Here is a 72,089-nt window from a genome sequence, read left to right as displayed (position 1 = left end):
CAAAGGTCAAGGTCACAGTGACTCAAAATAGTAAAGTGGTTTCCCAATGATCACTCAAGAAAGCTTATGGCTAGGATCATGAAACTTCATAGGTACATTGATCATGACTCGCAGATGACCCCTATTGATTTTCAGGTCACTAGTCAAAGGTCAAGGTCAAAGTGACAAAAAACTTTTTTACAAAATGGCTGTCACTACAACTGAGAGCCCATATTTTATATTTGCCTGACTACAGTACAGACACAGTGTACTTAAACAAAAAGCCCGTCAGCAGTGTTCTTTTTTCTCGATGGGTGACACTTCCCGGGGGATGGACACTCTACTTACCGCGTTGTTTGGCCGTCATTCACCTTGTTTCACGATGAAAAGGAGTCGGCAACATGGGAATTGGAAATATGCATTCCGCAAACTAGGATACATTGTAAATAACCGAAATAATAAATATTCGGCCGATGGGGAAATGGCAAAAAATGACTTCGCAAACTGACAATCTGAAATTCAAAATTCAGCAATCCGGTACAAAGATAGCGACGATCACAGCTTCATTGCTTTATTTGTCCGTTTCACCAATTTTAGATTTTTAACTGTGTAGAGGTTAAACCACTTTCGACAGCTAATTGGTGTTTATCTGTTGTGTAATGCCAATAAAGTTGTGAAAAACTAAAGAGTCAGTGTTTATTACATGTATTCCCTATCAGAGCTGTATGTGTAAGAAAAATAAATGAAATTATGAAGATGATTTATATACATGCTAACTGTTAACAGATATTCATTTTCATTTTTACCCGTTACGGTTATCAGAAAGTCCCCAGGAAGCACTTTTTTTTCATAATTTGTATGACACAATAAAACATTATTTGTACATGATCGTATTGCATTTAATCTAAATAAAATTTGCTCGTCCAATGAAAGTTGTGTCCCATAATGCATTGTACTCTTTACACTTCTGATGAATGGTGTAGGCCTCAGATTTTGGCTTTTTGAGAAAAAAAAACTGTTGAAAACATGCCCCCGGGGTAAATTTTGGCCATGCCCCGTTACCCAGGTGAGTGATAAAGGGCATTTTTTCAATCTTGTCTAAAAAAATTCATAAATATAACAATGTTTCATTATAAATTTCTGCTTGAAAAGAGAGAATATGTATTGCTTAAATAAGGTTTATAGTAAATTAAAAACAGCGTTATTACATGTATACCCCTTTAAGCTACTGTAATCCTTTAGTTCAGAAACATTTCAAACAGCTTTATGGGGAACAAAATAATGTTTTATGGTCCAACCAGTTTGTATAATGTTTTAAAACTATTCAATATTCCCCACAGGATTTTGAATAGCTCAACAAATGAGATATTTTACACCTAAAGAAGATTCCTTTGTGTGAAATAGACATGCTCAAATATCCACAAACATTTTTTATGCTCCCCCAAAATTTATTTTGGGGGGAGCATATTGTCGCCGCTTCTTCTGTTCGTCTGTGTGTCCGTCCGTGCACAATTTTTGTCCGGGCTATTTTTCAGCAACTCATGACCGGAATTCAATGAAACTTTATGGGAAGTTTCACTACCAAGAGGAGATGTGCATATTATCAGCGGGTTCTGGTCGGATGATTTTTCACAGAGTTATGGCCCTTTGAAATTTTCCATTAACTGTACATATAGTGCAATTCTTGTCCGGGCTATTTCTCAGCAACTAATGACCGTAATTCAATGAAACTTTATGGGAAGCTTCACTACCAAGAAGAGATGTGCGTATTATTAGCGGGGTCTGGATGTGATCACCAACAACGGGGAGAGACTAGTCAATTCTGCCAACAGAACGACTTGGTCATAGGAGGGACCCTGTTCGCGCACAAGGAGATCCACAAACTTACATGGACATCACCAGACAGCAGGACCCAGAACCAGATCGACCACATCATCATCACCTACACAAGGTCGATATATCGAATTAAATATATCATGCGTCGCCGCGACTGTCAAGAAAAATATTGTGCGTCGCCGCGACTTTTAAGAAAAATATCGTGGGTCGCCGCGACTGTCAAGAGAAATAGCAAGTATCGCTTCGTGTTTCTAGTTTCGCCCTTGATGAAAGAAGTGCAAGATTATATATGGCACTATCAGGATTCCGTATGTTTTAGTATTTGCTCCTTGTTGTCCTGGGTATTGAACCCTCAGGGCAGGCAAGTCTAGTGGTTATGTTTTAGTATTTGCTTCTTTTTGTCCTGGGTTTTGAACCCCCAGTGCAATTTTTGTTTGTATGCCCCCAGTAGGGTGGAATATGGCAGTTTTACTGTTCATCCAATTGTCTGTGAAGTGAACTATTTCTAAATTTGTTAAGTGCTTGATTTAAAATATGTAATTACCACTAAATGTAGATGTAAAATGACACAATTTTCAATCGAAGTTATGTAAATGTTCCTGAATTATTTGCACATGCACTAAACCATGGCAGATTTGCAAAGCCTCTGACAAAGCAATAGATGGTTTACGTGGGTAATGTCTTTGACATATCTTTCTTTTCTTTTTTATTTGAGACATCTTCAGAAACAACGATAATTATTTGTAAAAATGGTTGAGTGTATGAGTGCACATTTGTGTGTCTGTTACTGTATGTATGTGTGTGTTCGGGTTTGTACAGACAGTAACTACATCATTCAGCACATCATTCAGCATGCAATTTTAAAATTAATAATTACAAAAGACCATCATTAGGAGGCGGTGTTTAACATGTTACACCTGTCTACCTTACTTAAAGGTCAAGGGCACACTTACAGGTCGAAGGTAAAATTTGTCCAAACTGTTACTTTGTCATTAATGGAGCAATAACTGACAACAAATGTTCACCGGTTTGTGTTAAGACCCATGTTCCCGGCTCAAAGTCAGACTAAAAGGTCAATGGTCAATCCAAACTGATACTTCAATAGTAATTATGCACTTCTTAAATAACTTGCCAAATGTGTTTAACAGTTACATGTAGAAACCTCTTTCATGTTCCCTTAAAGGTTAAGGTAACACTTAGATGTCAGTTGTCATATTTGAGCATTATACAGCTTGGCGAAACTTAAAAATGGTCACGCATAAGGCATGTCTCCCTAATAATAATTACAGCGTATTATTTTCAGGTTTGCAAAAATGATATATTTTGATGTCAGATAGATCATGTGTTATTGCAAATTTAAACAAATTCATTTCAACATGCAATTTCAGCTAAGTAACCAGTTTATGTGATTTGCATAATAATAGCGTGTTCATGTCAACTTGTCAGTGTTATAGTTTATTGTACGTGTATTTCATATTCCTTTTTATTCACTTGTTTGAGAAATGGCTGAAATAAGGAAACATCAGACTTAATCCAAAGCATAAAGTTGTCCACCAAAAATGGACTGAATACAATTTTACATTTATGCTAACTTAATGGCAGTAATAAAAAGCTTGATGGGACAGTCAAGGTCACAAAGATGGCTTGGGACAGCTCTGGTTTGTTTACACCCCTTTTCAGTGTTTACATCCTGTATGCCAAGTAATAATTACTTTACCTTATTAGTGCACATAGCTTTTTAAAGGGGTTTATGGAAAGGGGTTTTATCCTCTGTATAACACTTGCTTTTTTCTTAATATTTTGTTATGTATTTCATTTTCATTTTATGTGATTCAATTGAAAGATGGAATTAACAAATTCCAAAGCAGGGTATTTATCATACAAAGAAACATGATATTCCTGTGGTAACTAAATTTACATTTATAATGATATAAAAATTTAACATTTCGTAACCATATCAGCTATAATCTCTTTTCAGTCGAATAAAACTTTACTGCCATGTCATGTGGTGAATTAAAAAATGACATTTTTTTGGTGTTAATATGATACCATTAACAACTCTGTCATATAATTTTGATATCACATACCACATCAATTATGTTAATTCGTTTAGGATAGGTGGGTTTATTTCAGTTGGATAGCATATATTCAGGTGTTCAGTAGCCTGGTAGGCGCCTTGTATATCATTAAAAGCGGGATAGCATCTTAAAATGTCACATTCAAATGAAATATCACTTTTCACATAGTTTATAGTCACAATGAAACATGTTTGTCTATATTTGTGTATTTGGTATTGCAGGGTATGTTTGTATCACCTGTAGTGATAGCTCTATTCTGTTTACCCTCTGTATACAAAAAACGATCTTGATGAGAAAAGACAGAAACAAACATGTACCGGTATTATTTCTGTAATGCCTTTCTATAATGGACAAAGAAATCTTGATATAATACTCTTAATTTTCTTTTTTGTTTGTATTCAGTGTACTTATTGCAAATGCTAAACCAGGAAATATGAATAAAAGTATGTTTTCATATAACCTTGAAACCTGTGTTGAAAAAGAGAATGTTTTTTTATACGCCCGTATAAAATACGGGACGTATTATGTGAAACCCCTTGGCGGCGGGCGGCGGGCGGCGGGCGGGCGGCGGGCGGCGGGCGGCGGGCGGAAGGCATCACTTTGTCCGGACTCTAATTCAAATTGTATTCATCCGATCTTCACCAAACTTGGTCAGCAGTTGCATCTAGTTGATATCTAGGCCAAGTTCGAATATGGGTCATGCCGGGTCAAAAACTAGGTCATAGGGTCAATAAGTGCATTTTCAAAGGGGCCACTTTGTCCGGACTCTATTTCAAATTGTATTCATCCGATCTTCACCAAACTTGGTCAGCAGTTGCATCTAGTTGATATCTAGGCCAAGTTCGAATATGGGTCATGCCGGGTCAAAAACTAGGTCATAGGGTCAATAAGTGCATTTTCAAAGGGGCCACTTTGTCCGGACTCTATTTCAAATTGTATTCATCCGATCTTCACCAAACTTGGTCAGCAGTTGCATCTAGTTGATATATAGGCCAAGTTCGAATATGGGTCATGCCGGGTCAAAAACTAGGTCATAGGGTCAATTAGTGCATTTTCAACGGCGCCACTTTGTCCGGACTCTAATTCAAATTGTATTCATCCGATCTTCACCAAATTTGGTCATCACTTTGTCCGGACTCTAATTCAAATTGTATTCATCCGATCTTCACCAAACTTGGTCAGCAGTTGCATCTAGTTGATATCTAGGCCAAGTTCGAATATGGGTCATGCCGGGTCAAAAACTAGGTCATAGGGTCAATAAGTGCATTTTCAAAGGGGCCACTTTGTCCGGACTCTATTTCAAATTGTATTCATCCGATCTTCACCAAACTTGGTCAGCAGTTGCATCTAGTTGATATCTAGGCCAAGTTCGAATATGGGTCATGCCGGGTCAAAAACTAGGTCATAGGGTCAATAAGTGCATTTTCAAAGGGGCCACTTTGTCCGGACTCTATTTCAAATTGTATTCATCCGATCTTCACCAAACTTGGTCAGCAGTTGCATCTAGTTGATATATAGGCCAAGTTCGAATATGGGTCATGCCGGGTCAAAAACTAGGTCATAGGGTCAATTAGTGCATTTTCAACGGCGCCACTTTGTCCGGACTCTAATTCAAATTGTATTCATCCGATCTTCACCAAATTTGGTCAGAAGTTGTGTCTAGATGATATGTAGGTCAAGTTCAAATATGGGTCATGCCGGGTCAAAAACTAGGTCACGAGGTTACTTAGTGCATTTCAAGCATTTAGCATGGTGTCCGCTCTCTAATTGAAGTAGTTTTCATCTGATCTTCACCTAATTTGGTCAGAAGTTGTGTCTAGATGATATGTAGGTCAAGTTCGAACATGGGTCATGCCGGGTCAAAAACGAGGTCACATAGTGCATTTCAAGCATTAAGCATGTTGTCCGCTCTTTAATTGAAGTAGTTTTCATCTGATCTTCACCAAATTTAGTCAGATGTTACATCTAAGTGATATCTAGGTCAAGTTCAAATATGGGTCATGCCGGGTCAATAACTAGGTCTTGAGGACACTTTCAAGCATTGAGCATGGTGTCCAAAACCTTCGAACGGGCGTATCTTGTGACAGTTTGGCACTCTTGTTTAAATTTAGGACAATTTTTTGGTTGTGTAGCCCTTATTTCACTAAAATGGACATGTTTTATTTTCAATAATCAGATTTTTCTTGTGATCAGATGGCATCGAAGAGTCGAAAAATTGTTAATAGGTCAAACAAAGGATATCTGAGCTGAGATTCAATTTGTTAACTTATAATATGTTTTGAAAAAATCTCAACAAGATGCTATGCAAACTATGTGTAATTTACTGATATTTTAGTCATAAAGCACAGTGTATTAGAATTTATCATACCACCACATTGATATCTGCCTGATAAAACGTTGCATGATATATTTTTAGCTCACTTGAGACTAGAAGCACATGAGGACGCTCCAACCCAACCCTCAAACCATAATCTGGGACAAGACTATACGCACATGAGGACGCTCCAACCCAACCCTCAAACCATAATCTGGGACAAGACTAGACGCACATGAGGACGCTCCAACCCAACCCTCAAACCATAATCTGGGACAAGACTATACTCACATGAGGTAGCTCCAACCCGACCCTCAAACCATAATCTGGGACAAGACTAGACACACATGAGGATGCTCCAACCCGACCCTCAAACCATAATCTGGGACAAGACTATACTCACATGAGGACGCTCCAACCCAACCCTCAAACCATAATCTGGGACAAGACTATACGCACATGAGGACGCTCAAACCCAACCCTCAAACCATAATCTGGGACAAGACTATACGCACATGAGGACGCTCCAACCCAACACTCAAACCATAATCTGGGACAAGACTATAAGCACATGAGGACGCTCCAACCCAACCCTCAAACCATAATCTGGGACAAGACTATACGCACATGAGGACGCTCCAACCCAACCCTCAAACCATAATCTGGGACAAGACTATACGCACATGCTCTGGGACAAGACTATATGCACATGCTCAAAGCCCAGTTTTCCCAAAACGCGACTCAAATTTTAATGCTTCTCTTACTACATAGAAACCATACAGTGTGAACTTCATTTCAATTTGTAACCCTGATATAGTGATCAGTTATCTCAGCAGTCTCAAACATCTCACTTTTCATTACTCCCCTCAAAATCAGCATTCATATTGGCCGTAAAGAATGTCATAGTGGTATAAAATTGCATAAGCTAAAATTCACCAATCCATACAACTCCATCATCAGACATTCAGTTGCAACCATCCGTTATATATATGAAATTGATGCAACTTTTAATTTATTCAACGTTTTCAAATAAATGAAATACTTAACATATCATATCTTATTATCCATGCATTTGTAGCCGACCGTCAAATATATATCATACATCAAAACATGATACAAAATATATCAAATTTAAAACGCATTTCTACCGAACAAATGTTAAAACATATTCTAGGTCAATCACATTAAATTAAATATATACCCTACAAACACATAATTTTGTTTATTATAATTTCTCAAATATCAAACATATTTTTTATAGGTCAATGACACAAAATTTTAACCCATTTATGCCTAGCGTCCTGAAAAAAAGGACTTTGCAAACAGCGTAGACCCAGATGAGACGCCGCATGATGCGGCATCTCATCTGGGTCTGCGCTGTTTGCTTTAAGGAATTTCTGTAAGAAATATTCTAAATATAGAAATAAATATACTAGACATCCCTTATTTTGGAAATAAATTGATCCAATCTAGAAGGATGGGAGAGTCCACTTGGCATAAATGGGTTAATGACTATTTGATTGAGAACATTACATCAACAAATAGCCTTGACATCAGCTAACCAAACTGATGCGCTACCCTGTCTAATTGGGGTTGGCATGTGAGAGCATCATATGTCAGCGCTAATTAGATAATTAATCTATTTCCAACCGTAATTAATTTATGTATGAAAGGTCTTGTATTAGCAAGGTGTCCCATCAAGCAAATGACACACTTAAGATCAAACCTTTGCATGCTGGGAAATTTGTCGTCTGCTAAAATGTTGTCTGTTTAATTTCTTAAATTAGCATTTTCTTCGATTTTTTTTCAAAAAATACTATCAAAATAGCAAACAGTTTGGATCCTGGTGAGACGCCACGTTCTGTGGCGTCTCATCTGGATCCAAACTGTTTGCAAAGGCCTTCAAAATTTGGTTCCAGCACTGAAAGAGTCAAACAAACCATCAACCTCTTTTTCAAAGGTGTATCATGACCCAGCAGAGGTTTGTATAACCCAGCTATGCAGGTTTATGACAATAATACAATGACCCTGTCACAATTTCCATTGAAGTATTGCATTATTGACTCTATCATTACTTTGTATAATGATTGGGTTATGATAGTATAGGTATTGATGTTTGTGTTAATTTGTATGGTATGCCAGTAGTGTAAATGTTGTAGTTTACATTAATCCTTTGCCAGTTTGTTTTCTGTTTTCTTTGGTTGGATTCTTATTGAATGACACTTAATTGTGTGTATTCTTTTACTTGATTTCTCATTATTTGGCAAGATTGTATTTCTTATTCTGTGACTGGATTCTTTATTCTTTGACTTGATTTCTCATACAATTTAGCAATTTTGACAGTATTCTGTATTTCATATTCTGTGACTCCTAGCTGGTTTTATTAATCTTTGACTTGATTTCTTATTAAGTGGATTCATGGATTGGATTCCCTATTCTTTCAATGGAATCTAAAATCCGTCCTTTTTGTCTGAATTCCCATATTATTTGACTGGATTATGTATTATTATATGTTTTTTTACTGTCTTACTGAATTTCTTGTTTATGCTATATACTTTATTAATGTACATAGCCGGATTCCTCATTTGTTTTCTTAAATCTGTAAGCTTAGTAGTCTTTGGCTTCATTTCTTATCCTTTGGGTTAATTCTTAGATCATTTTGCTAATTTTATTCTTTGGATTAATTACAATTTGTTTGTCTGGATTCTGTGTTGGCTTCATTTATCTATCACCTTCCATTCTTTGACTTGATAGGTTTCTATGTCTATACTGCACTCTTGGGATGTATTGATATGGCTTGGTTATGTCATCAGCAAACTTAAGATTTGTTTGAACTGGGGTAACATAAACATTTAGTGCCTGTTGATGTTAAAGAAGGATGTCTAATGCTTTATCCTGGCAACTATCAACCAACCACATGCTGTTGTTTTAATCGCTTACTTTCATTTTATGAAAGTCCAATGTTTACTTCATGCATTTACTTCATGTGTGTTGTAAAGTACATTTTTAAAGTACATTTCTTTTAGGATGGAGATAAATTATTTTACCCTTTCCCACTCAGAAGCAAAGTGAAAATGGCTGTGTGCAAACAGCATAAACCAGAACAGCTTGCGAGTAACTCGAGTCACTTGCGGACTGTTCAGGTTTTATGCTGTTTGCTGCTCATCAGTATCTAAGGGATGGAAATGAAGCCTTTAAAACATGAATTCAAAGGTAAAAAATGGCCATAAATGAGCTTGTCCGGGCCATAACTATGTTGTTCATTGTGAGATTTTAAAATCATTTGGCACATTTGTTCACCATTATTGGACGGTGTGTCGCGCGAAAGAATTACGTCGATATCTGCAAAGTTCACACTGTGAGTTCAAAGGTCAAAAATGGCCATAAATGATCTTGTCCGGGCCATTACTATGTCATTTATTGTGAGATTTTTAAAAAACCTGGTACATTTGTTCACAGTCATTGGACGATGTGTCATGCGAAAGAATTATGTCGATAACTCCAAGGTCTAGGTCACACTTGGAGTGCACAAGTAAAAAAATGGCCATAAATTTGGACGGCATGTCATGCGAAAGAATTCAAGATTTCAAAAGTCGAAATGGCCATAAATGATAATGGCATTATAATTCTAAAAAATCGCCATAAATTTAATTCTCTTGTTTTGTAAAGACAGCATGCAAAATAGTCTGTGTCAATGCGGCACGTTGGGGTATACATCACGTCTGTGACAAAGCTCTAGTTTGCTTAGTAAAGATCTTCATTAACTTTTATTCAACAAAATAATGGGAGAATGTAGAATATAATCATCGTACCTTTCTGTTGGTGCATTGGTTTTTAGAGCCTTGCATTTTCCTTTAATTTATAAAGGTCATGATATTTCAAACTGTGTTATAGAGTCCCACTTTTGTCAAATAACCCTGAAAATTAGGTTAAACAAGAAGATTACTCATATTTTAATTTATTAATGTGTCATATAATGAAATACAGCATTCTCTTTGCTCCATTATATTATTTTGTATAAAAAGTAGTTTTTTTGTGTCTTAATGTGATTGTATATTTATGATGCATAAAACATGAATACTTTTCACTGTCAAACTATCGTTCTTGCAATTTTATTTTCAGAAATAGTATTTTTTGTGAACACTTAATCTAGTGAATATAATGCTTTTCTTATTGCAAACAAATGTTGTTGTTTTTTACGTTATGTATGAATGACTTTTACTTTATTTCCAGACTGCCGAATGTTTGGTCAGGAAAAAGCATCCCACAATGTTGCGACAGGCCCATGTTTCAGTTTATCGAGACTAGTCGTGAAACACAGACTTCTGATTCATGGAGTGCGGCAAACATATCTGTGCGACTCGTTCACTCCACTGTAAAGACCCGCACGGCATTAAAATGGATATCATCCGACGTTTGCAAACGATGGCTGCATGAGGTCTGCGTCTCACAACCTACATCCCAAGATAGCTTTGTATGTGATGTTTGTATTGCACAATATAGTTGATGTATTGAAACCAGGCTTTAAAAATAAATCAAGGTCAACTACAATCTAAAATTAAAACTAGAAATGGCGCGGCAGAGGCCGACGAGTATCCCCACGCCGCATGTTTGACCCAGGGGCGCCCTAGGTTTGGTAATGGGGCCATGCATAGTCGAGGCTTTGTTGATTCTGGTGGCGGTGAAAATGTTAAAAACGAAGTCCTTAATACAAGAGTAAAATTCACTTAGATTTAGGTCCTCATCCTGCTCTCCTAAAAAATCTAATACTGAATCAACTTCACTGACGTCCATTATGTACATATCATCCTCATTGGAATGAGATGGCTGAACTTGCTCTGTTATAGCCAATCTTCATGCTTCTGCTTTGGAAAAGTTATGTTTTGAGGTTAAATGGTTGACTAAATAGTAGCGTCTCAGAAATTTTATATCGCAATCTTGTACACAACAACGAAAATGTTAAATTTCATGTCTGTCATTGATGTGCCTGTTCAAGAGTCCTTTTTGCTTTAAATTGTTTGTCACATTTTTCACACTTGAACATTTTGAAAGATTTTCATAATGAGTCTAAAAGTGTGATTGAACAAATTGAAAGTTTCAGCCCTTTTATAGATTCTTGAGGCGCTATTCCATGAGTTTCTCATGCTTTTTATGCTTGACTGCATTCTATCTCTTCTCTAAAATACAGGTGTCCCTTTGCACCAATATTTTATAATCCCTTGTATAAACATTAGATGGATGAGCTAAACCATTTCACAGATGAATAAACACAAATAATTGACTACTAAATACATCTCTGCGCCACTACTGTGTAACTCTATATATGTTTTCAATACACAAGCTTCATTGTTGAATAATTCCTTTGTCCGATGAAAATGCTTGCACTTCTTCTGATTGGGTAGATAACCACTTAATAGATTCGAAATTTAAACGCGGACCTTAAGTTCAAGGTCAAGGTCACAGGGGTCAAAACTTTTGAATGCGCATGGAAAGGTCTTGTCCAGATACACATGCATACCAAATATGAAAGCAATATCTGAAGGTACACAGTAGGTATGAGCCTTTTTCGAATCGTGTTTGCAGATTTCGAAACCTAAACGCTGGCCTAAAGTTCAAGGTCAAGGTCACAGGGGTCAAAAATTGTATGCGCATGGTAAGGTGTTGTTCAGATACACATGCATAGCAAATATTATACCAATATCTGAAGGGACACAGTAGTTATGAGCCTTTTTCGAATCGCGGTCGCAGATTCAGAAACCTGAACGCTGACCTCAAGTTCAAGGTCAAAGTAGCATGTACAAAATTGTATGCGCATAAAAAGATGTTGTCTAGATACACATACATACCAAATATGACAGCAATATCTGAAGGGACACAGTAGTTATGAGCCTTTTTCGAATCGCGGTCACAGATTTCAAAACCTTAAAACTGGCCCAAAGTTCAAAGTCAAGGTCACAGGGATAAAAATTTTCATGCGCATTGAAAGGTGTTGCCCAGATACACATGCATACCAAATATAAAAGCAATATCTGAAGGGACACAGTAGTTATGAGCCTTTTTCTAAATCGCGGTCGCAGATTTCAAAACCTGAAAACTGACCCCAAGTTCAAGGTCATAGGGGTAAAAAAATTGTGTGCGCATGGATAGGTGTTGTCTAGATATACATACATACCAAATATGAAAGCAATATCTGAAGGGACACAGTAGTTATGAGCCTTTTTCGAATCGCGGTCACAGATTTCGAAACCTTAAAACTGACCCAAAGTTGAAGGTCAAGGGTAAAAAATTGTATGCGAATGGATAGTTGGTGTCTAGATACACATGCATACCAAATATGAAAGCAATATCTGAAGGGACACAGTAGTTATGAGCCTTTTTCGAATCGGGGTCGCAGGAAAATCACTGACCCGGCCCCACCCTGACCCCAATAACTTTTGGCCAAGGGGTCAGATCAAAATTCCGTCGCTGTCACCGTCGTATATATGCTCATAGCTACCATGTGTGTAAGTTTCAAGGTTCTAGTGCTAATAGTGTAGGAGATAATAGTGTCCAGGACGGACAGATAGACAGACGGCGGAGCTAAACACAATATCCCCACGCTTTTAAAAAAACATGGGGATATAAAAAAAGGGTAAAGATGAGTACTAAAATTTTGTGTGTACAGTCCAACCTGCCCGAGCGACCGCCTGTTAATAGCGACCAACAGTCAATAACGACCACACCGATTTCCTCCCGAACGATTTCACTATATATTGAACCTGCGAATAAAGCCCACCTGCGAACAAAGACCAACGACCACCCTTTTACATTCCCAAATCTCCATTTTGATAGCTTACAACGACCACTGCAATCATAAAAATCAACGATTTCGCAACTTTCGAAAAACAAACTGGCCGCTAGAACGCTGCGTAGTCACGTGATACACATCTTACTAGTGGACTCGTCGGTCGCTATGGAGATATTGGCAAGTGACAGTTTATTTCACTCGATAGCAGTTGTTTGTTTATTTAACATGCATTGCTAATTGGTAGTCGCCTGCTTCTTTTGTGCATTTGACAGTTTGTCAAAAGTGTAAAAATTTGCCTTTGTATTTAAGTGACTCGCGCGATTAATGTAATAATTGCCGAAAATATCAAAGACAAATTTGGGGCTGTCATAAACTCATTAAGGAAATTAACGGTTTCATTTCATTTACGATGCCTATTAAAGACAAACATTTTGATAGTCATTCGTTTCTGAAATTTCTCCGTAATTATTCATCACTGAACTCGACAAGATTGACAACAATCTGCCGACTTGCGATAACGACATGGATTTCTGGGAGCGACCGGCATCCCAGATCCTCGCCGACCTCAATGGAAACACCGCCGCCGCTGCCGCCGCTGAGCATGACGAGGACGACGATGAAACAAAGCTCTCAAGTGTGTGTGGAGGGGGGCGGGGGTCGTAGTGCTTATTGTGTTTTGTTGTTTCTACTGGTACGTTGAGTATCTGTCTGGAATCTTATTCTTGGATGTTTTCAGTCTTATATAAATATCAGATGTCATTTATTGTCCATTATTGTCAACTTTACTGGTTGTGTAGTAGTGATTCATGTATTTCATGTATAAATGTTTGCTACGTTAAGTGTATTTTGTACTTTGTTTTTTGTAGAATTACATGTAAATGTACGTATACATGTATGTCAATAGTTATTTATACAGTATATGATAAATTAAATAAATAATAAAAACATAAGGGAATAGAAATACAACATGTAATAAATATACAAATGTAAAACAAAACTGTGTTTTCAATCCTTTATTTCATTATACATGCATAATTTTCAATCCTTTATTTCATTATACATGCATAAGTATTCAACATTTAAACAATAGAGCACATACATAGATAAGGTACCTGTTAAAAAACTACTAGCATATTTTGCAAAGTTTCGATCGACCCTGCGAATAAAGACCACCTGTGAACAAAGACCACAACGACCAAATCCCTTGAGTGGTCTTTATTGACAGGTTGGACTGTACATGGTTTACCTGCATAAATAGTTTGAAATTGCATATATATTTAAATTTTAGAACAACAAAGTAAATGTTGAAAATGGTTCATGATAGTTCTTTGTATATTGTTAAATCACTCATTTTAGGGCAATTATAATTTTTTGTTTAAAAAGGCAATCTTACTCAACATCTGCGGATTTAAGGTGATACATGTATTGATACTGATTTTAAGTTGATGCCATGTTTTATACAGATAACTTGAATGTACCGATAGTTTTCAATTCATTGCTTTGTAACTGAAATAATGAATTTTTTACCACCTTCCTGTTACTTTTAATTTAGTGTTTTGTGGAAAATGAGATTTTCATGTTAAAAAGTATGCATTATTCAAGATAGATTAAATCAAAGACAACTGTTGATACCTGCACATGGATATTTCATTCCTTATGTGTGTAATTTCCTATCCTTGACATGCATAAGTAATCATGTAAGAAACAATTTGTTTGCAGCTGGTTGTTACTGCATGTGTAATTTCTATTCAAAATGATGGTTTTAATAACATGTGATTCAATGAGAAATGCATTTCTCAACTGAAACATTTCTTAATTTATATATAAATCATATTTACTATATCATGTGCTCATGCATACATGTTGCTTATTGTTGATGTCTTAATAAACCAAGAGTATATTATCAATATGTGTTGTTGCTCGAAAATATGTTTTTGTAGCAGGAAGTGCTTTGGGCTCGATTAATCTGAGAACTCAACAAAATATTAATAAAATCCTTCTGTGCCTTTTAGTTCTGAAAACACAAGTAGCCAGTTGGTATTACACATCTCCTAAACAAGTACAGCACAATGAAACTTAAGGTCCTAAAATCATAAATTTTATAAAATCTTTATATCCACACAAAAAAATTGATGATTGTGGTGCTCAGATTGCAAAACCACCTGTTTGGCAAAAATAATGCAGATGGTTAGATTATGATAAGTGCAAGAAAAAAAGAATAACTCGGGAGATAATAATTGATATGATAATCATTGCTTGACAGAATCACAATTGACCTAGATATTTATTTATGTAGTGATGTATTTTTCGATGAGTGCCTTAAGATTCCAAAAACATATTGACTTAAAATAAATAATCGCGATGGCGGAAATGACTTATCATTTCATGTTCATGAACCGGTTTTAAAATACTTTGTAGACTTATCTGCTAGGCGGTGAGGACTTTTAGACCACCTGATAAACTTCAACTATATTTGCCCTAGTTCAGTAATCGACTAAAGATATGCTAACATAATACTGATGACTGATGAGTCTGTTGTGTCTTATATTCTCAATGCTACTTAAAATATTAAGTCCATTTCAAAGTTTAGACTAATAATAAGCAAATTCGTTAAATTAATATCCCCCGCCAAATAAATTTTGATTATTGATGGGTGCAGAACTAACAGAAAAGTTTATTTGAAGGGTTGTACCCTTATCCCACTTATTTAAAAGTTACAGCATAAAAAAAAAAAAACAATTGGCAATAACTCTTATTTAAGACAGTGTAGGGTTATAGATTTTGTGCATGACACCTCTCCTTATGATATCTTAACATCCAGTTAATTTCATCTTAAAATTGTGTATAGTATCTGTGATATAGTCCTGAAAAGTAACGTCAGACTGTTCATGTCACTTATTCTCATTGACAATTATACACCCATGAAATTTCATGTTGAAATCTTGTATTAATAGTTTCTGGGATAAAGCCCTGAAAAGTTACATCATACAAAAACAACAAAGGGCAATAACTCTTATTTAAGAAAGTGAATGGTTATGGTTCTTATGCATGGTTCTATAAATGAGATATAGCCCTGAAAAGTTACATCATAAAAAAAACAATAACAAGAAAGGGTAATAACCGTTATGTAAGAAAGTATACGGTTATGGTTCTTGTGCATTGATAATTATACACCCATGAAGTTTCATGTTAAAATCTTGTATAGTATCTGAGATATAGCACTAGTTACATCATACAAAAACAACAAAGTGCAATAACTCTTATTTCAGAAAGCGACGGGTTATGGTTCTGTGCATGGCACCTCTCTTCAGCTATATTTATACACCCATAAAGTTTCACGTTGAAAACTTATATTGAGTTTCTGAGATAAAGCCCTGAAAAGTTTGTGAGTGACTGCACTGACAGACACACCGACGGTACGTTTAAGTACCGTAAAAAGTTGTGTATAAGGCGCACTTTTTTACCCCAAAATTTCATTTTAAAAACTTGATGCGCGTTATGCACAACTTCAGACATGCCAAGACATTTTTTCGCTGTCAGTTACCCAGTAGCGGTAATTCGCATCATTCTGTTTTCCGGTGTTTTAACTGTAACTATGTTAATAATAGTGTTATATTGACGATCTGAATAAGATGAACAAACATTATAAAGTTAACATATATATTTTCTATCTTTTTCAGGTACTTACAGAGCATTGAAATCAAATAAATTTGAAGAAGAGAATGAAAAACGAGGAAGCCATTTTTATTTAAATGTTATTGTTTACTTTTCCCACAATATTATACCCTACTGTACTAGGGTTACACAATTTATTTGGGGGCACTTGTCGATTTACAATAGTATGTCGGCAAGGTATTTCCCGATATATTTAAGATTATTTTTCTTGCTTTTCAAATGTGTTAATAAAATTGATGCTGTGTTTGTTTACACGTTTTCATACGTCTTGTCAAGATTGAGGATGTGATTATTGAGCAATTTGCGTCACCTGTCAAGTTTTGTGTAGCTGGGCTATTATCAAAACATGCGAACCGGCAAACGGCTTCACACCTCTATTGTTTGTTTATCGCCGGTAATGTCGTGATGGTGTTGAGAAGTTTGAGTCGTTAAAGTCTCCTGTCAATTTTAGACACTCGAAAAGAACGCATGATATCGGCATTGTAAATAAAACGCGCGGTTGTGAATTAGTCATGCATGAATAACCAGGTGACAATACCAATCAATAATGTCAGTTTCTTAGTTATAACTAATCCATCCGTTATGTGTACTCCACGATAAAATCGTGGACAGTTACTTCGGAGACATATGATGAAAACCGTGATGGTATCCTCGTGGAAAGTGTGCATTTCATGCATAATTCATTTAAATCCAAACATTTAATTTTACGCATAATATGATTTAAAAAAAACACCAACTAGTTGTATCGTTATCGTCTTAAAAATCATTTTTAATTGAAGCAATAAAAGAATAAGTAAGATCGGCAATGTAAATATAACGATTTTCAGTTAGCCTGCGGTACGGAATTTTTCCCCCGATTTTTTTGCTTCAAAAACTTTTTTTCCCGATTTTTTAGCTTTAAAAAGTAGATGCGCGTTATACATAAATGCGCGTTATACACAACGTTTTACGGTATAATTAGCGTACCGGGGGTACATTAAAGTATACTTAAGAGTACACGGGGTACTTTAAAGCATTACCCGAGCCAAACCGACAATTACCAATCAAGCTTATTGACAAATAAATAAATGATGATAGTGGTAATTATGATTGTGTGAAATATAATACAATAGTTTTCCTGAATTGAGTGTACATGTGAATTAGCTAAAATAATGATAAAAACACTGATTGGGATTATACATTTCTGGAATATATATATATAATCTGAAAATATTTTCTTAAATCAATGTTATATCTTTGTATTAAAGGGGCCTTTTCACAGATTTTGGCATTTTTTAAACTTATTCATTAAATGCTTTATATTGATAAATGTAAACATTGGATCGTAAAAGCTCCAGTAAAAAATCAAGAAAAAAATTAAAAAAAGGAAAAGAACATTACCCGGAGCAGGTTTCGAACCAGTGACCCCTGGAGTCCTGCCAGGGTCCTGAAGTAAAAACGCTTTAGCCTACTGAGCTATTCCGCCGAGTACACATTCTGGATGTTTTTTATACCATATATAAGCAATCTTCGTAGTTTCACAAAATTTAACGACAAAAACAGAACTCTCCAAATTATTCAATCGTTTCGCGTTGCAACGCTTTATAATTTTTAGGTTTTAAAATCGTCAAAAGATGTATATAATGGCTATATTAGAGCATGGTTAATGTTCAGTATTACTGTTTCCTCACAAATATCATAACTAAAACGAAAAATTACGAATCTGAAACAACTTTTTTCAATTTTGTCAATTTACCAAAGCGTGAAAAGATCCCTTTAAAACACTGAAACACTCATGACTGTAAATTAGGCATTACCATATTTCTTTACAAAGTAATGCATGTACATCATCGATATATATAGCATTTAAAACGAAAATCGTTTTAAAATTCAAATGTTTGCATGGTGTTAGAACTACTGTTTTGATATCTTTGTTGTGAACAACGTGTTTAGGTTCAACGTCCGAAAAAAAGATGTCCGAAAATAACTGCAAGCTGTTAAAACGCGAAATTAAGTTGAATTGAAACAACATTGCGTTAAATATTATTTTTCATCAATCTGACATTTTTCACGGCGACTGATCGGAGAAATCTCACGGGGTACTATGAAAATCGTCAGATTTCCGATTTATGTGACAGATCTCACGATCAAACAATATTCACGCTACACCGGTCTATTTCGTTTCCGTAGAGATAGCTTATGTCGTCCGTTTGAAAGCTTAAACTTGATTGGCTGATGGGTTCAATGGCTTATTCTAAAAATAAATGCTTCTCGAGCAGCATATTGCTGCTCGAGCAGGGATTTTGCTGCTCGAGCAGCATTTAAATGCTGCTCGCCCAGTAAATTGCTGCTCGAGCAGCATTTTTTTCTGCTCGAGCAGAAGTTAAAGTTTCGACCCCTTTGGTGCGCCATAGAGAAAGTTACCAGATCTTTTGAAGATTACCTTAAGGGTTATATTAATCAGATTACACGCACCAACTTTTTGGGCAAAAAGTGTGCAGTACACTCAACTTTACTGTAGCCTTGTTATTAACATCCATATTATACACAATTGATCTATATTTATGAAAAACATTATTTTAGTATTTATTGATTTTAATGTTTTAATATAAAATTCTAAAGACATACATACAAAAATAAAAATCACAAAGGATTTGCTGAATCCTACTATCAATTTCACATGGGCATTCAAATAAATTTTATTTAGAATCTAAGAATGTTTGCATTCAGCTAAATCCATTATTAACAGTATATGTCATATATTTGTTTTTTTTGGGTGAGGCCTTGGAGACCCTTATTTTTAAATGTCAGAGCCACTTTACGTAAAGTGCATTTTGTGGGATCATATGTATGCCCCCCAAAAATGTACAGCACTTGTTAATCATTAAAACATTTAAATATTTACACACAAAATTGCAAAATTTAAGCTCAAATATATTGTTCACAGATTTTGAAAATAAAAATACATTAATTAGTTGTGGAAATGTAACTTTTCTTACCTGTCACGTAAACTTCAGAACTTCACAAGTTTAACACAGATAAATCTTTTCCCGGGTGAATATGTACGTGTTTGTGAACCAAGATAGTTCTGTAAACTGATCTCATTTATTGCTCACGCATACCTTTCAAGGACAAATTGTTTACCATAATTCCTGTTATTGATATATCGATCAGCAGATCAAAGAAATTCAACCAAATGATTTATTTTTATTAGCTCACCTGACCACCTTTTGCTTGTTGTGTGTTGTAATAAAAATAAGTCATTCCATTTTTAAACAGCCAAGTAATTGCGAATAAGAATTTAATACTGAAAATCATTATTATTCAAGTGACAATAATTATCATTGATTTCTTGGCCAGACTGATCCATGAATGTAAGATCCAGACAAGGCAATAATTTCCAATTTTTAAACTTTTGAGACCGATAAACATACACATTTAAAGACGTAAAATTGACCAAAGTCAACACACATCTTGCGTTTTATTAGCTCGACTATTATATATGAAATATATATAGTGGAGCTATCCTACTCACCCCGGTGTCGGCGTTTCCGTTAGCGTTAGCGTGCAGATGTTAAAGTTTTCGTACGACCCCAATTATTTTCATTGTCCCTTGACATATTGCTTTCATATTTTGCATACTTGTTTACCATTGTGACCCCAACCTATAAACAAGAGCAGACAACTGTGTCAAGCATTTTGACAGAATTATGGCCCCTTTTATACTTAGAATATGCATATTATTGATAAATCTATGTTAAAGTTTGCGTACTACCCCAAATATTTCCTGTGTCCCTTGACATATTGCTTTCATATTTTGCATACTTGTTTACCATCATGACCCCAACCTACAAACAAGAGCAGACAACTGTATCAAGCATTTTGACAGAATTATGGCCCCTTTTATACTTAGATAATTGAACATTTTGCTTTTATTGCCATAACTTCTTTATTTGTGATCAGATTTTATAAATACTTTGACAATACAACACTTACCTGAATACCACAATGGATTCAACCCAAAAAAAATTAACGCCCCAACCCAGAATCCCTGCCCCCCCCCCCCCCCCCCCCCCCCCCCCGCCCACCTCCCCCCCCCCCCCCAAAAAAAAAATATTTTGTTTTCCCTTTTTTTATTTTGAAAGATCATCTTATAAATGACCACACCCTCGTTATACCCCCCTCTCACCCCCCCTACCCTCACCCCCCCCCTACCCCCCCACCCCCCCAATTTTTTTTTTTAAAGATTGTCTAATATTAATGACCACACTCCACATTATACCCCCCCTCTCAACCCCCCTACCACCCCCCCCCCCCCCCCAAAAACGTTGGTGTCCTGTTGGAGGCAGGAAAACAATTGCAAATGCGCCTAACAATTTTGGGAGTGTCCATAATCATGATTTTTTCCTTTTAAATTTTCCTTGACATAAGACAATTGGAGTAGAAGAAAAACTGTAGAGAAAGAACGTCACATAAAGTACTGCTATGTGTTATAAAATTCTCAATTAATTATTTGTTTTATTTTAAATGACAATATATTATTTTAGCTCAAGCAATATGTACATTGGAATTGTGAAAAAGAATTGCTTTGAGATCTTTTAAATGTCTATATTTCAGGTAACATTGTCAATACCTCCCCTTTAAATGAATATGGCAATCTTCTTGTCATAACCTCAATGATCAGATTAAAATGTGCAGTGGAACATTGCATATGCATTGTTCATGAAAATCCTTGAACAAGATGAGTCATTATTGTTTAATCATGTTTTGAAACCTTGCTTACACCTGAATAAACCAAGGTTATCCTTTATAAGGTTTTCATTTTTTCCCTTACAAAAGAAGTGTGAAAATTTGAGAAATACTGATAAGGCAGTCATTTCAACACCAAAATATTTATTGAATAATACACAGCACCCTTAACACATTATATTTAATTGTAAATATTTAAATATAACATGATGAATGGTTTTAGCAAATAATATTAATAGTATAAATATTATTTTAATTGCCTTTTAAAATGTATGTTTATGGTCAATGTGGTAGACATTAATTGTATTAGGGTATAACTATCAGTATAAGAAAGTTCAAATACTTATTTATGTTGAGGAAATATAATTGATACTATCAAGCCCACATAATACTTTTGACACTTTCAATATTTTTAATTAGTTACACACAGTCTAATTTAGGTGGAAATTTTTAGAAATGTTTGAGATTAAAACATAAGCAATAGGGTATGCATTGAAATTGTATGATAAAGTATGTAAACATTAAACAGGTTAATATGGACAACCAGTAACTATTCAAACTGCCCCTTATATTATTACAGGTTACTGAGATATATGTCTATGTTTATTCATTTGATGTAAATAAATTGTTAGAGCCTGCAACAATTTTGTTTCTTGTTCAATTTCTGTACAACATTTGCTAAACGGTTGTTAAAGACGCACTTTTTAAGAAGTGTGTTAAACATGTGTCTTTTTAGATACATATCCGTTTAAAACAGATCATATGATAAAAACGCACTTATGAAATAAACGACTAACTTATGCTTAAAAAAGACGCACATCAAAATAGAAAAACGCACTTTTGTGAGAAAAAACCCACATCTGTAAACCTTAAAACACACTTCTTAGATAAAAGACGCACTTCCTAAATAAAAGATGCACTTCTTAGATAAAAAACACACATTTTGCTCACATCTACACTCAAAAGCGCACTTACAGATGAAGAAAACACACAAAAAACGCACTTCCTAAATAAAAGACGCACTTCTTAGATAAAAAACACACATTTTGCTCACATCTACACTCAAAAGCGCACTTACAGATAAAGAAAACACACAAAAAACGCACTTTTTCACTGAAATAACGCACTTGAAAAGAAAAACGCACAAAAAGCGCACTTAAATGCACTTTTGAACACTGAAAACGCACATATTTACAAAAAAAACACACAATTAACGCACTTTTAAGTGCGCTAAATGTGTGTTTTGGTAAAAAGTGCGTTTTTATTTGACAAGGGTAACTACGCTAAGAACCGTAACTCACTTTGCTAGGAATGATTACCACTGCCTGTCTGCACTGCAGACAACGAATGCTTGAGTATACCACTGCAGTGAGTGTATTTACCAGCTTGTAAGACGACATTGGCCAGTCTAGTGTTTATCACTGAAATCTGTACATATTGGCTGCTTTCAAGGAAAACGGGGCTTAATGAATGTCAAATAAGATTAGCCTGCGCAATGCGCACAAGCTAATCAAGGACGACAACAGCGAACTACTTCAGTGCCTTCATCGCTTTGAATATCATGAGGGTTTGCAGTAATGCACAATTGCAGGGTATCGATCAATGTTATCAGTTTTGTTACCTCAAGTTGCAAATAAACCAGTTGGTCAACACCCACATATAATTCGCATTCTTACAGGCCTTTTTAATGAAAAATCACATGTATCTATGCTTTTACCAGAAAGGGAATTACCCTTGGTTTTGTTCATACTTCAGAAAAGTCTTTTTGAACTATTAGCCAAGCAAGTTTGAAGTATGTGACATATAAAGCTGTTTTTCTTACAGCTATCACAATGCAGGGTCTAGGCAAAGGGTCTCTCTCCGTGCAAGCAAAAGGAATTACATTTTTGAGACAGGGTTTGAGAATCAATATAGGCCCAATCATTCAGCCTCGAAAATATTTGTTCCATTTTCAAAAACGACAAGCTTCTTGTCAGAGTACTTAATTATGCGAGAGCATTGTATTGGAATTTTCATTTCAATAAATAGTCCTCATAAAATAGTATCCATACAGACTAAGTAAATGGATAGTGAAGGCCATTCAGATGGCCTATGATGATAAAGTAAAAAGAGTGAAGACACACTCAACAAGATCTGTAGGATCTTCTTGGGCCCTTTTCAAAGGAGCTTAGTTGCAATCTGTTTTAGATCCTGCAGACTGGTCAAGAGAATCACTTTTGTTAAGTTCTACATAGAGAATGTGGAACCAGCAGTTTTAAATAAGAAACATTTGTATAAATAGGAATTAAGTTTTTATTTCTGCCAGATTGCTGATATACAATTCTACTCCGACAACGATATTTTCGTTCGTCGACCAAATGAGATGTAGCACACGCATGCGCAGTCAATAGCTTCCGCTTAATGGTGGAATCGGCATGTTTGCTATTTTTCAGTCTGTAATTTACGGATATTGAAGTTAAATAATACATCTGATATGTCCTTTGGTGGCCATCGGATAGTTTCAAGACGAGTCTTAGTGTTGATATACGCCTAAGACGCTGATAGTTTTTGTTAAGTGCAAATTTTATCTGCACAAAGATCACGTCTCTCGTCGTTATGGCGGAGGCAAACGCAGAAAGTCAATCGAACAAAATTAACGAAAATAGTAGTGCAAAAGGGTCATTTCATCTCCTCACCATATTGAACCTCAACTTCTAGGTAAGTTTCGTTTAATTTTTAAATTAAATTGGATTTAACTTGTGTATACAGTGAAATTTGAACTATCAGATATGTACTAAACTAAAAGAAAGTACTTTGAGGATAAGAAGAAAGAAAATTGTATGTTACTGTGAGTGTTGCATGAAATGAGAAGAGAAATAAAACTGAAAATACAACTGCATCCATAAGGTGAGCCCTGCTTTGAAATCATCCTTATGTATATTTCATCAGGCACGTATATATCATGAATTGAAATTTGTACAATTTTATAGAAAATTATAATTTTATGAATGGATTTATACTTACCTGATCAAGTTCCTCCCACCACCTGTATTTTGGTGTTATTAAATTCTGCCAGAAATAAAACTGGGGTTAACAGGTGGAAAGTACTCACTAGCATTAAACTATGTGATGATTGTAAGTCATATTATTGATGCTTAACCGAGATATAGTCTAAATGTATATTTCATCAGGCAAGTATAAATCTAATAATAAAATTATAATTTTCTACAAAATTGTAAAATTCTAGCTAAATAATACAGATATGAATACATCAATGAGGATCTTGATATTAATCTTATTACAATATTGTATCAAATTTAAATAATTAACCTTTTGTTTCATTCTTTTTATTGGTTTTAAATTGTTTTTAATGGTTACAGCACTGGCTTGGTCATTCAATGTTTTTAATCTTGTATACTAAATGGTCAGTATAAGAAGGAGACCCTGTTTGGTCAGTTCTCTTAATTTAATTTATATTAGCATTATCTGGATAAATTACTTTGTTGGAATTTTTTTCTTTCCATGTAAAAAATCACAAAATATGAACTATTACTCTATGCTAAAACAGAATGCCAACTTACCTGTCAATGTAGTCAGATATTTTTGAATGAACACTTCCACAAAGTCTACATAGGCCTGTGGTTTTCAAACGCCTTAAATGTAATGTTCATAAGACTTCGACACAAAGTCCTATTTGAATGCAAAGGACGATTGTCAGGCTGAGTGGAGCTATTTACAACCTTGCATTGTGTTTAACAATTGCATGCATACATGGTGCAAACTATGGGTTCTCAAATTACTGCTGATACATCAATATGAATTTTCAGAAAATAAACAGAGTGCCTAACTCTTTTTTGCACTTGCAGGTAACTTTTTTAGAACAGACATGTTCTAAATCACAGTGTCAGCTCTTTACCAAACTCAATGCACAAAGCCTTCAAGGTTAAGAATTTTTGTATTTGTGTAATTTTAATTTTTTATTTCCAAAATTTCATAACAAATAACAGCTTCTATTTAGAAGGTCCTAATGACAAACTATAATTGGAGCCCCACACTGTTTTTGTTTTAAAAGATATATAATATTATCTCATGTGCTTTATACTTGGAACACACTTACCATTATAAAAGGGCATAACTATGTCATTCATTGTGAGATTTTAAAATCATTTGGCACATTTGTTCACGATCATGGGACGGTGTGTCACACGAAAGAATTACGTCAATATCTCCAAGGTCAAGGTTGCCACGACTAAAAATAGATTTTTTTTAAAGCAAAGGGGGTTAATTATAAACAATCAGTTCAGTTTGATTTGTCTCCCTTTATCAGACTTTTTCACATTGAAAACCTGGTTTTGTGACACTTTTGTCCTTTGTTTAGATATAATTTTAAAACGTTATTTCAAATAAGATATAATTTAAAAGTTATATATTTGTACAAAATGTTTTTTGCTGCTGAGTTAAAATATAATTTAGCTTCAATTTACAAGTAAAATAGTTACATTTACAGTGCTGTTATTAAAGATTAATGCGGCCAATTGTACATGATATTGTTAGTCATACCCAGACATCTTAAGCAAACAATTACAGCTTATGTTGCAAAAGGTTATCCCATAATACCCAAGCATTCTAAGCTAATTGCAACTTTATATTCTTAAATTGATATTCTTGATTGTTCTTGATTGCTAAAAATGTAAAGCCCTTTATTATGGTCCAGACAACTGTTAAGAAATTTGGTATAACAGTGAAGAATATTGAACATGAGAGAAAAGAAAGATAAGACTTTAGCCTTGCTTTGTGACAATTGACTTTGTGATTTTCTGTGTGATCTACCTTATTAAAAGTTATAATAAAACATTAATTTATATTGTAATTGGTCTCGTCCGTCTCTCCGTCCATGCGTGTGTGCATCCGTCCGAAACTTTGTCCAGAGCATAACTCCAAATCTATTCAATGGATTTACTTTAAACTTAGAATATATATAGATGGCAACTAGGAGAAGTGCAGTGACCAAGAACCACAACTCTATCTACCTTAGTTTTTTAATTATCTCCCTTTATATAATTTCAAACTAAATTCTTGGGCGGAGCATTACTCTAAATCTACTGAACGGATTTACTTGAAATATAAACTAATGGCAACTAGGAGAAGTGCAGTGAACATAAACCATAACTCTTTCGGCAGTAGTTTTTTAATTTTCTCCTTTTTTTTCTCTTTTTGTTTCTGTTTTTTTTTTTTTTTCTTATTTCTTTTTTTTTAGCTCACCTGAGCGATCGGTCTCTGTCTGTTGTCTGTTTTTCTGTCCGTCCGTCCGTCCACATTTGTTTGTAAACACTTGGAGTTCAAGTCAAAAATAGCCATAAATGAGCTTGTCCAGGCCATAACTATGTCATTCATTGTGAGATTTTAAAATGACTCTGTACATTAATTTTGTTCACAGTCATTGGACGGTGTGTCATGCCAAAGAATTCAAGAGTTCAAAGGTCGAAATGGCCATATATGATAATGGCATAATAATTCTTAAAAATCGCCATAAATTACATTCTCTTGTTTTGTGAAGACAGCATGCGAAATAGTCTGTGTCAATGCGGCACGTGGGGGTATACGTCACGTCTGTGACAAAGCTCTAGTTTTGTGCTCCTTTTATCTCCTGCCAAAGGTGTAGGGATATATGATGTGCGTTTTTCATCTGTCAGTCAGCCTGTCCGTCTGTCAGTCTGTTTTTAGCTCATCTATTTTTTGAAAAAAAATTATGAGCTATTGTCATCACCTTGGCGTCGGCGTCTGCGTCGGCGTCGGCGTCCGGTTAAGTTTTGCGTTTAGGTCCACTTTTCTCAGAAAGTATCAATGCTATTGCATTCAAACTTGGTACACTTACTTACTATCATGAGGGGACTGGACAGACAAAGTTAGATAACTCTGGCGTGCATTTTGACTGAATTATGTGCCCTTTTTATACTTAGAAAATTGACAATTTTGGTTAAGTTTTGCGTTTAGGTCCACTTTTTTCAGAAAGTATCAATGCTATTGCATTCAAACTTGGTACACTTACTTACTATCATGAGGGGACTGGGCAGGCAAAGTTAGATAACTCTGGCATGCATTTTGACAGAATTATGTGCCCTTTTTATACTTAGAAAATTGAAAATTTTGGTTAAGTTTTGTGTTTAGGTCCATTTTATTCCTTAAGTATCAAAGCTATTGCTTTCATACTTGAAACACTTACTAACTATCATAATGGGACTGTGCAGGCAAAGTAATGTAACTCTGACTGGCATTTTGACAGAATTATGTGCCCTTTTTATACTTAGAAAATTGAAAATTTGGTTATGTTTTGTGTTTAGGTCCACTTTATTCCTACAGTATCAAAGCTATTGCTTTCATACTTGCAACCATTATTAACTATCGTAAGGGGACTGTGCAGGCAAAGTTATGTAACTCTGACTGGCATTTGGACGGAATTATGGGCCCTTTATACTTAGAAAATTGAAAGTTTGGTTAAGTTTTGTGTTTTGGTCCACTTTACCCCTAAAGTATTATAGATATTGCTTTCATACTTGGAACACTCGCAAACTATCATAAGGGTACAGTAAAAGGACAAGTTGCATAACTCTGGATGTCATTTTTACGGAATTATGGCCCTTTTTTGACTTAGTAACTTTGAATATATGGTTAAATTTTGTGTTTCGATCCACTTTACTTCTTAAGTATCAAGGCTATTGCTTTCAAACTTCAAATACTTTCATGCTATCATGAGGTTACTGTACCTGGCAAGTTGAATTTTACCTTGACCTTTGAATGACCTTGACTCTCAAGGTCAAATTATTAAATTTTGCTTAAATTGCCATAACTTCTTTGTTTATGATTAGATTTGATTGATACTTTGACAAAACTACTCTTACCTAACATACCATAATAGACTCCACCCAAACCATCGCCCGTGCTCCCCCCCTCCCCCCCCCCCATTTTTTTTTAACGGTTAAAAAAACTTAACTATTTATTTTGATTATTTTATGTTTGAAATACCGTCCAACCATCGCACCCAAGAAACACCCCCCACCCCCCCCTCCCCCCACCCCCCACCCGAATCCCCCCCCCCTAAATTTTTTTTTTTTTTTTTTTTTTTAAGATCATCTCACAAATTACCACCACACCCTCACACTATACCCCCCCCCCCCCACCTCACCCCCCCCAATTTATGTTTTTTGAAACGGTTACAAAACACAAATATTTATTTTATTATTTTATGTTTGAAATACCGTCCAACCATCGCACCCAAGAATCCCCCCCCCCCCCACCCACCCCCCCCCCCCCCCGATTTTTTTTCCTTTTTTTCGCATTTTTGGAAGATAATGTAATAAATGTCCACACCCCCACACAATGCACCCCTCTTCTATCCACCCCTCCCTCCTTTGTGATTGAAAATGAGAGTCCCTTCACCTTTAAAAAGAAAATAGATGAGCGGTCTGCACCCGCAAGGCGGTGCTCTTGTTACGTCTGTCACAAACTTTGCAGGGCTATATTTCAGGAACTATATAAGATATCAATATGAAACTTGATTGGTGTATAGATATCAATGAGGAGAAGTGTCGTGCTCAACAACCATAACCTTATACTTTCTCAAATGAGAGTTATTACACTTTTTTTGTATGATGTAACTTTTCAGGGCTTTATTTCAGGTACCGTAAAAGATTTCAACATGAAATTTTATGGGCGTGTAGGGATCAATTAGAAGAAGAGTCATGCACAAGAACCATAACCCTACACATTCTTCAATAAGAGTTATTGCCCTTTGCTTATTTCATTTGATTGACTTATCAGGGCTATATCTCAGATAGGATACAATATTTCAGAATGAAACTTCATGGGGGTATAGATATCAATGAGTATAAATGCCTTGCATAAGAACCATTACCGTACACTTTCTTAAATAAAAGTTATTGCTCTTTGTTCCTTAGTTCATTTTGTGTGATGTAACTTTTCAGGGCTATACAATACAAGATTCCAACATGAAAGTTCATGGGTGTACAGATATTAATGTGGAGGATTGCAATACATTAAGACAATTACCCTACACTTAATTATTTTTTAGAACATACTGTATTTTGAAGGATTTGCACCCATTCATAAACAAAATGTATTTTGCAGGGGATATCAATTCAACTAATTTGCTTATTAGTATGTATTACTGTGGATTCATTTTATTTGTTATGCTTGTTAAACATTTTAATTAATGCTTGAGGGGACCTACCATAATCCACGAACATAAATATCCAACAAATAGAATTGATTTCACAGTATGTAACTTATTGGTTTATATGAATATATCCATATTGTTGCAATTTATTTGTGGACATTGAGGTAAAACCAGTAAGAGGTCAAACTTCTAAATGCGAGAATTTTACTTATATAAATACAACAACAAACACATGTTTGAGAAGAAATTTTAATGCACACATACAGAAAACATAAGGCTCTAAAGTATATGCTTTACAGAGCTTGTTAGATGCATTAATTGTCATTAGTATGTCATTCAGGATGTTATTATTTTATTCTTAATAATAAATTAATTATTACACCTTTTGTGACCTTAATTTGCATGCAGTTTAAACAAATTGAGTATAAAACATTTATTACTAATTGTCTTATTAATTGTCTTGTTCTTTAAAAAGATTTGGATGTGAGCGGTAAATTAGCGTTCAAAAAAAAAGAAAAAAGAAGAGATTTAGAATTAGGGGTGAGGAAAATCAGATGAGCATCTTATTAATGTATTCTTTGACAATAAGGTCAAAAATAATAATTGTGTATCTGTGACAAGCCAAAAAATTATGTAAAATAAAAGGCAGTTATTCTTACAATTTTGCTTGTTAATATATATTATATTCACAATTTCTTAAAATAAATTAAAAACAAAAACAAGTTGTTATTGTATAGGTGTTCCTGAACAAATATTGTTATATTGACATTTATTTTACATTTTGACAATGTTTAAAGTTTGCAAACAGTACAAAGATAATACATGGACTCACTGACTTGCATCTATTGATCCACATTGCCAACTGACTCTTAGATTGAAGATTTAAGAATTTTCTTAAAATTGTAATTTGTTAATGCAGTAAGCTTTTATATTTATACGATAAAAAAACTTTGTGAATGGAACAAGAATTGTTGCTTTGTATTGATCCAAGCATTTATGCTGGTATTTTTATTAAATTTATTTATATTAATTCTTAAATCTAAGAATTGGTTGGTAAATATGGGCCCCTGTTAAGATTGTCTTTGTATTTAATCAGTACTTAAGGATCAAGAAAAAAAGACCAAAATGCTGTTTGCCCCATGACAACATAAACCATGTTTATAACTTAATAAATACGGTATGTTAAAAGCGAGACAATTGATATGAATTCTTTAGACAAATATAACCCTTTAATTTTTTTATTATAAGCGTTTTACTGATGAACTTAATGTTTTTTTTAAATGTACACCAACCTGTACCAATTATGTAAATGGAGATATTAATGCATTGTTTTCAAACAAATGTCCTTCAAACTGTTCATGTTTGATGGACCTTTTGATGGACAATCCTTTTATTTATTTATTTTTAATTGGAAAATTGATCTGTTTAAACATCAAACAAACACAATATCATAAAAAGGCAACTAAAATAGATTCACACAAAACCAAAAACAAAGATTCCATGGGCTAGAAAAAAGAATTTAGTAAGAAGTAAAACTTATGCCTTTTTTTCCTCAAACGGCATGCTTTTGTTCTAGCTTTCTTTTTTATAGTTTTGGATGCCAACATTTTGTTGTAGATGGAACCATTTTTCAACTTCTTTTCTTTTTCCTAAAAATATTGGATAGATCAAAAATTCCATGAAAAAATCTATCAAGAGCATCAAAAGACACAAGGGGCCCATGGAATCCTTGAAGGGGCATTTTAATGGTATATTGCAAGAAAAATGTTACTTCGTTGACACGTGCAGTTGTAAACAGAATATTAAATGTGTGTATACAGATGGGAGAAAAAAATAGGAAATAAATATGCTTTGAAATCCTCTGAAACATTGCAGTATGTTATAAACAATGTCAGCAAAATAATATTTGTTCAAAATATTCTTCATTGGTTTTTAATTTGAAGTTTTAATTTGTTGGAAATGTGTTGAATATGTTGGTTTGGTATCAGACATTTGTTCTTTAATAATTTAAGCATTTGTCAATCTTTTTTTCCGATTAAGAAAATGATGTTCAGTCAAATACAGTTAATATGCCCCTTTAATATAAAAACAAGTTTGAAAATAAGTTTATATAACATTTCAACACGTCAGCCCAGAAAAATATTTATGTAAAATATATATATATATAATTATATATAAGGAATAAAAAACATTAAAAAACAAGAGCACCGCCTTGCGGGTGCAGACCGCTCATCTATTTTCTTTATAAAGGTGAAGGGACTCTCATTTTCAATCACAAAGGAGAGAGGGGTGGAGTGAAGAGGGGTGCATTGTGTGGGGGTGTCGACATTTATTACATTATCTTCCAAAAATGCAAAAAAAAGGAAAAAAAAATCGGGGGGTTGGGGGAATGGGGGTGGGGATTCTTGGGTGCGATGGTTGGACGGTATTTCAAACATAAATAATAAAAATAAATATTTGTGTTTTTAACTGTTTCAAAAAAAAATGGGGGGGGGGTGAGGTGGGGGGGGGTATAGTGTGAGGGTGTGGTGGTAATTTGTCAGATGATCTTAAAAAAAAAAAAAAAAAAAAATTAGGGGGGGGGGGGGATTCGGGTGGGGGGAGGGGGGGTGGGGGGATTCTTGGGTGTGATGGTTGGACGGTATTTCAAACATAAAATAATCAAAATAAATAGTTTTGTTTTTTAACCGTTTAAAAAAAAATGGGGAGGGGGTGGGGTGGGGGGGTATAGTGTGAGGGTGTGGTGGTCATTTGTGAGATGATCTTAAACAAAAAAACAAAAAAATAGGGGGGATTCGGGTGGGGGGAAGGGGGGGGGCACGGGCGATGGTTTGGGTGGAGTCTATTGTGGTATGTCAGGTCAGAGTAGTTTTGTCAAAGTATCAATCAAATCTAATCATAAATAAAGAAGTTATGGCAATTTTAGCAAAATTTAATAATTTGACCTTGAGAGTCAAGGTCATTCAAAGGTCAAGGTAAAATTCAACTTGCCAGGTACAGTAACCTCATGATAGCATGAAAGTATTTGAAGTTTGAAAGCAATAGCCTTGATACTTAAGAAGTAAAGTGGATCGAAACACAAAATTTAACCATATATTCAAAGTTACTAAGTCAAAAAAGGGCCATAATTCCGTAAAAATGACATCCAGAGTTATGCAACTTGTCCTTTTACTGTAACCTTATGATAGTTTGCGAGTGTTCCAAGTATGAAAGCAATATCTATGATACTTTAGGGGTAAAGTGGACCAAAACACAAAACTTAACCAAACTTTCAATTTTCTAAGTATAAAGGGCCCATAATTCCGTCCAAATGCCAGTTAGAGTTACAAAACTTTGCCTGCACAGTCCCCTTACGATAGTTAATAAGTGTTGCAAGTATGAAAGCAATAGCTTTGATACTGTAGGAATTAAGTGGACCTAAACACAAAACATAACCAAATTTTCAATTTTCTAAGTATAAAAAGGGCACATAATTCTGTCAAAATGCCAATCAGAGTTAAATTACTTTGCCTGCACAGTCCCCTTATGATAGTTAGTAAGTGTTGCAAGTATGAAAGCAATAGCTTTGATACTTAAGGAATAAAATGGACCTAAACACAAAACTTAACCAAAATTTTCAATTTTCTAAGTATAAAAAGGGCACATAATTCTGTCAAAATGCATGCCAGAGTTATCTTACTTTGCCTGCCCAGTCCCCTCATGATAGTAAGTAAGTGTACCAAGTTTGAATGCAATAGCATTGATACTTTCTGAAAAAAGTGGACCTAAACGCAAAACTTAACCAAAATTTTCAATTTTCTAAGTATAAAAAGGGCACATAATTCAGTCAAAATGCACGCCAGAGTTATCTAACTTTGCCTGCCCAGTCCCCTCATGATAGTAAGTAAGTGTACCAAGTTTGAATGCAATAGCATTGATACCTTCTGAGAAAAGTGGACCTAAACGCAAAACTTAACCGGACGCCGACGCCAAGGTGATGACAATAGCTCATAATTTTTTTTCAAAAAATAGATGAGCTAAAAAACTATTGCAAAATCACAATACAATTGTGTACATACAGTATTATGTATTATTGTATTGGATAAACTATAGTACATGTACAAACAAAAATAAATATATAATATTTGTTTTTGGGCCATATAGTCAGATTGGAGGCAGTGTGCCACACAACAGAACAGTTAATAAATATATTCATGCAGCTAAGAATCTGTTTGATAAATGTTTGCAAGTTTGACGTATATGGCCACAATTTCATAATAACCATCTTTGTGTCTAGCTATAAAAAACAACAAAATTGCTGAGGCAGGTTCTTCTCAAATTGTTAAAGCTCAAAGCTCAAAGCAATATAAGAATGGAATTTAATGAGACTGTACTAGAGCTTTCAGAAGACATTTGTATGTCAATCATCCTTAATTGTTTGTATAACATGGTAATGTATACAATGCTAAATAAACTTAAATATTTAAATATTTTAATAAGATACAATATGAAATTCATATTGTTAAACAACTAAACATTTAATAGGGAATTTTCACAAAGAGTTTTTTTTTCTGCTCTCATCCCTGGCATATACATACTTTTGCAATGTTACCATATTGATTCACAATATGCAGACAGTCATATCATAATAATTGTTATAATTATTGTTAATTTCAGTACAAAACAAACATTATTTTTTAAATATTTATAAAGTGCATACCAAAACACATAGATCAGCTTCATATACAAACAGACTGTTCTATAATGATTAAACTTCCAATATATTCAAACTCAAATATTAGTGCATATACAAAAATGCAATTTAGATCAATATAATATATATAAATAAGTGCATGCAAAAGCACAGATTTATAGTCAACTTTTTTTTGTTAACTCCTTTATTAACAACTTTTCAATGGCTCTCATCCCCAGCTTACCGACACATTTTGCTATCCTATTTTATCATGAATTGCATTATAACATTTTTTATATTTAAATATCAGACCCTAAAGAGGTTGATAACTGTAAAAAAAGATGCTCCAACGCCCATTTACAAAAGGAGGACTGGGCGTGGGGCTAGCATTAGTACATAGATTGATACAACCTATTGTCAACCCTAGGATGTTAATTCAGGCTGACATTTACATGAACTTTTCAAGTGTTAACTATATCACCCTCCATGGGATGTGATATTTATTGTATTATTCCAAATACACAAACCATAACTTGGCATAACACTTATCCTGAAACAGAAGAATCACTCTTCCAAACTTTCCAATACTTGACATTATGTGCAGCTGTTTTTGTCACATTTACTCATCAACTTGGTGATCACTGTGTAGTTATACACTTTAATGGTTTAAATTAGTAATAGACAAACACAAATGAATATTAACACATCGTACAATACAGAATGGATAAATAAAGATACAGCATAAGTTTGATATAGTTAGAACCAATAATGCAATTAATGTGTGGCTAATATACAAACAATTATTTGCCATTGATTAGCAATGTTACAGACAATTTTCAGCGTGCTGTGTTGATTTCATATTTTATTTCTCCAACACCATATTTTTCAGGAGCAGTACACTTAATTTGCGAAGCAATATTGATAATGTTTGAGGAATAAATAAACATTAAAAGATACGGTCTTACATGTAACAATGATTTCTAAAACAATTTATAGTTAACACAATGCACATATAATGAAAACATAATTGCTCATGACAAATGCAAAAGGAATAAATCAAATGTTTCTTTTTGGGTAAAATTTGTAAAAACATTAGATATATATTAACATCTTAATTAGAGGCTAAAGGTAAATTGTAAGTATCACATGCGCTTTATTCTAATTTTCCTTTGTTTAATGTTTAGCCCTATGCGAGGGTGACATTATACATTGTTCCATAGGATTTTAAACTGTTCACACACTAAGTGCATGTGTATGTGGAAATATTACATGGGAAAGTCAAGCCGGGTTGAATAAAGCTATATATAGTTTCATACAAAATGCAACATAACAAGAATCAATGTTCAATTCAGTCTCATACAAATCATGCCATTACCAATAATATATTCAATATCCTCATCAACAACAAAACATAGGTTTTTACTAATCTAAATTGAAGCCATGCAAAGGAATACAATTATTCAAGTTTGTTTAAAGGAAAAACATGTATTCCTTTCAAAGGAATGGCTGCATCTATCAAAAAGAACCACTTGTATTCATTTAAAGGAACCACATGTATTCAGTCAAAAGAACAACATGTATTCATATAAAGGAACAGCGTATATTCAAAGTTTTCATTTGTAGGGCTGATGCCAACATTTAAATGATATTTATGGACTGTGTTACCATCAATGACATGCTCAAATTGTGTGATATCAGTTGGAGAGATCTCTTATTTTCCATTTAGCCTGACCAAAGATCTTTCAAATAACAAATATTCTTGTCGCTGCAAGTTCCTGTTGATTCTTGTAGCAACCATGATTTAAGTCAAGTGAGAAAGTAACTCGAACTTTTGTTCTTGGTCCCGGCGAGTTCAAGCCCTTGGGTTTCGATTGTATGGAGAACATCTCCGGAACAGTTAATTATAAATTAATCAATTTTATTTCAGCCTTAATGCAGTCTTTTAAATTAATTTTAAAATGATACTTGATTAAGAAACATAAATAAAATTACAGTTTAAGGCAAATGCAGATGTGATTATTTCAATGAAAAGTGACTGCCAAGGCCTGAAATCCATGAAAGTTTCTCTGCTGAAAACCAATCAACTTTAAAATTACATGTTAGGTGGTATAAAACTGTGCATAATAAATGGTAAAGTGTAGTAATTAAAACATATTTTATTGCAAACAAAAGATCATAAATAAAATTGAAAACATATGGTAAAGACAATCTTTTGTCTAATTAATATATCAGTTATTGTTTAATTTTCCCAATACATGTAATAACCATTTAATAACATTGACACAAATATAAATTTTTAATATTAATAAACATAACTTTATTTACATTTAAAATTCTACCTAAATGGTAATGTTTTTTCCAGTAAAAAAACAATCAGCAGTCATGTACAACAAAATTACTTTTTTATAAGCAAATCTACAAACAAAACAAAAATTGTGTATAGCAACCAAATAAACTATTTATATAGTTGTTTTATTATGATCTTTGAAAAATTTACAGAATTGTACAAAATGATTTTTCTTTAGGGCTATCTGTAGGTGGTTGATAATAAAAGGGTGACCTAAAAAATTGTGCTTGAAAAACTCTCTGTTCAAGGTCTCTTGCGTGTGCTTGAAAATTATCAGCAATCCCCTTTTGTTTTGCTACTTCCCATTCAAGCCTTTTTTTTTCTGCTTCAAAAGCTTGACGTTCCCTTTCTAAATCCTTTTTGTAGCTATCTTCATCAGCTTTAGAAGCTAGTTGATCCAATTTCAGTGCAAGTTCTCTTATTTCTGCTCTAGAAGTTTCACGTTCCCTTTGAAGTTCCTTTTTTAATTCAGCTTCAGCAGCTTTAGCTTCCGCTGCTTTAGTATCGGTTTGTTCAGTGATCAGTTTTTCAAAGTCTCTTTTGTATGTTTCTAAGGCCTTACGTTCAACCATTAAAATTTCCTGTTTATGCTTAATTTCTGCTGCTTTAGCAGCTTTTAAAGCAGCTTTGGCTTCTCTTGCCGCTTTTGCAGCTTCGTCAGTTTTAGCAGCTTCTGCAGCTTCAGTTAGTGTTTTAAAACGAGAACTGAAGTGAGGAGTAAGTTTTTTTACATTTGCACTGTCAATTGAAGCAAATATGTCTTTTATCATTTCTTCCTTTTCTGCTGGTGAGACTTTGTTGTCTATGAACAACTCCTTATCTTTACAAAACTCAAATACAGATGTAACTGGATGTTTGATGTCTATCTTCGAACGAAAATGATCTTCATATTCATTTTCATTTGTAGTAAAAGTCATGATTACAAAGGCATAATCACTAGCATCATTTCCAAAGTATTCCATAAATTGCTTGAATTGGTCTTTCACATCAGAGAACTTATTTGGATCTATTACAAAACAAAGAGCATGAAATCCTGGATGCAACATTTTCTCTGTTTGTAAGAGTTCATTCTGGAAATCTCCCTCAATTTGGCTTGACGGATCCTTTACTGGAAATTCCACAATCTTTATTTTGCGACTTTTGTTTTCCCCGCTTTGGTCCTTAGGTTTTATTTTTGGTATTTTTAATGGTATAGCTGTCCTCTACAAAGAATTTTAAAATTACACTACTTGCTTAAAATTCTGTGGGTGGATATGTAGTTTTATAATCCTAACATCAAAATTTACTAAATTGGGTCAGAGAGGTTTTGCATTTGGTATGTAGCATTGTATAAGTGTCATCTACATGAGTTTTTATCCCCCGCTGTTGGCGAAGGGATATTTTTCTGCATTTTATCGTCTGTCTGTCCTTCTGTCTATCTTTCAGTCTGTCCCTATCACGTTTGTGTCTAGAGACATATATAGGAAATGCTTGTGTTTGTTATTCAAACTTGGTATGAGTGTATATATGGATAAGAAGATGATTCATGTATAAGTTTGATGCAAACTTTTTGTCAATAACAAAATTTTGGCCTTTTTATGCCCCCCCCCCCCCCCCCTTCCTTTGAAGAAGAGGGGATATATTTTGTTATACCCCCACAAACGAAGTTTAGGGTGGTATATAAGAGTGAGCTTGTCTGTCTGTTGGTCGTCCAGTGGGTCGGTTCGTATTAAGTGTCCTCTCTCTAATTCAAGTTGTTTTCATCCGATCTTCACTAAACTTGGTCAGATGTTGTATCTATATGATGTTAAGGTTAAGTTCGAATATGGGTCATGCCGGGTCAAAAACTAGGTCACAGGGTCACTTAGTGCGTTTTAAACATTGAGCATGGTGTCTGGTCTCTAATTCAAGTAGTTTTCATCCCATCTTTACCAAACTTGGTCAAAAGTTGTATGTAGATTATTTTTAGGTCAAGTTTGAATATGGGTCATGCCGTGTTAAAAAACTAGGTCACAGATGTGTTTTAAACATTCAGCATGTTTTCCGCTCTCTAATTCAAGTTATTTTCATCAAATATCTTCACCAAACTTGGTCAGAAGTTTTATCTTGATGATCTCTACGCCAAGTTTGAACATGGGCAATGCTGGGCCCAAAACTAGGTCACGAGGGTCACTTAGTGCGTTTTTTAACATTCAGCATGGTGTCTGCTCTCTAATTCAAGTAGTTTTCATCCGATCTTCACCAAACTAGGTCAGAAGTTTTATCTAGATGATCTTAAGGCCAAGTTCTAACATGGGCCATGCCGGGTCAAAAACTAGGTCACAGGATCATTTAGGATTGCTGTTTTTTGTGAAGACAACATGCAAAATATTCTGTGTCAATCCGGCATGTGGGGGTATTCGTCACATCTGTGACAAACCTCTAGTTTTAATGGATGTCTGTCTGTTGGTCTGTCTGTCTGTTGTACAGACCAGTTGGTTTCTTATCAATAACTTGTGAACAGATAGACCAATTGGCATGATACTTTCCATGTGCATTGGCCTTTGCCAGTAGATGACCCCTATTGAAATTGGGGTCACTAGGTCATAAGTCAATGTTACTGTAACACTAAGTGTGAAAATTATTTTCGATCAATAACTTCTAAACGAATTGATCAATCGGCTTGATACTTCCCATGTGCATTGGCCTTTGCTAGTTTATGTGTCCTATTAAAATTGTGGTCACTGGGTCAAAGGTCAAGGTCACTGTCACAGTAAGAGTGGAAATTGTTTTTGATAAATAACTTGTGAACGGAGGGACCGATTGGCTTGATACTTCCCATGTGCATTTGCATTAGACTGTAGATGGCCCCTATTGAATATGGGGTCACTAGGTCAAAGGTCAAGGTCACACTAAGTGTGAAATCATTTCTGATAAATGACTCGTCAACGAATTGACCAATTGGCTTGATACTTCACATGTAGATCGGCCTTGGACAGTTGATGACCCCTATTGAAATTTGGGTCACTAGTTCAAAGCCTTGTTGGGGGGCATATGTCTCTGACCGCGGAGCTCTTTTACATTGGATTTTTTCTGTCTTAAGCTGTATTTACAGTATCATATCAGTTACAGCCATGAAACTTATCACAGTTCTTTTAAATCATCTGGGACTCAGTCCCATGCAAGGCCCATAACCCTAAAGGAATGGTTAATTACTTCACTATGAAACAAGTGATGCTGTATTTTTTTTTTTAGAATTGTTGTCTTTTATGTGTGTGTGTCACAAGTAAGAATCAGGTCTCTAGGGTCAAGGTCAAAGTCTCACATCAAGCAATTTCTTTTTTTTCACTTTTTTTCAGTGTTAATAATTCATTAAAAAGATACTGCATTACATTGTCTGCTTCAAGCCCATAACAGGTACAAATGAGTTAGAAACATGGAACAACCATTCACTTACTCTCTTCATCAAACCTCATTATCTTTCTTATAAAACCTAACCTCTAAAACCACCTGATGGATTTAATCAAACATGAATTGGCCTGGTGGTGATCAATTACATTTTTTTTCCATTCATAGGGATTTCTTGTAAAGTTGACTAAACAACCAAAAACTAAACTAGATATTTCCATGAACTTTCTTGCCTGATTATGATGAACAAGGCTTTTCAGTTTAAATTATATTGCTATAAATAAATCTGAATTTACCATGTGCTGGTTGCATCAGAGGATGAATTTTGATACATTGCACATAAAATACATATTATATGTATATTAAAAGTTTCTTAAAAATCATTTTGCTAATTAAGTCTTTATTTGGGTAGATGTTTGCAATTTATCTGTCAATGCCTTCCTCTTACTTCATCTGTCTGTCTATTTAATTTTATTGTGCATTATGGAATTCTGAATAAATTGGCATATTGCTTGCAAGAACATAACTTGTTTGTTTAAGATCAGGTTGACAATTTCTGTTCAAAAGACAATAGTTCCATAATATAACTTCTTAAAAATATGTATGCATTAACAAAATTAGTTTCCGTACATCCATTTAATAATGAGTGAGAGATAATTTCTAGTTTAAGTTATGAGTTAAATTATACAGTAAGAAAGATAAAATGGAAAATGCAATTATACTAATAATTAGATGGACTGGGTGTATTCCTAATTGTTGCAATTATCACACTGCTTTATCACACTGTAACTTACTGGTGTTTGTTGGTGTGCATTTTTCTCTGAGGGATCATTTTCAGTAAACATGCTTTTGCCAAGAAGGGAGTTCCCGGTTGCACTTTTTCCATGGCCAGAAAGTCCAATCAGGAGAATTCTTATATCTAAAAATGCAGAATTACAATTTATGTATAACTGTTCATAAAACATATTTTAATACATTTCATATCAACATTTTGATATTGGGGTCATACGGTTGAAGATCCCAAACATTCACATATAAAGGGCTTGTAGCATAAAATTATAGGCACAATAGTCGTTTAATACCCATGCTAACCATCGCTTAAGTTGACTTTGAAATATGATTAAACACCATCTTTATATTGAATGCTTTGAATTCCTTTTATTAATCTGATATCGACATTAGACAAGTTCAACATTCACAATTTTATTAATTATCACATGGCAATAATTTGTCAATAAATCCAAAACATTAAGGTTAAGGTGCAACATTTCCATATCACTGTTTATACTCTAAATAATGCACAAAAAATAAACACATGTTTTTTGGGTCAGTGCATGGATTTTAATATAACTTTAGATAAGTATTACCCATAGTAAGACAAAGTGTTTTAAAGAATGAGCATGCTTCTCAGTATGAGGTCAAGGTCACATGTCAAGGTCAAAGATCATACATAAAAGTTTCTTTACCGATATGTAACTTTAATATTACTGAAAGCTATTGCATATAACTTCAAAATATTATTCCCCATAACTATACAATGTGTCACATACAACTCTTATGCTTCTTGGTCAAAGTAAAGGTCACACTCCAAGTAATACTTTTTTTTAAATGCCTCTGTAGTGTGACTGTAATATGCCTGAAAAAATATTTCTGGGTATTAGCCTGAGTAACCAGACAATGTGTCACATTCAACTCAGCTGCTCCCTTCTCCATAGTAAAATTCTTAATTCTCAGTCAGATGTGCTTTATAGTTATTGTTTCTGTAATTTTGTATGACCCCACTTGATACGGTAAGGTTGGGGGAGCAGGTTGTTTTACCCTTGTCTTTCTGTACAACAATCTTTCTGCCCTTCCTTCCATCTGTTAAGTGTAACTCACAAACAAGAGATGTGTTCGTCAGAAACACAATGCCCCCTATTGCGCCGCTTTGAAAAAACATTTTTTTTATCTTTGACCTTGAAGGATGACCTTGACCCTGAACTTCCACCACTCAAAATGTGCAGCTTCATGAAAACGCCGCTTTGAATTTTTATAAAAAAAATTACCTTTGACCTTGAAGGATGACCTTGACCTTAAACTTCCACCACTCAAAATGTGCAGCTTCGTGAGATGCACATGCATGCCAAATATCAAGTTGCTATCTTGAATATTCATTATTGAAAAAGTTATGGCAGATGTTAATTTTTTTTCGGACGGACAGACAGACTGACTGACATACTGACTGACGGACAGTTCAACTGCTATATGCCACCCTACCGGGGGCATAATTATAAGGGCTATAGGGATAAAACTTTGAAAAACATATTTTCAGAATGTGTACTTGTGCATCTCAATGTTTGTGTTTGGATTTTTTGTACATTTTTGAACTTGTGTCATGTAAGAAGTCATTAATTTTCATGTTTACTTATAACTTAGAGATAATTATAATGTTTTCAACTGTTGTTTACTGTTTATTGTAACTTATGGTAGAGCCCTTCCCCTCTACTAGCATATAATCCAGGGGCATATGTCACATTCTGTCTTACGCCTTGTCTAATATCCCTTTAAGTTTAAAAATAATGTAATTTGTTACAATGTTAGGACTCAGTTGTAGTGATTACCTTCTTTGGACCGCTCAGATCCCAATCCACAAACATGTATCATATAAAAGTCTGTAGCTTTTTGTGCCAAGTTTCTAGTGATTTTGTTTACAAAGTATGGCCTTGATGCTTTGGCATTAGCTTCATCAACTGCTGTTAAGATATTCCAAACCATTTCTTCTTTAATATCTTTGGAAGCTTTGTTATCAATGAATAACATTTTGTCTTGACATCGTTTTCGGAGCACTTCAAATGCTTTTTGTCCATCATCTTCAGACTTTTTTTCCCCTCCTCTAATGTAGTTTTTCATTTCTGCTTCTGTTTCCATGTGGGTAAAAATGACAAATGCATATTCATCAACACCTTTCCCAAACAATTTGAAGAAAATTTCCACTGTTTGAACCAATTCTTTAGTAAAGCGATCTGGGCGCAGTACTAAGCAGATAGCATTGAAACCAGGTAATGTCAGCCCTATACACTGGTAAATTTGTTCATACACAAATTGTTGATCAAAGGATGTATCAAAAACTCCAGGAGTGTCCACAACTTCTAATTTTCTTCCAAATCTTTCTTGTACCTGCAATAAATAACTGACTTTTTTATTTGGCATAGCTGTGTAACCCAGCTTTTCACCTTAGCTGACCTTTGTAAGCGTTCAATCAATTTGAATATAAAACACAAACTTTTCGAAATAGGAAACATGCTATCTACAAACAGTTTACACTTTTACATTAATATGTTATTCATTTGACTGTATTTAAAGGCTTTATTTTGATCAGAGAGATATGAAATGATGATATCTGGCGATATTATTATGGTATGTCAATCATAGATTCTTAATGTGTTATGTCATAATTTTTTAAGGAATCATTCTATGTTTGTATTTTTGTATGCTCCCCCAAATTTTTTTGGGGGGAGCATATAGTCGCCGCTTCGTCTGTCCGTCCGTGTGTCCGTCCGTGCACAATTTTTGTCCGGGATATTTCTCAGCAATTAATGACTGGAATTCAATGAAACTTTATGGGAAGCTTCACTACCAAAAGGAGATGTGCATATTATCAGCCGGTTCTGGTCGGATGATTATTCACAGAGTAATGGCCCTTTGAAATTTTCCATTAACTGTACATATAGTGCAATTCTTGTCTGGGCTATTTCTCAGCAACTAATGACCGGAATTCAATGAAACTTTATGGGAAGCTTCACTGCCAAGAGGAGATGTGCATATTATCAGCCGGTTCTGGTCAGATGATTTTTCACAGAGTTATGGCCCTTTGAAATTTTCTTTAAAAAAATTATTGTCCCCCCAACTACTGTGCCCTCAAGACGTTTCCTTTTATCTGAATATATAGTGCAATATTGTGACCAAAAAAACCTTTGTGGAGCATCACCCATCTCTGACGGTTTCTTGTTTAAATAAATCATTGAATTAAAATTGCTTAAGACTTATAAATACAAACATACAATGTACTGATTTAAAGTGAATATTTTGAAAATTATTGGCATGCTATATTACATGTGTAGCAAATTTAGCTAAATCTTGACCAAAAGTTTTTTTTAACTTTATATAATAATAACTTTTTTTACCAAAAATTAATTTTGTGATCTATTTTTTAAATACAAAAAAATGAATCAAGATTTATCAGATATTTAAAACTGTCAAAAAGAAGGTTTAACTGAAATATGTTTTTTCGATATTTTATGTGCTAAATTTGAGGCGTCTTTTTTAGCAATTATATAAATAGTTCCTGACCAAAATCATGGTAATACTAGAAATGGTGCGGCAGAGGCTGACGCGTATCACCATGCCGCATGTTTGACCCAAGGGGCACCCCAGGGTTGGTAATGGGGCCATGCATAGTTGAGATTGACCGTATTGTCATAAGAGATGTTCAGTATCAATTGGACTCGGTATAGAAATGAATAAGTTAATGTAAAATAACATAAAACAAGAGATGTGTTTGTCGAAACACAATGCCCCTCCTGCGCCGCTTAAAAAAAGAAATTATCATTTGGCAGGTTCATTACTTACCTCCCTTTAAAGCTGATTACTTCCCTTTGATTTGTTTTTTGACCTTTGACCTTGAAGGATAACCTTGAACTTTCACCATTCAAAATGTGCAGCTCCATGAGATACACATGCATGCCAAATATCAAGATCTTCAATATTGCAAAAGTTATTGTCTATGCGCCATACCGGGGGCATAAAAATGAGTGAAAATCTCTGACACAGCCCCACCCCAACCCCCATAACTTTTGACCCAGGGGTCAGATCAAAATTCCAAATAGTGCAGGGTCGCACATATGCTCATAGCTACAGTGATCATTTTAGAAATCAAAAGTATGAGTCCCAGGGACTCATAGGTTTTAAATATATGGGCCCCAGAGAAAAAGTATGGGTCCCATCTATGAGCAGAAGAAAAACATAGTGGATCAGGGTATTTCAACATTTTAATGACAACACATGGCTATCTAGTCACAATTAAACAGGAAACTTTAAAAGGCAACTCAACAATTTTATGACTAGATTATTTTCAAGACTTAAACAGGCCATTGTACATCACATTCACGCGTGTGTATTGCGACAAACAATAACCCCACTTGACCATTATAATAGATGAGCAGTTTTACGTCAATAATGACATATCTCAACGACTGTAGCCATTAACATAAAAAGATGCATTAACATAAAAAGTTTCCACTTTAAAACAAAGCACTACGAGTGTTTATTCATCTTTCAAATTAAAAGCCCATGCTTTCCCTGAGGAAGAATTACATGATTTCTTATTTTGGCATGTTTTACATGAAATGCACAAGGACTGTTAATTACCTGGTAGTTGCTAGAAAATTACAAAATTGTCAGAAAAATATAGTGCTATGCAACCCATGCTCCATATCATAATGACGCGTCCTATTGTTGAATACAAAATTAAGCTTTCCATTGACCCGGATTATTGATTGCGCAATAGTATAATGGTGGCCATTTTTGGTCGATTTGCAAGTTTTTTGGTCTTAAATTCGTTTTTCTCTGTTTGCGAATTATTTTTCAGTTTCATAATTTATACACTTTTAGGATTGTGCGTCCGCGTGATGCATATATAGCACATGTTTGCGTCCCCTGCGATTTCTATGTGTACAGGACGCAGACCTAAAATTATCCCTGTAGCTACCATGTGTGTAAGTTTCAAGGTTCTAGTGCTTCTAGTGTAGGAGAAGATAGTAGCAAGGACGGGGATAAAAGCGTGGGGATAATGAATTACTTGTAAATCATTTATGTATTGGTATACAACAAGAAAGTGGTAGAATAATTGCAGAAAAACATAAGAATTTTCACGAAAGCTTGTCTGGTGAAATTTTCCAAATGGTGTCGGAAATTATTGATTGTCAGTTTTAAAAAAAACGCAAGTCACAGTTTCCAAAAAACAAAATGACTGCACCCAAAGATTGCAATGTTACTGAATATTATTGGTTGATAAATGTTTGATTTTACTTTTCATTTAATTAAGTGACAATTTCAAGGCTGATACACTTGAAATATGATTTAGCTATTGTGTCCTTTGCATGGCCTATGTCTGTCAATATAGTTGTACGTTCGCAATTACCGTAACCACTCAGAAAATGTTGGCGGACACACACTTTTATAAAATTGTTATGCTTTCAGCAAATATTCTACCACTTTCTTGGTGTATACCAATAAATAAATGAATTTCAAGTACTAGCACATTGATGTCAGACAGGAACACTGTTTATAACCGCAAAAACAACTATTCCAAACTTTAAAAAAAACATTTTTTGTGTTGTAAAAAGCTTGAATGCAGCATGATTTTGAATGTTCTATCAGATAAGTGTTTGAACGTTCTTGATTGGCTGATTTTAGACTGTTTAATCCAATCAGAAAAGAGCTCTTAAAATGTAAACCAATGTATTAAAGAGCGACTTTTTGACTAGCCAAAATGTGATGTCATGAGTTTTGTCCCTTGTTGGTTCATGCTACCTTTGGGCGGAATGGGAGTTGGTTATCAATTTGAATACTGCACACACAATATTGTTCAGGTGAGTCTTTTCCTAATGTCTTCAAATGACTGTGAAATACATCAACAAAGGGCCACCAGGGTGCAGAGCAGTTTTTATGTACGACTGCATTGAAAACTTTGTCATCAGGAAACATTATCAGACCATTTTGAAACTGTTTCTCAAATATTGTGTAACTGTTCAATCTTTATCATAAGTGCACACATTTGAATTTGAACATTCATAAAACAACTTTTTTATGTTTAAAGCCATTTATAGCTCAAACTCTTGTGTTAAACATACCAGCCTCTTATACTCCTGTGTAACAGAAACTTGGCTCAATTCGTCATGAAATCCTTCTTGTCTTGTGATACCCAGAAGCGAGTTCCCAGTGCACTTTTGCCATGGCCAGTATGTCCAACAAGTAGTACTCTTACATCTGGATAAAAATATGACTGCTTTTAAAAATTGGCCAACTTTTCATGTAATACACACAATTAATTGATATGAATCATTTGGACATTTGAATAAGACACATTAATATTTTCATTAATATAAATAAATAAACTTACTCATATACAAAAATTGGAATATCGGTAATAAACTTACCTTTTGAACCTTGTTTTTAAAGGAAGTTAACAAGCGTGTTAATCAGATTTAGATATTACATGCGTGCCTCAAACATATGTTTTCTTTCATCACTTTAGTTTGCATTTACCAATCTAAGTTAAATTTGCTATAGCAGCCTGGTATGGAGATCTAGCTTAAGATTGTATTTGGGGCAAGAATTAGGTCACTAAAATTAGAAAGAACAGTTTCTGCTCAATAACCCCAGTTTAGATGGAGGTGTTGCCCTGAATCATTATTTATAGGTCTAAGCTTGCATTCATACCTAGCTTTGGGGAGTATTTTGGGTCAATTGAATTTAGGTCAAGGTCGCTGTTACAAAAATATAAGAATTTCAGACATTCAGACCTAGATTGTGATTGTATTTGGGATCAGGACCAGTAAGGAAAAGGTCATTGATACTAAAAATAATATAAAACAATTTCCATTCAAGAGTCTGGATGAAGATATTGTGCTGAAATTCGTATGGGTATCTTACAAGCAGACTTTCCTTGAGATAGCATTTGGGCCAATTTTATAAAGGACTCAGTTATTTATACTGCATATAGAAAAAAAACTCATTTGTTGATGCAGGTATTTGGCCAACAGTAAGCTGTTGTAAGCTTACGGGCTGAAAGGCAAACCCAGCTTGTGATGGCATAATTATTTATATGAGATATACAAGTAAAAGTTGAAAACCTGGTCTCCTGGTGTTTCCATTGTTCTTATTTTGTAAACAACCATAATATGGTATTCCCATAAAATATACTACAGTTCCTTGTAATAAACTTCAGACAATGTCATACCAATTTATGTATGATAGTAGAATCCAAAACACATATCCAAATTTTGATGTCAATGGGACATATATTAAGCAAACATGTAGATTGTCATTTAGAATTAAAGTTCTCATGAAATTTATGCAAATCGTTTGTTTTGTTCGAAAAGTTTGACAAATGTTCTGACATGTACATCATGTTATCTGCATGCTGTGTGGAAATTATGGGCTTAAGATTGCCAATTTAAAACTGAGAAGCGCTCAGAACTATGAAATCTTACTTAAAACTGAATAGCATTTTTCTGCATGGCATCCCTGTATGAACTTTAGGGAAAATCATGCATATATTTTTCATTACCATGTTTGCATTTCATTTCTTTTGACAGCACATCTGGTTTTGGCTGGTCTGAAAATAATGAAAGTGCAAAATATTACAAAATTTAATAAACAAGTCGTTGCCCACCTGAGGATACCTTTGTGTCATTTTCATTTCCTGAGTTTGCATGTTCATAAACAATATCAATCCATTAGATTATATGAGAATCATGTATGTTAAAAAATCTATTGACAAATTCTTTTAGACCTAAGGTCATTCTTTCATTTTCTAATGACCTTTGATGTGAAAGATTTTTATGCCTCAACTTTTAGAGGTCATACAGATTTTCACTGTGTTCATCAGTCCCTCTGTTATGTCCATCTTTTTAGCTCATCTATTTTTTGAAAAAAAATTATGAGCTATTGTCATCACCTTGGCGTCGGCATCTGCGTCGGCGTCGGCGTCCGGTTAAGTTTTGCATTTAGGTCCACTTTTCTCAGAAAGCATCAATGCTATTGCATTCAAACTTGGTACACTTACTTAATATCATGAGGGGACTGGGCAGGCAAAGTTAGATAACTCTGGCGTGCATTTTGACAGAATTATGTGCCCTTTTTATACTTAGAAAATTGAAAATTTTGGTTAAGTTTTGTGTTTAGGTCCATTTTATTCCTTAAGTATCAAAGCTATTGCTTTCATACTTGCAACACTTACTAACTATCATAAGGGGACTGTGCAGGCAAAGTAATGTAACTCTGACTGGCATTTTGACAGAATTATGTGCCCTTTTTATACTTAGAAAATTGAAAATTTGGTTATGTTTTGTGTTTAGGTCCACTTTAATCCTACAGTATCAAAGCTATTGCTTTCATACTTGCAACACTTATTAACTATCGTAAGGGGACTGTGCAGGCAAAGTTATGTAACTCTGACTGGCATTTGGACGGAATTATGGGCCCTTTATACTTACAAAATTGAAAGTTTGGTTAAGTTTTGTGTTTTGGTCCACTTTACCCCTAAATTATCAGAGATATTGCTTTCATACTTGGAAAACTCGCAAACTATCATAAGGGTACAGTAAAAGGACAAGTTGCATAACTCTGGATGTCATTTTTACGGAATTATGGCCCTTTTTTGACTTAGTAACTTTGAATATATGGTTAAATTTTGTGTTTCGATCCACTTTACTTCTTAAGTATCAAGGCTATTGCTTTCAAACTTCAAATACTTTCATGCTATCATGAGGTTACTGTACCTGGCAAGTTGAATTTTACCTTGACCTTTGAATGACCTTGACTCTCAAGGTCAAATTATTAAATTTTGCTAAAATTGCCATACCTTCTTTATTTATGATTAGATTTGATTGATACTTTGACAAAACTACTCTTACCTGACATACCACAATAGACTCCACCTAAACCATCACCCGTGTCCCCCCTTCCCCCCCCCCCCCCCCCCCCCCCGAATTCCCCCCCCTTTTTTTTTTTTTTTTTTTTTTTTTTTTTTTTTTAAGATCATCTCACAAATGACCACCACACCCTCACACTATACCCCCCCCCCACCCCACCCCCTCCCCAAATTTTTTTTTTAACGGTTAAAAAACAAAACTATTTATTTTGATTATTTTATGTTTGAAATGCCGTCCAACCATCGCACCCAAGAATCCCCCCCACCCCCCACCCCCCCTCCCCCCACCCGAATCCCCCCCCCTAATTTATTTATTTTTTTTTTATTTTTTTTTAAGATCATCTCACAAATTACCACCACACCCTCACACTTTACCCCCCCCCCCCCCCCCCCCCCACCTCACCCCCCCCCCATTTTTTTTTTGAAACGGTTAAAAAACACAAATATTTATTTTTATTATTTTATGTTTGAAATACAGTCCAACCATCGCACCCAAGAATCCCCACCCCCTTCCCCCCCCCCCACCCCCCACACCCCCCAACCCCCCGATTCTTTTTTCCCTTTTTTTCACATTTTTGGAAGATAATGTAATAAATGTCCACACCCCCACACAATGCACCCCTCTTCACTCCACCCCTCCCTCCTTTGTGATTGAAAATGAGAGTCCCTTCACCTTTAAAAAGAAAATAGATGAGCGGTCTGCACCCGCAAGGCGGTGCTCTTGTTATTTCTTCTGTACACCTGTGTTTTTGTCTGTAGGATTTAAGGGATGCAAATAAATCCAAAAGTGTCACTGCAATAATGATGACATTATGCAACCATATTAATCAAGGTGTGGTACTTTTTTGCATAGGTTCTGGCGGCATATTAAAATCGCACCATCCGTTATAGTTAGTTAGTTAGTTAGTCTGTACGTCCGTCCGGATTAGTTTCCGCTCAATAAGTCAAGTTTACCAAACTTCATGAAAATGTGTAAGGCAATAACATCTAGGTAAAGTTCGATAATCGACCGAATTGACCCAGACACTCTTGAGTTACTGCCCTTGAATCATCGTTAAATTGGGTTTTTTCTCTTTTTGCTCAATAACTCAAGCAATTGTCATCAAATCCTCACCAAACTTCATGAAAATGTGTAAGGCAATAACATCTAAGTCAAGTTCGATAATCAGCCAAATTGACTCAGACACTCTTGAGTTACAGCCCTTGAATCATTGAAAAATTGTTTTGTTTTCTTGTTTCCTTTCAATTACTCGAGCAATTGTCATAGGATCTTCACCACACTTCATGAAAATGTGTAAGGAAATTACATCTAGGTCATGGTCAATAATTGGCCAAATTGACCAAGACGCTCTTGAGTTACAGCCCTTGAATCATCGTAAAATTGGGTTGTTCCTCATTTCTGTTCAATAACTCGAGCAAATGTCATAGGATCTTCACCACACTTCATGAAAATGTGTAAGGCAATAACATCTAGGTCAAGTTTGATAATCGGCCAAATTGACCCAGAAACTACTGAGTTACGGCCCTTGAATCATCGTAAAAAAAATTATGCCCACAGTAGGTTGGCATATAGCAGTTGAACTGTCCGTCAGTCAGTATGTCAGTCTGTGCGCCCGTCCGGAAAAAAAATTAAAATTGGCCATTACTTTTTCAATATTGAAGATATTTGGCATGCATGTGAATCTCACGAAGCTGCACATTTTGAGTGGTGAAAGGTCAAGTTCATCCTTCAAGGTCAAATGTCTAATATATGGCGTCTGTCGGTCTGTCCAAAAACTTTAACATTGGCCATAACTTTTACTATTGAAGATAGCAACTTGATATTTGGCATGCATGTGTATCTCATGGAGCTGAACATTTTGAGTGGTGAAAGGTCAAGGTCATCCTTCAAGGTCAAATGTCAAATATATGGCGTCTGTCTGTCCGAAAACTTTAACATTGGCCATAACCTTTTCAATATTGAAGATAGCAACTTGATATTTGGCATGCATGTGTATCTCAAGGAGCTGCACATTTTGAGTGGTGGAAGTTCAAGGTCAAGGTAATCCTTTAAGGTCAAAGGTTAAAAAAAATAAAAAATAAATTCAAAGCGGCGTTCTCATGAAGCTGCACATTTTGAATGGTGGAAGTTCAAGGTCAAGGTCATCCTTCAAGGTCAAAGATAAAAAATAAAATAAAAAATATTTGAAACAGCGTTCTCATGAAGCTGCACTTTTTGAGTGGTGGAAGTTCAAGGTCAAGGTCATCCTTCAAGGTCAAAGGTAAAAAAATTTTTTATTATTTTTTCAAAGCGGCGCAATAGGAGGCATTGTGTTTCTGACGAACACATCTCTTGTTTTTTCTTGTTTCCACTCAATAACTCGAGCAAATGTCAAAGGATCTTCTCCACACTTCATGAAAATGTGTAAGGAAATAACATCTAGGTCAAGTTCGATAATCAGCCAAATTGACCCAGACACTCCTGAGTTACAGCCCTTGAATCATCTTAAAATTTTGTTTTTTTCTCGTTGCCTCTAAATAACTCGAGCAAATGTCATTGTTTCTTCACAATACTTCATGAAATGTGAAAGGCAATAACATCTAGGTCAAATTTGATAATTAGCCAAATTGACCCAGACACTTCTGAGTTACGGCCCTTGAATCAAAGTAAAATTGGGTTTATCTTGTTTTAGCTCAATAACTTGAGCAAATGTCAAAGAATCTTTGCCACACTTCATGAAAATGTGCAAGGCAATAACATCTAGATCAAGTTCGATAATCGGCCAATTTGATCCAGACACTCCTTAATTACGGCCCTTGAATCATCATAATTTTTTTTTTTCGTTTCCGCTCAATAACTCAAGCAAATGTCATAGGATCATAGCCACACTTCATGAAAATGTGTAAGTCAATAACATCTAGGTCAAGCTTGATAATCAGCCAAATTGACCCAGACACATCTGAGTTACGGCCATTGAATCATCTAAAAATTGCGTTTTTTTCTCATTTCAGCTCAATAACTCGAGCAAATGTCATAGGATCTTCGCCACACTACATGAAAATGTGTTAGATCATAAGATCTAGGTCAAGTTCGATAATCGGCCAAATAGACCAAGACACCTCTTAGTTACAGCCCTTGAATCATCAAAAAATTTAGTTTTTTCTTGTTTCTGCTTAATAGCTCAAGCAATTGTCATAGGATCTTCACCAAACTTCATAAAAATGAGTAAGGCAATAAAATCTAGGTTAATTTCGAGAATTAGCCAAATTAACCTAGGCAATTCTGAGTTACGGCACTTGAATCATCAAAAAATTGCGTTAAGCAATAAGATCTAAGTCAAGTTACATTATCAGCCAAATTGACACAGAGTCTGTGTTCAGGTTTCAGAATCTGCGTTTAGGTTTTGAAAAAACGTTTTTTGGGGGCATATGTCTTCCAATTGAGACATCTCTTGTTCTGATCCTGATTGAATGTTTCAAGAACTATCCTCCCGTTGATAAGAATGTGAACTATGATATAGGAAAATGTACAAACAATTCCTTCAGAAATAATTTGTCTGATGACAAATTTATTGAGCTATTTAAAGGCATACAGTGGCCTGTGATTTTTGGAAACTCTTGTGAAGACCCAGGGGAGCTGGCATTTATTGAGAGCTCCTCTTCTATTTCTCACACAAACCATGATCAACTCTGTGTATCTTTTGAGCTCACATTAGCAAAACTGTCACAAAATAGTTCAGGTTCGTTGAAATGGCATAGGCCAGGCAGGCAGTTTTCCTGATACGGCTATAGCAAAACCTTGTTTAAATCTCCAGAGGTCACATTTTTGGTCCAATCTTTATCAAACATGTTCAGTAAATGTGTTCTAATGGCACCATGGCTGAGGTAGAAAATGGTTCAGATTCCTTGAAAAACATGACCTGCAGAAGGGCAGAGCAGTTCTTAAAGATAAAGTCCAACAGATAAAGCGTCGTATCGATGCTATTCGATATTTTGGGAAACTACGAGGATTGCTTATATAGCTAAACAATACGTCCGCTCTAAATATGCGCGTGGATGGTCGAGTGGTGTAGGCGGGAGGCTTTTTACTCCAGGACTCCAGGAATCCAGGGATCTGGTTCGAGCCCTGTTGAGTGTTACTTTTTTCCTTTTTTAAAATTGTATTCTTGTTTTTCTACTGGAGATTTTTAGTTCAAATGTTTAAATTTATCAATATAAAGCATTTAAAGCATTTAATGACAGGCTTCAATACATGCCAAAATCTGTTATATGTAATGTCTATAATGAAACCCTTTTACACTCAAGAAGTCACATTTATTGTCCAATTTTCATGAAACTAAATTGTCAGAATATATTTTCAAATGATATCGGCAGCTGAGTGCACAAATGGCTCTTGTAAGTAAAAAATTATGACTGCCAAGTGGGGGGGGGCAGTTTTCCTTATATGGTTATAGTAAAACCTTGTTCACATTGGAATGGTCAGAACATTTGTTCTAAATATTTCTATGCTGAGTTCAAACAAGTTTTTGTTTCATTTAAAAACATGGCTGCCAGTGGGCGGGGCTGGTTTAATTAAATGGCTGTAGTGAAACTTTGTGTACACTTAAGTTAGTCTTCATGAAACTTGGTCAAAAGATTTGTTCTAATGATAGTGTGAACAAAGTTGAAACACGGCCGTGTGATGTAAACAAAGGAAGCTAACCAGGTGAGAACATCTAATCCCATTTGAAAAGGACATAAACTTTTTTGTATGACATATGTAATGAATTGATCTCATTTGATGCCTCAAGTTATTGTAAGCCCAGCCAGTTATTCCTTCAAACTAGGTTTTTAATCAACCTTTAATCATTTCAGCTATGCTTTTTTATTTACATCTCAGCAAATATTAAACCAACCCCACCAGTTTAAGTGTACACCCAATCCACTTGAAAGTTGTTTGTAAAGTCTTCCGCATGCTAGGGTAAGAGATACTATTTATTTAGATAATATTATAGTTTGAGTGTATAGTTGCTATCTATCATAAGACAAGTTTTAAATAGATACAAGGCTTTTACAACCAAGTCTTTTATTCTTATTACTCTTAAGCATAATTTGAAACACAACAGACACCATATACTATTAAATTTGATTAATATCTTCACATTGACTAAATCAGTGTTTCACTTACTATTCTGCGAGAGAATATTCTTGAAAAATGAGCAAGATTTTCCACTTTGCCTCTCAGCTTCCTGCAAAATTTGTTACATTTTCTCTTATTATGCCCCTCTTCGAAGAAGAAGGGGTATATTGTTTTGCTGCCTGTGTGTCTGTAGACCAGACTGAATTTCGGTAGACCAGTTTGTTTCCAATCAATAACTCGTCAACAAATTGACCGATTGGCTTGATACTTCACATGTGCATTGGCCTTGGACAGTAGATGACCCCTATTTAAATTTAGGTCACTAGGTCAAAGGTCAATGTCACTATCACACCTAGTGGTTTACAATCAATAACTCGTCAACAAATTGACTGATTGGCTTGATACTTCACATGTGCATCGGCCTTGGACAGTCGATGACCACTATTGAAATTGGGGTCACTAGGTTTAAGGTCAAGGTCACTTTCACTCTAAGTGTGAAAATCGTTTCCGATCAATAACCTATCAACCAAATGCCTGATTGGCTTGATACTTCACATGTGTATTGGCCTTGTACAGTACATAATAATACCCCTATTGAAATTGGGGTCACTAGGTCAATGGTGAAGGTCACTGATACACATTAAGAATCAATCGTTTCCGATCAATTACTCGTCAACTTATTCACCAATTGGCTTGATACTTCACATATGAATTGGCCTTAGACAGTAGATGATCCCTATTGAAATTGTGGTTACTAGGTCAAAGGTCATGGTCACTGGCACAATGCCTGGGAAAAGCGTTTCTGATCAAAAACTCGTCAACAAATCCATCAATTGGCTTGATACTTCCCATGCGCATTTGCCTTGGACAGTAGATGACTCCTATAAAAATTGGGGTCACTAGGTTAAAAGTCAAGGTTACGGTCACAATAAGTGCGAAAATAACTCATCAACAAATTGACCGATTGGCTTGATACTTCACATACGCATTGGCCTTGGACAGCAGATGACCCCTATTGAAATTGGGGTCACTAGTTCAAAGACCTTTTCGAGAGGCATATGTCTCAGACCCTGGAACACTTGTTTAAAATATTAAGTTTCAACAACAAAAAGTTCAAAGTCCATATTTCACCAATTTTCACTAAATTCCCACTGCTTTACATCAAATGCTACCATTAACTTTTCATTGTGTAGTTTTTCACAGTTTTAAGCTTTTGCAACACTTTAACAGGGTCAATTAAGTTGCATTCTGTGCAAATCTGAGCAGGCTGGCAGAGGGTTAAATTACTTCATATTTGGCATTAATGGACTTTTGACCCCTCAGAGCGGTAAAGGAAATTATATGAATACCCTTCGTCCATCTGTATAAGATGTAAGTTCAAGAGGTCTGTCACACTCTTCTGTATCTTTGACATTGCAAAAAGTACTAAAGCTAGGTTGCTGAAACTAGGTATGTTGATTAAGAGCTATATAGAAAATAAACACACTTTACTTTTTTCTTCATAGAAAAGTGTGGTAACTATGCTACCAGAAACAGAAATATTAATCCTGCAATAACTAAAAAGTACTTTTTTCACATAATGTGGGAAGAGGGCCATGTATGGAGCATTCATATAATTTAACCTTTTTGTCAGATCAGCTCTTACTCCGACAGTACAATCCCAACAGGGAACTGCTGTTTTGTCAGTGTCAAAGCTCTTGTTTGTTTAAAAAAAAAAAATGCAATCCCAAATTCTTACCGTACCCTTTCAACACAATGTGTGTGTGACGACTTTTGGTTACACTTTAAAATTAAGATGATTTTGTTTGTGAGAGCAAGTTTTTCTTGAAGTGAATGGTGCATTTGTCTGTGTCCTAATATTGTTCATGGTGGCAATTAGTTGCATTTTTGCTGCAACGGTTTTTGTGGAATTATTGCCCTTTTGATACTTTTACAAGAATTGGGTTTACAGTAAAAACTTACCTAATGGTCACTTGAGAATAACAGTCAATTGTAGACAACGTTCAGTCTGGATTCCCCCGACAGAAATCACTCTATATTACACTTGAGAATAACAGTAAATTGCAAACAATGGTCAGTCTGTACCCCCCCCCCCCTCGCTGGACAAAAATTACTATATTACACTTGAAAATAACGGTCAATTGTCCATAAGGCCAACCGCCAGTATATTTCACTCTGAAAGTCATGTCTAAACTGAAAACAACGGTCAAGCGTCAATCGTTTTGAGTCGCGAAAATTAAAAACACAAACGAAACAGGTGCACTTACAAATTAGATTGTGTTTTAGTAGCAATTATTGGCTGCACGACATACCATGAGCGCGTGACAAATTCAATAGATCTTGATCGCCGATAAGGTGTTAAAAACCAATACTAAGCCGGCAAGTGTTGTTATAAGAAGGAGATAAAAGGATTAGTGATCGTCTATTCAGGAAAAATATACATTGAACTGCAACTTTTATAACAAACTAAACATTTATTACCAAGATTTTCTTTGAATAAGAACGATACAGTTACACTGTATGTTCGGTGTATGACAGTGAATCTGCTTTTATAATTGTTCAGACGTGATGTCTGTGAATGACACGTGAAAATCTTTATTTAAATTACATCCCAATTTATGTAATACGAACTGTCAAATTTACTGAATGAATGTGATAAATGAGTAAACAAAAATTTTATGGTTGATATAGTAATAGATTTAGTTTTAAAATAGTTCAAAAATTAACTCAGTTTATAAGACATTATTCTGTATAATTTAATAGCAATTATTTTTGTTATTATGCTTAGTTATTGGCAATGAGCCTTTGCTTTACACTGTGTGCAAATGACTGGGTGGGGTAACGACTTAGCAATACTACCAACTGAACAACCATGTAAAAAGTGGTGATCCGAGAATAGCGGTCACTTGTCGACAACAGTCACTTTGGCCATTTGCCTTGCCTGACCGCTGTTCTCAGTTTTGACTGTATATACAGATGGCATTTTGTGAGGGAGCATTTGTCCTCTTGACCTTACTAATGGTCAAGTCCAGTGTTTTTAGCTCCCCTGAGCAATTGTCTTCGCCTGAAGTCCTTCAATAAAATGCCTTTTGTGTATTCAGTATTTTATGTCCCCTACCGGTTTCACCGGAGGGGACTTATGGTTTGCGCTCGGTCTGTCTGTCAGTCAGTCACAATTTTCTGGATCTTGCAATAAAGTTAAAAGTTCTTAATATTTTTTCATGAAACTTGAAACATGGATAGATGGCAATATGGACATTATGCACGTCATTTCATTTTGTTCCTAGGTCAAAAATTCTGGTTGCTATCGCAACAAATAGACTTGAAATAATGCTGAAAATGGTGGTTTTCTTGATCCTGCGATAACTTTAAAAGTTCTTCATATTTTTTCATGAAACTTGAAACATGAATAGATGGCAATATGGACATTATGCACAGCATTTCATTTTGTTCCTACTTCAAAATTTATGGTTGCTATGGCAACAAATATATATTTATAGAATTCTGACAATGATGGAATTTCTTACAATGTGGGAGCCGGTAGGGGACATATATTGCTTGGCAATAGTCTTGTTCAAAATGACATTTCCTCATGAAATGTCTATTGGATTAATCAATATTTAGCAATTTAGCTTTATTTGACTTTATAACTAATCAAACATTTGCAATTCAACTTCATATTTCAATTCAAAAAATTTAGCAGTATTGAGTTATATTGACAGTGAAATACTGTGTTATTGAACAGATTTTGGATAAGGCTGCCTGCCAGAGTAACATACATCAACAAATAAACAATACCATATTTGATAAAGTTGCATTTCCTGAACAATTTAATGCCAATCCATAATTATTCATATATTTTCACAATTTGCCCCTAAAATATCCAGTAAGGTAAAAATAATAAATTTGGTAATTATAGCAGACCAAGATTACCTTGAAGTATATTTTAAATCAAGCTCAGCACTTTTGAAAATAAACACAATAAAATTAATTTCATTATAATAATTATAATTCATTATGATTAAATAGTTTTCTGTTAATTCAACATAATATTTGCATGCTTTGATTTATTAAGGTTGGACAAGAGCTTTATCTGGTTCACAAATTCTGCTACATTTTCTAACATTCTTACACTTACTTTCTAGGTTGACAGGTGCACCACACTTTCCGCAAAAGTTGACAGCCTCCCCAACAGGTTCACCACATTTTGTACACTCCATAGTGATATACCATCACTAAAATTTATATAATAATTATGAAAAGTACAATTTATCAATTTTTGGTCTGAACACTTTAAAGTCAACATTTAAGATGATCTGATTTAAAAATAAGAAGTATCATCTATGGAAACGTATATGGTACACCTTGATAAATAGATAGATTAGATTAGATAGATGTGATGTCAAAATTTTATGATGGCATGATATGAAAAAGGTGTCACGGAGTAAAAAAATAACTCAACGTGTCTACTTAAATTTTGATGGCATGACATTTTCACAAGAGCATGACGCCAAAAATTATGTTGATTTGTTGTTTTATGATAAGATTTCAAGACTTAAAGAACCCGCATGTTGGCATAAATCTCTGACGATATTTTATCCTTTAGCCATCCTGTATATTTAACTATTTCTGCGTTGTTTACCTGTTGGTACTGTATGACGACATAAACCTTGATGGCTAAATGCCAGTAACGTAATGTTGACATGTTGTTATAACTGAAGGAGGATTGCTTGTTGTATTATTTTCTGTGTTCCGATGACAGCTTTTATATAATATGTAGCCAAGCCAATATAATTTACCGTATTTCTTCGATTGTAAGACGGATTGACTATAAAACGAGACCCCAACTTTAGGTCCCAGAATGGCTGTATTTTGCATTGCCTTGCTAATAAGACGGGACAATTTTTAAGGACGAAAATCTGTAAAATTTCAATAGTCAAAATACCCGTAATGGTTTACACAATGCGTGTTTACGGCCCACCCCTAGGTGGCAACATGTCACTATCAATCGATAATTTCAGGGATTTATTGCAGTTTATGGCTTTGTTTTACCTACCACATTTATCGGACCGAACAGTGTACTTCACCGTGATAAAATCATGGCAAGTTATGTAAGAGACTGATGATAGTCATCGGGTGTAATCCTACTAGAAATTGTGCTTTTAATGCATAATATTATCAAAACATTTTTTTTGACACGTAAAGCGTTGTAACAAATCAATATTTAATTCATAACAAATATACCACAAGTATAAATGTTCCGTTAAATTCCCAAATGAGAATAATAATTTGTAATCCGAAACACACTTCTGATTTTGTAATGTTTACACGACATTTACAAAATGCTTCCAATATAGTAATCATGTATATTTCCCGACAAAAGAGCGCGAAAATTATGCGGCAATGTACAAGGTCAAGGCATATATATACGTATGGAAAGCATGCATGTATTGACTTTTTATACAAACTGTGTTGCGCAGAGAACATTGAATTCCGATGATTTCGATTAAATGTTTCTTTGGTATTTTTATCACAATTATATCGCGAACAATTTGATATTTCTTTTAAATTAATTTCAAATCAAACACGCTGTATCTTTATCTTTACAGTCTTTTAGTAATTATTGAAACAGTAATTGTACTGTTAATTGTGGGATATTTGTGATTAAGTCGACGAAACTACACCTTCATCCAATAAAAAAATATACCGTATGATCAAGTTGAACAATAATGATTGGTTAAGGGCGAATCAAGCGATCGAGTCATTATGTTTGATTGGTCAGAAGTAGTTTGCAGCAGAACCGTTGTGCATATCATTATAAAATCTGATAACTGTATCCTTATTGTTACGGTCTATTAGTTGAGTAATAATTGAAACATTAATTGTACTGTATACTGATTCAAGAGAACATCTGGACAGAACTGGAGTAAGTGTTGGGCGATTAGCATGTCTACTGACCTATTGTGTAGACTGCTGTCTGCGGTGTTTAGACAAAAGGGATTAACATGTGATTGCAACTCTGCCGATTTGGTCCATTAATTACTGGTAATTCATTGTTTTGAATGTCATTATTTTTATCAATGCACTCTTATTAATATAATAGAAAAATGATAAATGAACTTTTAATTTTTATTAGCCGGATTTTTTTCGAAAAAATCTCGGCTTATAGATTGATGTTGTCGGGCGGGCGGGGGGGGCGGGGCGGGGGGGCGGGCGGGCGGGCGGGCGGGCGGGGTGGCGGCGTGCTCGAAAATGTTAAAGTTCTTATTTCATGGTATAACTTTGGTATGCTTGGACCTAGAGTCTTCAAACTTGACATGAAGGTTGGCCAGGATTAACAGATGACCACTGGTCATTTCAAGGTCATTCATTTGAAGGTCAAGGTCACTGTGACCTTCAATATAAAAAATGTTAAAGTTGTTATAACTTTGGTATGCTTGGACCTAGAGTCTTGAAACTTGACATGAAGGTTGGCCATAACTAGTTAGTAACCACTGGTCATTTCAAGGTCATTCATTTGAAGGTCAAGGTCACTGTGACCTTGAATGTAAAAATGTTAAAGTTCTTATTTCATGGTATAACTTTGGTATGCTTGGACCTAGAGTCTTCAAACTTGACATGAAGGTTGGCCAGGATTAACAGATGACCACTGGTCATTTCAAGGTCATTCATTTGAAGGTGAAGGTCACTGTGACCTTCAATATAAAAATGTTAAAGTTGTTATAACTTTGGTATGCTTGGACCTAGAGTCTTGAAACTTGACATGAAGGTTGGCCAGAACTAGTAAGTAACCACTGGACATGTCAAGGTCATTCATTTGAAGGTCAAGGTCACTGTGACCTTGAATGTAAAAATGTTAAAGTTGTTATAACTTTGGTATGCTTGGACCTAGAGTCTTGAAACTTGACATGAAGGTTGGCCAGAACTAGTAAGTAACCACTGGACATTTCAAGGTCATTCATTTGAAGGTCAAGGTCACTGTGACCTTGAATGTAAAAATGTTAAAGTTCTTATTTCATGTTATAACTTTGGTATGCTTGTACCTAGAGTCTTCAAACTTGAAATAAAGATTGGCCAGTACTAGAAGATGACCACTGGTCATTTCAATGTCATTCATTTGAAGGTCAAGGTCACTGTGACCTTAAATGTTAAAATGTTAAAATTGTTATAACTTTGGTATGCTTGGACATAGAGTCTTCAAACTTGACATGAAGGTTTGCAAGCACACTTAGATGACCACTGGTCATTTCAAGGTCATTCATTCTAAGGTCAAGGTCACTGTGACCTTGAATGTAAAAATGTTAAAGTTCTTATAACTTTGGTAGGTAAAAATGTTAAAGTTCTTATTCCATGTTATAACTTTGGTATGCTTGTACCTAGAGTCTTCAAACTTGACATAAAGGTTGGCCAGTACTAGAAGATCACCACTGCTCATTTCAATGTCATTCATTTGAAGGTCAAGGTCACTGTGACCTTCAATGTTAAAATGTTAAAATTGTTATAACTTTGGTATGCTTGGACCTAGAATCTCAAACTTGACGTAAAGGTTTGCAAGCACACTTAGATGACCACTGGTCATTTCAAGGTCATTCATTTGAAGGTCGAGGTCACTGTGACCTTGGATGTAAATATGTTAAAGTTGTTAATACTTTGGTATGCTTAGACCTAGAGTCTTCAAACTTGATATGAAGGTTGGCCAGAACTAGTAGATGACCACTGGTCATTTTAAGGTCAAGGTCACCGTGACCTTGAATGTAAAAATGTTAAAAAATAAAAAAATTGAGATCAAACTTTCCTAATTGTCAATTCAAGTTCATATTTGTGACCTTAAATGTTATTGTTGTTCATGTATATGCATGCATTCAAAACATAACACAAGGTTTGCTCATGCCTTGAAAAGTACTTACATTTCATTTTGACCTTTGAACAATATTTCAGTAATTTAAGTATTGCATTGACAAAAACACGAAAGGTACTTTCCTGTCATTTAAATCAAAAATCCGGCTTCAATGCGGTCATCTCCGACCGCGGAACTCTTGTTCGATAATAAACTCGCGACCCTTGTCAAAATATAACCCACTTTCATACCAAAACACACTTAAACCAACATACAACTGTGTTTTTTCTGAGTTTTTCTTAGCGGAAGTTGGTTTTTGCTAATAAAAGTGAGTTTTATGTGCGCTAAACTGTGCTTAACTGAGTTTAAAGTTGGTTATTTTAAGAAGATGTGTGTTTAAGCGAGTTTTTTTCTGTAAGAAGTCGGTTTTTTGTGTGTCAAAAGTGAGCCTTTTTATTTATGAGTTGGTTTATGTGTGTTTAAGTGTGTCTTTTTGTTTTATAAGCGAGTCTTTTACAACAGAAGTTGGTCTTTTTATAAACAGAAGTGGGTTTAAGCGAGTTTAACTTGGTCTTTTTGTAAATAAGTTGAGAGCTGCAACGAGGCTTAAAGACTCACTTTAACACACTTTTCAACAAGTTGGTCTTTTGTTTATTAATATAACTCATCAATGAAACAATAATTCTTCAACTGGGTCTTTGTTTGATGTTTTTAGCCATAAATAAAACAAGTCAATTGTAAAGGGGCTTTTTTTTACAGCTTGTTTGCCATTGTCCCTATTGTACATTTGTGTGCTCCCCATAATTTTTAGGGAATATTGGATGAAAATGGCTCTTTCAGAACATCACAGGTTCACAGATGGACAACAAGTTTCACTGACAAAAACTATAACAATGGTCAAGCTTAGTTTTATACATGAAAATGAAAGAGTTTGTGTTTCACTTTGAATTTTTATCTTTATGTTTGTTTTTATTATTAACAATATCTTATGATTGTTTTATGTCTTAATTTTTTATTTAAAAAAAAAATCTCATATGATTGTTTATATTTGTTTAAAACAGTATTTACTTGTTAAATCTGCATATTTAAATAATTATGGTATTGGAAACATTATTTTGGAAATAATCTATTTATTTTTGTACATAAGTTATGCAAGATTTTGATATTTGCATATGATACCATCATATCCATTTTCTTAATTTGCAATAAAATAATAAAATGCCAAACATGACCTGTGTTACATAAACTGTCAACAAAATAACAAGACAATACCTAAAAACACCCTTATTTCACACCACTAACAATAAACAGATAACAATCTGTCAGGCATTCAGAGCTAAACAGGGTACTGATTAAGGGGCAGATAAGGCTACTGATGGGGTTTGCCTAGAGATAAGGCTGTGTGGAATAAGATATAAGGCTTTTGATTGGCTATTGCACTGAGGAAGTTATCTTTTTGAAAAAAACAACTTTTGAAAAACAAGCTGGTGTCAGCAATTGAATATTGAGCTAAATTTAATTCAGCAACATTAATATAAAGAAGTGAAAGACTTATAATGGTAGTGTAAAATGTCTTGAAATTCTGTCAGCATGAAGTATTGTGTGATGAAAACAATGTGTTTTTTACTGCAATGTGGAAATCAATAATAAGTTGGTTGGAAAGGGGGTTGAACTGCCTGTTGTTGTGTTTGGAATACTGAAGAACAGTTTTAACAGGTTTGTATTGTCATTTCTTCACCCCTTTTTTATTTAGTTTATTGAATTAATTATGATCATTATCATATTTATGTATTGTCACTGGGAAATGTAAATGGATAAGTTATTGTATTGCAATTTAAAGGATAAACAACACATTTTGAAGCAAAAATAGATAAACTTACACATGAAATAGCTGTGTGTAAATGTTGTGTACAGTGAATAATTATGGTTGTGTTTCATGGTTATTGTCATCTAAAATTTTATTTATATCTATTTCTGGTTATTACTGAACGGATTTCTTTCCCTCATACTTAATTAGAACTTATATATTTTAATTTTGAAGGTTAAACTCTTGCCACAAGGCAAAATTGACATCGATGGGAAGATCCTTTGGAAAGAATGTGCATCATTGCCTGCCTGATGTATGGACTTTTAAACCTGGTTTTTACCCTGCACAAGCTGGCAAACTTGAGGGGAACAAGAGTGGGAAAACCTCGCCCTGTCCTTGACCAAGAAAGCTCGATTTGTTGAGAGGTAAACTATACAGGTTATTGCATTTACAATGCCACCAGACCACACAGCCAAATGAGACCACGCATCTTGGTACATTTTCAAACTGCATTTTCTACCAAACGCAATTTCTTTTAATAATTGATGAAAAGTGCTAAGTCACATGTGATCACGGGATTAAAATTTCAAAAATAAACAAACAAAAACAACAAGCAAATAACTTAAATTTATTATTATTAAAGCAACAAGATTACCATAACAGCAATATTTCATAGTTAAGTGGAACGAAAACATAACCAATCAACATGTTTGAAGAATGCCTTGCCCTTTTGAAAGTGATATGGTATTAATCCTTTGCAGATCAACTGGCATAAGAGATGCTCAAGAGGAGAAGGACACAAGCAGCATCAATGGTACAACTACATGTCGCTCCAGCGCCCGCTTTCCAGGTCTCTACCAGCTGCTTTCCAGGTCCCTCCACCCGCCAAGATCAGGTCTAGGTCCCTGCACTGGCTGCTTTCCAGGTCCCCTAGCGGTCAAGGTCTCTCCAGTCACTGCTGTGCAGGTCCCAACACCGTATGCCGTCAAGGTCCCTCCATAAGCTGAAATCCAGGTTCCTCATTCCACTGCGGTTCAGGTACCTCCAACAGCTGAGATCCAGGTCTCTGCAGCAGCTGCGGTCTAAATACTCCACCCGCAGTGGTCCATTGCGGTCAACCTTTTGCTTCAAAATCTTCCATAAATGTCTATTATTGTATAATGTATTGTAAAAATAATCTGTTTTTATTAATTTGCGGTGTACTATTTTTGTCATATAAACATAATTTTCGTACACATTGTGTTTTTTTCCCTTTTAACCACATGGGGCTTATAATGAACTGTTGTAATTGCTTCACAAAAACCATTTTTTCTAGAACATATCAGTCCAAAATTATTTTTTTTCACACTGCAAAATCCCACAAAAGGCTCACAAAAAACCTACTTTCTTAAAAAAACTCACTAAAACACTGTTAAAACCCACAAAAATCAACTTACCCAAACCCACAAATTGCTTTTGTTTTTTTCACAGATAAAATACTGTTAATAACTAGGTTTAAAGCGAGTTAAAAGCATGTTTTCACTGTGAAAAAAACTAACAAAGGCGTGCTTTCAGCTCACTTTTCGCTCACCGTGTTTAGCCTGCTTATAGCTCACATAAAAAACACACTTTTTACCCACTTTACCAACTCCACAGACAGATGTTGGTCTAAGCATGTTTAAAAAACCTCAAAAAACCAACTTGTAGAAAATCATACTCAATTTAAACCCACTTAAGATGGTTAAAAAACCCACTATGTTGGTTTAAAGCGAGTTAAACCAAGATTTAACTCAGAAAAAACCAAGTCGGTAAGCTAAAAAACCCAGTCGGTAAGCTAAAAGCGTGTCTGAAAAACCCGCTTTTAGCACAGTGCAAATACTGCAGAGTTAAACACAGATGCCTAAAAAAAACTCACTTTAAACCCACTTAAGACGGTTAAAAAAACCACTATGTTGGCTTTAAGCGAGTTAAACCAAGATTCAACTCAGATAAAACCAAGTCGGTAAGCAAAAAGTGTGTTTAAAAGACTCGCTTTTAGCTCGGTGCCAATACCGCAGGGTTAAACCCAGTTTAAAACTGGGTTATAACCGGATTTTGCTCACTTTTTTGACAAGGGGAGTATCCCAAACAGACATATCATTTATAATATATAATAACATAAGGACATAAGCGGCAAATCATGTATCTATTAAATTAAACGAAAGTAGTTTCTTTTCGTCATCAGAAATACGGTTATCACTTCACAAATATTATTAAAAAAATTAAGTTTTTTCTTAGGATGCTCTACCCCCCAACTTTATGCCTTAAAAAATCGGGAAAAAAACCAGTCTTACAATCAAAGAAATACGGTAAGTAGACAAAGGGTGTTGTTTAAAAATGTTTGAATAATATCTGCGAGGATCACTGGATGTCGACATGACTCATGAAGACAATTGGTATAACAAATGGAAATGTTGATATATATACAACGATATATATCGTCAACATTATATTGGTGATATTTACTTGATTATGTTGACCAAAAATTTTTTTTCGGGAAAAGCCAGAAACATTTACGTTGAGGCTTTAACTTAATGTCATTATGGCAAGTGAAATTAAGTGGGAAAAACCTACAAAATAATGACGACAAACCGTGTTATTTCACAGTAATCCTGTACGAAAATTCTTTGCAGATTCTGTTCTGAGTCTGAACAAAGTCTGCCCAGAATCAAGACAGAATTCATTTATTCTGTACAAAGAGGACACAGACCTAGAATCTGCCTGGAAAACTGTACAGATTTTTTAAGCAGAATTACAATGAAGCAGAATTTCATCTGTACATATTACTATACCAAACAGAATTTTTATACTTATCGTTTTTATAAGACAGATTTTTAGCACTCTGCATTTTAGCAAGACAGAATTTTGGTACTTGGCAGTATTAAGCAAGGCAGAATATTGGACTTAGAAAACTATTGAAACAAAATTTCAAAATGGGACTTAAATAATAAAAAAAATAGACTTCTGATTCAAGTTTCTAAATGTTTATTATGAGAAACATTTGCCCTATACAAGAAAAACAATATTTATGTTCAGTTCAATTTATACAATAATTGCCATACATGTATATATTACATGTCATAATATTAAAATATGTGAGTATGTAATGATAATTTACCTTTAAACACTTTAAGTACATGTAGATCTACTATAATAATAAAATATCTTTGAATTAAGGTTCTTACAGTTAACTTGATTTAGGGTTGAATACAAATTGAAAATTGTTTTTCAATTCCCCCTCCCCCCCCCCCCTGACTTATGAAAACTGCTTTGCTTTAATGGTAGTATATATGTATTTCCACTGGGGTTAAATGTTTAGTTTGCCTTCCTCTGACGCTATCTATGAACGAGAGCGCCGATGGCGTTAAAAGCATAGGTGCAAGATACAGGGAAGAATGGCGTCACGTGGTATAATGTAGTTCGATATCGCCATCCGCGAATTTCTCAAATCAATAATTTCAAACAATTACCGACTATTTAAATAGAAAATCTTTCCATTTACATCAGTGTTTGAAACGCTTATGAACAATAATTACCCAAGCCTTTCAAAATTTAAGCACGGACAGATCTGTATCGAACTATTCTTTTCACAAATGAAAATAGACGCTACCCTATCGTCTGCGTCAAGAATTTGTCGTAAAACTTGTGGTAAGCGTTAGATGCAGACGTGCACAACAGATTGAGTTGTGAATACAGATTTCTGAATGCAGATTTTTATAGAAACTCCTCACAGCAGTTACTTCCCTTGCTTCGCCCGGTCAGTAACTTCTAGTATAAGGGAGGCCACTGCGTAGGAGATTGAGATTTATAGTGCAGATAGAATTGTTTTACGAACGAAATTTGTTTTAGGTTATAAGAAGATTTTTTAACATAAAACGGTCTTAGAAAAATTCACTAAAAACGGTGTCAGCAATATTCTTGGAAGAAAACGTTAGAAAAACGTTTCCAAAAAAAAATTGTAAGAATGACCATTTACTAAATTAAATAGATATTTCGTCTGATTTTTGATCAGGTAAGGCTTCATAAAGGGCAGCCGACCGATGTGGATTTTCGAAATGTGGTAAATACCATTAGCATAGGTGCGTAAACGCACCTATGCTAAAAATTGTAATGTCAGTGCTTGTATACACCTCTGTAACAGTTCACTTGAAAATAATCATAAACCCCTAACAAACAAATCCTGCCCGCTTGATACTTGTAATGTGAAACTGGGGCTATCTTTACTGGCTTGCTGGAATGTGTATAATCCCTTCTGATTGGTTGGGAGCCAAATTTGAACGTGTAAACATAGATCCATGCAGGACCTGAAATGTAGTTTCAAAGCAATGTTGGGAATTTTAAAAGTTGAAGTTTTAACAATATCCTGATATACTTTAATGGACATTCTTAAACAATTAATTAGAATGTGGAAATCAACATTTTGTGTGTCAACAAGTCTCTAAAAGAGGAATTCAGTGAGTAATGAAGCGGCCCTTTTGGAAATGCTTTGAACTGTTAAACAGGTTTGTATTGTTTTTCTTTACATTGTTATCTTATAGTGTTATGTTTAATTTAATGATATAATTTAACAGTTACAAAGATCTGTTTTGGTGGGTGATTAACATTTTAAATAAATGATGAAACCAATTATCTTTGCAGTAAGTTCACATAAAAGACATGTCAGTCAAAGGTATCTCTATCTTACAAAACCAACATATAGTTGTAACAATCAATTGCCTAATCAGTGACCAAATGAAAGGGCAATGTAACCAATACTTAGATTTATTTATGAATAACTACTCTGCCACAAAATGTAAAGCCTTTTTTTCAATTACATATTTACGAAAGCTATGATTGTTATCACTTAAAAGGTGTTGCATTATCTAAATGTAATTTTAGTAGATCCCATATGATCACTTCATTCAGATTGGCTAAACAAAGTAATTTTTAAATAGTAAATTGTATTTTTTTTGCTTTCAGCGATTTTCAAAAAAGATTGTGTAGCAACTTACCCCTGACAACGACCTCAGAAGTGCAGTCACAGAGTAATGGTGCTGTTATCACTTAAAAGGTGTGAAGCAAAAACTTAATAGAATGTGGTTTGTAATTAAATCAACATTACAAATTGTCTTTTTATAAAACACCCTATGAAATGACCTACATCTGAAAAAATGTCAAATTTATTTTATAATGTGAAAAGCAAAATATAAAGAGAAGCAAGTTGGTGAACCATGTTGCGTTATTTAAGTTGTAATTTAAGTAGATCCCATATAATCGTTGCATTCAGATTGACTAAACAAAATGATTTAAAAATAGTTATGTGTATTTTTTGCTTTCAGCAACCATCAAAAAAGATTGTGTAGCAACTTTCCCCTGACAACGACCCCTGGCTCAATTAAGTGCAGTCACAGAGTGATGGTACCTCACCAGGGTCTAGTTCAGGCAATTATGAAGATCTCTAAAAGGGATTTTCATCTCAATATAATAACTGTAATTTCTTAAAACATAAACTTACTTTATTTACTGTGTTTTTATGTCATATAACAGTGATACAGTAATGTGTGTTGTATTTAGGGATTTATTTCTTAACGGGATGTGTAAGAGTAAATTATTTTATTTTATTGACTGTCAGTATTTGTTACTTTTCTTATATATATATATATATATATATATATAAACATGTCATAATATCATTAAATAAAAATGTTTAATATTTACAGTCTATATGTTTTACTTTACATTTTGCTACATTTTTCTGTACAGAATTTTTTGTGTGTACAGATTTTATTTTGTGTACAGATTTTATTTTGCACAGAATCCCATTCTCACATTTTGGTTCTCCCCACATTTAATTCTGCCCAGATTTTTTTCTGCCCCTAAAATATTCTGCTTAATTTAAATAATTCGTAAAATCTGTACAGAATTCGTTCTTTGTTTATATTGAAAAAATCTATAAATACAAATCTGCTTCAACTCATTTTTAATGGACACCAAATATTTTCTGCACAGGTTCTATACAGATTTTGTGTATTTTATTCTGCACATAATCTGGTTACAGTCTGCCCAAACTTTTTCGTACAGGAGTGGACATCCAGCATGACCATATTATCGGGGTGTACCATATACGTTTCCGTAGTTATCAAATATGAAGGCTCGAAAGAAACGTAATTTTTATGTAGATAATTAGGAGGACATTATATAAAAATCACCGATTGTGCGTTATACCAACTGTGAAGTAAATCACATTTAATTTCTAATGTCTAAATTTTCATGCTTATAATGGCGTTTGCAATTTTACAAAACTTTCAGGGTTCAAGAAAGTAGGATACCAATAATTTCTACTTTGTGTCAAAACTGCTGATAAAACCTTTTATTTTGCCAAAATACATTTAATGGAAACCTCTTTACTAACTTGTTTATTCCTTATAGAATGAATACTGAGGCATTTTTTTACAAGGGTATATAAATAACTGTAGAGGATCTTGCACATAACAAAGTCAAATTAAAAAGATAAAGACACTTACCTTTCACAAATTCAGACTGAAATGTCAAAAAATCTACTGGATTCTGCTCCGTTTAATATGATTTTTCTTTCCAAAATTTCACCAGTAACAATAGTATGATCTACCCCCTGCAGTGTGAAGCTCTTTTCCTGTAGTTATGCATTCACACAATATATAATTATATTTTGAATTTATTATGTTTAAAGAAAAATCCCTCAAAGCAATTTTTAACTTTTTGTTTTATATTATGTACCCAGACACATCTGTTAGGAATTGATTTATACGCTGTTATCTTGTGTTTTCTAAGGCCATCATAAAGAGAATATTTGTTTGCTTTCAGTGTATTAAACCATGAAATACTTTTCTCATTAAAGTGAGACAATGAATATTTTGAAAAATTAAGTTAAACATATTAATTATTATTACATAAAAAGGCAATCATGTATACTTCAAATTAGCTTGAAGCAATCATTTATTTAATTCTTTAAAAGAAACATTGACTTTTTTGACAAAAAAGGTATTAAGATGTTTGCATGTGTACAAACTTTGTCTTAAAAGTGAACGCAATACACGTGAAAAAAAACACACAGTGTCATGTTGGGACAGAAAAGCACTTTCATACAAACAAACGTTTAAGTGAAGACTTCAAAACAAGGCGTAAAGTCAGAAATTACAGTCAACTTGAAATACATAGGCAAGTTTTAGATAAATAATTTAAACTTTTTTTTTTGCACAGTGAAATTCTTTTTTGATGGATTAATGTTAATTATTATGATCTGCTTTAAAATAGTTCTTCAAAATATATTAAATATAATGTGAACCCACGACCTCCAGAGTGGTAGTCAGACACTCTGACTGCGTCGCTAAAAAGTGAGCCCAACAGCACGGCTGTTGGAAGTGGCCTTATTTCACTACACTCCCCCTTTTAATGTTTCAAGGCCCAGACACCCCTGCTACAGCATGTCTTGCATCTGCATGGCCCTCCCAGAAACCATTAAACAGCTCAGACCCATTCCCGCATTCACAGTTCGTTTTTTTTTTTGCCTCGTCGCCATGAATTTGAAAATACTGAGCTCAAGCCGGGGATTGATCCCACGACCTCCAGAGTGGTAGTCAGACACTCTAACCACGTCGCTGAAGAGCTAGCCCAACTGCAAGGCTGATGGAAGTGGCCTTAATATTTCACTACACTCCCCCT

At 34.6% G+C, this 72,089-nt stretch overlaps 3 long non-coding RNA genes across 3 annotated transcripts in view; 2 read left to right on the top strand and 1 right to left on the bottom strand.

The window, feature by feature from the left end:
* The window catches only part of LOC127832318 (uncharacterized), a 21,780-nt gene extending 11,103 nt beyond the window's left edge, over positions 1-10,677 (top strand). Inside the window, exon 3 of the long non-coding RNA XR_008026783.1 lies at positions 10,441-10,677. This is a non-coding gene — a long non-coding RNA (uncharacterized LOC127832318). The remainder of the gene's footprint in view (positions 1-10,440) is intronic.
* A 30,072-nt stretch (positions 10,678-40,749) lies between these two features.
* Positions 40,750-71,150, bottom strand: LOC127832322 (uncharacterized). The gene is made up of 6 exons (XR_008026787.1): positions 70,913-71,150; positions 58,886-58,982; positions 48,285-48,332; positions 46,846-46,981; positions 42,556-43,111; positions 40,750-40,874 (listed from the first exon to the last, which is right to left on the bottom strand). It is a non-coding gene; the product is annotated as an uncharacterized LOC127832322 (long non-coding RNA).
* LOC127832316 (uncharacterized) lies at positions 68,505-70,022 on the top strand. Its single transcript, XR_008026780.1, has 3 exons — positions 68,505-68,911; positions 69,369-69,459; positions 69,728-70,022. It is a non-coding gene; the product is annotated as an uncharacterized LOC127832316 (long non-coding RNA).
* Positions 71,151-72,089: the final 939 nt, after the last annotated feature.

The sequence above is a fragment of the Dreissena polymorpha genome, chromosome 5, assembly GCF_020536995.1.
Source record: "Dreissena polymorpha isolate Duluth1 chromosome 5, UMN_Dpol_1.0, whole genome shotgun sequence".
Taxonomy (NCBI): Eukaryota; Metazoa; Mollusca; class Bivalvia; order Myida; family Dreissenidae; genus Dreissena; species Dreissena polymorpha.
The sequence above is the reverse complement of the archived record's forward strand: the minus strand, read 5'-3'. Positions and strand labels throughout refer to the sequence as shown.